The 71,272-nt window shown below is 50.8% G+C and overlaps 1 protein-coding gene across 1 annotated transcript; it reads left to right on the top strand.

Annotated features, from left to right (window-relative positions):
- Window positions 1-38,294: 38,294 nt before the first annotated feature.
- Window positions 38,295-55,463, top strand: LOC139436945 (ral guanine nucleotide dissociation stimulator-like). Its single transcript, XM_071209662.1, is given in 21 exon segments — window positions 38,295-38,447; window positions 43,900-44,010; window positions 44,986-45,087; window positions 45,160-45,353; window positions 46,722-46,915; window positions 47,166-48,022; window positions 48,327-48,542; window positions 48,825-48,925; window positions 49,412-49,496; window positions 50,618-50,651; window positions 50,654-50,676; window positions 51,127-51,213; window positions 51,615-51,647; window positions 51,994-52,012; window positions 52,015-52,114; window positions 52,287-52,385; window positions 52,763-52,904; window positions 53,098-53,313; window positions 54,620-54,734; window positions 55,217-55,317; window positions 55,437-55,463. Coding segments are annotated over 21 exon segments (3,009 nt in total).
- Window positions 55,464-71,272: the final 15,809 nt, after the last annotated feature.

Below are 71,272 nucleotides of genomic sequence, written 5' to 3'. Positions count from 1 at the left end.
GACGGGAAGATAGAAGCACACTAATTTCCCCTTCATAGGGAGCTGGTCTGTGAACTGGCGTGGATGCTTATTGTGCTGAGTATGCAGCAACAAGAAGTAACAAGCATGATGTGCATGCAGCAGCACAGGTACGTATCAAAAACAAATATTGAGAATTCCCAGTTCCTGCTGAAAATTCACCAAATATCAGTAAGGGAGGTGTTTAAAAATTCACAAATGCCTGAGCAAAGAGAATGGGCATGCAGACAGCAATAGCCAAGTTCTGGAATTTGATAAGCAGTTGGGTAAATGGGGCTAACTTAGACCTGAGAAAGCTGAGTCTGGAACTAGAGATGGGGTAAGGTCAGAGGCAACTTGACACGTCTCTATGGTAGCTCCACATATCGGAGTTGGAAGGAAAAATGTGTAATTTGGAGATACTGAGGTTACGGAATGAGCTACTGGGGCCCTTATCTTATTTCTCCCTCTTGCCTGTTAATTAACGGCAAATCTTGATCTTCTCTGATAACTCTGAATCTGGTGCCCACAATTCTATCATATCAAAAAGAATATGGAATCAGAGTAGCTTCAGTTTTCTTAATATCATTCTGGAACTTAGAAAACAGAAGAGCAATGCATAACATTGAAATGGAGATCCAAACTAGGTGGATCAGCATGTTCTTCAATAAAAATAGAAAGTGGATTTAATAAAATATATATTATAAATATTGTGAGAGTAAGGGATGGAAAGTACACCCAGATGTTGGGAGAGGAAAAGTGAAAATCTTAATATGTATCATCAATATTGGGACTTACTGTGCTTAAAATTAAAATGTCACAAAAGTAAAGATATAACTATGTTGCTAGATATCTGGAGGTACAGACCAAAAGAATCAGAGGTAAGTGTTGATGAAGATTTCTTGGAGAAAATAATGGCAAGGCAGGAGTTGTCCATTTTTGCAATGCTGTACATTGTAATGTTTACTTTTGTCACATGAGCAAAGCTACACCTTTGCTGAAACTAAAAGCAATGCTAAAGAATAAGAAACAAGAACCCATGCCAATTAGAGAGGCCAATTTATTTATGTGAGTTAAGACATCCTCGCGTGTTTGTAAGGACACATGCCCTGTCCTAGAGATGCCTGTGCTGGTGAAGGCCTGGGAGAAGGAATCTGGGGAGAAGAGGGAAAATGAAAGTGATTACTAGCAGGTCCTCCTGCAGGCCCGGGATGCGACTGCAAGGTGAGATGAGAAGTCTATTATCTTAAGTTTCTGCACCTGAGCCCAACACGCCCCCAATAAAAGGCAGAATAAAGATGCTCATTGAAATGAAAATAATATTTAAATGCTCTTGCAGAAAATTTCAGAGCCTCTGGAAAATGCAAATACTGGTTTGAAAAATGCTGTCCTAAGAGGAAAGAGCTAGAGAATAATTTAAATTAAGATTGGAGTCCTAGCCCTGCCATCTACTTGTTAGGTGATCTTGGACACCTTTCCAAGTCTCAGGTTCCACATTTGTAAATGAGACAACCTCTCAGGGTTGTTGGAGGAATTAAATGAGTCCTAGCAAAGACCTCCAGTGGGGAATCAGTAACTGCTGATTATCATCATTATCATCATCATCATCATCATCATTATTATTATATTACACTATGTGAGAACCTATATTTGTAATGGGTCTCAAAGCCTCGGTTAAATTTCATGGGAGAAACAAATATATTTCATACTCTCCAGCTTTTCCCATTCCCCAGCTTATGAATGCTTAAAGGTACTAGAATCCAGGCAGCAAATTTACATGAGAAATACAAAACAAAGACTATTGAGGAAGAAGAATTAACATCTCTGGACCCAGGCTAAGAGAATCCTTAGGTGGAGCTTCTGGCCAGTAGAAGAGTCCCAGAGTAAAGGGACGTTTGAGTATTCTTGGGAAAAGGGTGGCAAACGCAAATACCCAAGGCGACTTGTCTTGAAATGAGCAGCTCCCAGGGCTGACCAGCTTTGCTTCCTTGAGAAAGACGCGGTCACGGGAAAGAACCTCTTTGATCTTTCCTGTGAGACGAACCACAGGGCAGGAGTATGTTGCAGTGACATGGGCCTCAGCTGGAGAGAGCGCTGGGAGGGGGTGGGATGCAGCAGATCACACTTTCATTACATGTCCAGTGGAAAAGGAGCTGCCTGGTCCTGTGACTGTTGTCCAGACAGAAACGCTGGGCCTGTCAGAACTTCAGAGGTTGTGGGAGACGAAAGACGTTTGGACGTTCTTGTAAAATCCTCAGATGTTAAAACATTGACCTGAAGAATACCGCAAGCCCTTCATGACCCCCACAAAAGGTGCCATGTCTGCAAGCAGACTAGGTGGACAGAGCTGCCACCCCTGTCTCTAGGTCACAGACAATTCACCATCTTTTCCAGAGCCTTGGCCATACAGAAGAGACCCAGACAAGGTCAGTCTAGACCTGGAGGCCAACTCACAGGCCATCCCACATCATCAGTCCAGAACTTTCCAAAAAAGCGTGGAGGACAAAGAGGCCCCAATGAGTGTATACCTGCAGTGGAGGGAGACCCGCCTCCATTCACAAAGGGCCTCGAGTGACGCGTGTGGGAAAACGCATCACACACACACAGTTTGGATTTATTTTGTGAATTGCATTATAATAATATACTACATTTTGTGATGGTTAGATGAATTATTTTTTTAAAAATGTAAACATTTCAATGCATTACTTTTTGTTATCCTGCCTTGGCATTCATGTAATTTAATCTAGGAGCCTCAACAATGGATGTGGCTCAGGTCTCTCTTGATTTCTCCGTGCTGAGTAGAACTTTGGTACTTAGCTCCCCGTATTTTGGTGAGTGGAGAATATATGGCATGTCATATTGTTAAACACCTCACATCTACTAAGAGAGAATTCATATTTTACACGTAAAGAAATTTCAATAATGTGCTCTTATCTAAAAAGAGAAAAACAGGAAATTAGTTTCCCTCCAACAGTGTGAGCTAATGGATAAGACATAACTCTCATTGTTTTATTTTAGTAAAGGCATCATATCCATAAAAAGAAAGTCATAACTCAATTCTATATTCTTAAAAGAATTAACTTCTATTGCTCACAATTAGTTTAAATGTTTACGTTTGCATAATGCATGATTTCTTTATTAAAAGGACAAGGCTGTAACACACATTACCCCATTTAAAAAAAAAATAGCCTCAGGAAAATCCTTTCTGTAGCCTCAGATGATTTAAAATTGATCTCCTATAGCTTGTCCTACTTTTATATCCTTAGCAACAGACAAAAGAGTTCCTTTCAATTTTAAGTCAAACTGTTTTCAGGACACAGGGGTTGAGTTATGCTGCTATTTTCAGAGTGTCCCCATGGGTTTATTTTATCTTTCCTTGGTAATCCCATTACAGAGAGGATAAAAGTCACTACAACATTTATTTCAGATTTACTTATATGCTGTGAGCCTTTATTTTTTCCGTTGATCAGACACATTTCCCAAGCAATGTGTCTGTCAGGGTGCGCTCTCTTTCACATCTATCTGTGGATAATCGCACCACACAGAACAACCACACTTGTGAGGAAGATGAGACAAATTTGTGGAGGGAAAGCCAGTTCAGCTCAGTTCCCATCAGAAGAAAATGACCTGTGTCCCCGGTACGTTTTCCCTGATTATCTTCTGGGAAGCCCCGGGCCAGGCTGTGGCTGCGGCTTGGAGATGAGAATGTACCTAGTGCAGAGCTCGGCCCTGGAGGGCTTCCGGCCTAGAGGTGGTCCTGGGCAGGAGGGGCGTGGAGTGGGGGAGGGGTGGGGGGGCCCAGGGTCCTCAGCGCTCCATGGAAAATGGGCATCTGGGTATTTGGAGGGTGTGAATTTAGAGTTGGGCCTTGAAGGCTGTTCTTATCACAAAGGGAGTAAAATCTGTCCTTGGTTGATGGCAAATAGCGAAAAATAATACCAAAGCATCCTGCAACGCGGTACTCAGAACCAAGGACCCTCGCTGAGGGCAGGAAGGGGGGTTTTTCCAGCTGATCCCGGGACCAGCTGGGCCCTGGGTGGAAGGAGCGCGAGGGTCCAGGCCTGCTCTAGGGCCTGAAGTTCCTGACCTGGGCTGCCCCTAATCTCGTTTACCCGGGGGTCAGGGGCCACTTCCCCATGGTGGAGTTTACAGAATTAGCGCTTTTCTTCAGGTTCAAGTGCACTTGCACGCCAAAGAAATAATTTCCCTAAGTGACAAACATGTCCTAGATACATCTCAGAAACATGCGGTTGAGTGGAAAATGTTAGAAACTAGTAAGAACATAAACCAGTTATGGAGAGGAAAGCCACAACCTGCGCATGCACACACACGTCGCAGTCTCAAGGATGCATGCACGTTATCGAGCGACACGCAGCAGACGTGCTGGAGTGGTCATCGGGGACCAAGGGCAGTGGGTCTAGGGAAGGAAATAAAACTGACAAAATAAACCAAGCAAGAGAGGACCTTGCATAGACAAATGGCGATCATTTGAAGTGAACAGAACAGTGAGTTAACTTGATTCTGTACCTGTAGCCCCACTTTTTTTGTAAGAGAATAAAAACAAATTAATGAAAACAATAAATAAATTCCACAGGCCCCTGGGTATGGAGACATTCACACCGAGAGGACACATATCTGGATCACCCATTAAATTAATGCATTGGATTAATTAATTCATTGACAGGTTAATAGTAAAGGTTCCGAAGGTCAAAAATGCTGGAAGAAGATCAGAATTCTTTGCTCTTGAGAAATGTAGTTTCTTCTAGTACAAACAGAATTCATGAAGAAGGCCTGGAGTCACAAATTCAGATTCCTGCAGGGGCCAGGCCAGTACCACAGCTGAGTAAAGGCTGCTGGTGTGAGTAGTAGGGAGTGCTGGAGACTGAGGCTCACAGAACAGCATGGGCCCATCTCACAGGGGTGGTATTTGCCCACAGCTGCTTGCAGCCTTGTAGAATCCATGCCTTGTGCTGCCACATCTGCAGAGTTTTAAGAGAAGTCAGTTGTCCCAGGCTTAAAGTGTCATCTCCTGATATTAAATGTTGGCAATTAATTCAGACTTTTTAAAAGATCAGGCAAATCAAAGAAAACCTACCCATAACCTAAACCGAGACCACCGAGACATGCTCGCAATCCCTGCTTTAGGGGGGGCTTTGAATCTTGCCCTGCCGCTCGCCTTGGCGACGGCGCGCAAATGCTTGTCCGCCACACCCGTGGGGCACATCGAGCTCTGTGAACAAAAGCTCCTTACACATTGTCTGGGGTTTTCTAGAAACAGACTCTAAGATGGAGCCTTACTGGGGAGGGGTCTTAAGAACAGCCTCTGTGAGAGAGCCAGGGGAGAAACAAGCAAAGGGAGGGGGCGCCCTGGGTCTGACTCCCAGCGGGGCTCCGGGCGTGCCCGGGGGGCTCTGGGAGGCGGGTGCTCTCGGGTTTCCTGGTGAGGGCAGTGGGCTGTGTCTGTGCAACATAGGATGCCAGCTGCCCCAGCACGTGAGAGGTGACTCCCTTCAGCCGGGGACAGGCCTGGAGGACGCCCAGCCGCAAGCAGTCAGCACCCCATACCAACGGCCCTGGGGAGCAATGGTGTCTCCAGCCGAGGAGGCGTCTGCGGAGGCGGCTTCCCATAATCCAATGTGGTCAGCAAGCCCAGAAATTAGAGAACAAGCCACATTTTTCCAATTATAGTATGTTTCTTAAAATTTAACTAAAATATATAAAATTTAAGAGGGATGGATCAAATAACTTCATCTGTAATTTATTTAGTTTCACATGTATCTTTTGAGTCTCATATAGAAAAATAATACTGGACAAACATATTTTAACTTCGTGGAATTGTTGAATTCACCTTCTTTCCTTGACATGCATCCTTGACATCAGCGTACCTGTCACCACTCTTGGAATCACCTACGTCAGGTTTCAGTGTGCATCGCCCTAACATCCGGGTTATTTGAGAAAAGGCCCTTTGTATAACCCTTTACTGGAAATATTGTTCTCAGCCAGATCCCCCTCTTCATTACATTAGGTTATTTTTCCATTGCCTCTCACTTTAAATGCTGTTAAGAGGTCGATGCCCCAGAAATCATGACAAAATGTAGAATGAGTGTTTCTGCCTCCCCTGGCTACCAATGGTGTCCACTGGCTGGAGGAAGTTTCTAGAACAGCACCAATCGAGGTCATTTTGGACTGATGTGTCTTCCCCAAAACAGAAAAAGAAAGACATTTCTCGGGGACAATGTTGTGGAAACCTGCTTCTCTGTGCCTATAGGTTCATTTAAGTTCAATGGCGCCATCTCACCATGGGCACTAACGCGCAAGTGTGTTACTACGTGGCTGCAGATAATCACAGAGCTAAGCAAACTTTGACGTCCTTTCTCATGCTACTCTGCTGTGAAGACAGCCGGCAGTTCCTCGCCATCACTCCCACAGGCCTGGAGAAAGCTTGCGTGTGAAAGCCCTGCCCGCCGTGTCTTCTTTTGGTTTCAGTAGAAGCCACTCACCCGTCCGTGCGTGTGGCCCCGTTGGAAGGTACTTGGGCATCTGCATAAGCTCTGACCAATCTTTGGGGACAAGCCCCGTGTGGTCAGGAGGGTCCTCGGCTGCCTCCAGGTAACAAGTGATCCTGGGGACGAGGTGGGGCCTCTGGAACTCACCTGCCCTTCACCTCTTCCCCTGACGTGCTTAGACGCCCAGCACCATCCTTAGATCCCCACGGGACACGTCCAACTCTCTGATTTCCACAGATGTGAAGACAGCGCTTTGTTTAAGTTCTGCCCCTGAATTTCATTCTCTTCCTGCCCCTGCTATCCCACTCCCTCCTGAGACCAGGCATCGGACTTACCTGAGATTTCAGTGATGGGCGAGTGGTTTGGCTAATCAGCCCAAAATAGGAAGTGTATAGATCCATGATCTGATGTGGCCGTAAGCGTCTCTGCTTAAATGAGGCAGAGACCACGACGTCCCCCTTCTCCTCTCCCCGCATCCTCAGGTGGCCCTTGGTTTGGAATTCCATCAACTGCAGGATTCCACAGCTTCTAGGTCTGCTCCTCTGGGTGGGGAGCTCTTCCTCTTTGTCCCCAGCAAAGTCCTTCTCAGAACCCAGCCAGCCCGAGGTTTTCCCTCATTACTGCAGCAGGGGAGCTTTCCACGGAGAAACCCACGTCAGACCCAATGGGAAATGGTCCCTGGGAAAAGGATAATGGAGATCTCGCTCATGCTCAAAAGTGACATCATCTTAATACTATTCATTACCTATGAAGGTAAAATGATAACCTGAGTGTCGTCACCTTGAATCGTGTCGGCGGTAGAAAAACTTCCTCCACATTCACTAGTCGGGTCGGAGCCGAGAGCCGCGTTACCCACCCAGGTGGCATGGGCTCAGCGGCCCTAGACCAAAGTGATCTTAAGAAGACAGAGTTTGAATTTTTGTGGGTGACACCCATTAGAATTAGATGGGGATTTTTTAACTTCTGTCTCGTGGACACCAGCAGATTCTCATTTAAAAGGTGGAGCAAAGCCGTTGTGAAATAGGAAATGATTTTGCAGATTCTCATTGACTCCAAGACTTAGGAGTTGGCTGGCGGCTGCTCCCCTGGGACTCACCTTGGAGACGTCGCACGAGCAAGTCCTACAACACAAGATGACTTTATTTCTCTCTGCTCCAGCGAGTACAGTCATAAAACATTTCTGTTCATTTAGGGTTACATATAATACTTCACCCAGCTTCAAAACAGAAAGGTTAATTCATCAAATACAAAGTTAAAAAAAAAAATGCCTCCCTATAAACCGTGTGAAGTTGCTGTGACCAGGGGAGCTTTTCATAATTCCTCAGTGAGGCCAGTCTGAGCTCTATCACTGTGTGCTCTTGGATATCCACAGTAGAACTGCACTTGAAAATAATCACACCTTTATGAGTTGAAGAAAATTCATGTCAGGCGTACAAGAGGGTGTTTCATAGATTTTGTCTTTTTCTAAATGCTAGAAACCAAGCATCCATTTTAAATGAATTTTGGAATGCATGTCCGTCATTTGCTCAAAGAAAAATCAATCAGAAGCCAAGAAGTGTAGATAAAATTCAGACTGATTTTGAGCCAGCTTTCTTATAGATTCTAATATGCTCTATTTGGTGTGTAGCAACTTTGAACCTAATGAACAAGTTGAAATAAATGCTCAAAACAATGCTTAATGAAAGATAGTCGTGTCTGTGCTTTATTTATCTGAGTATGTGCCTGGTATGTAGCACAGAAATCATACTGATCCTTTATCATATAAATGAATAATTGATAGGTAGGTATCAAAATGTATGCATACATCAGATAAAATGATAGCACAAATTAGGGCACAAATGAGAAGGCTGCTTATGGTAGGGGAGCTCTGGGGCCATGGTTTCTGAGCCTGGCTTGACAGGAGCTCTTCATCTGACTCCAGATAATGTCATAACCTTTACCTGGATAAGGTCTCAGCTCAATGCTCTATCAAATGGGGGCTGCTCTGTGTGACCTGGGAGGCACTGGATTTCCATCACTTACCACGCTCCTGAACAGTGCATGGATCCATCCATACATGCAAATATATATTTCCAAAAATGTAGGGAAAAAGACATTTTCATACATTGATTAATACTTAAGATTTTTGAGTTGATGCTGTGATTCAGAGTCCCTTGTGTAGCTTTGTTCCTCTTGTTTTACAAAAATATAGAACAAAAGTGGATTAGACTGCTCAGTTCGATTTTGTTGTTACCAATTCTCATGGATTCAATTAAGGAAGCACTGATGGAAAACAAAGATTATTTATAATGGAACAAAGGAAAACTGTCCTGAAGATCAAGGGCAGTGATGGCAGCAGATTCTCATTTTTCAGGCCACGTTAATGACTAGGGTTGACCCCTAGCTTCATGCAGATAGCACTAATAGTGAGAAAGGCACATTCAATCGTCCATCCACTCTTCCAGATGCCAGGCATTCGGCTGGCCTCCACTTTGTGTGTGCTGAGCACTGGAGACACAAGGGTGAACTGAGGTCCCGAAGGATCTCACACTTCAGCGTTCTATGAAGGAGAAAGTGAAGAAGGATGAGAGAGGTGATGCAGGTGGCAGGAAGAGCACAACAGCAGCAGGTCCCTAACCCAACCTGGCAAAGTGGGGGTGGGAGGGGCAAGAATGGAGAACATTATAAAGAGTTCTCAGAGGACGTGAGAACAAAGCAGAATCCTGAGCCAGGATTAGCCTGATGAAGAAGTTTGGAAATGATTCTGTGACTAGAGAAATGAGCATGTGAAAAGTCTCAGAGGTGGGAATCCTCCCTGTGCTTAGAAGACTAGCAGTTGGTTTAGTGTGATTGCAGTGTTGGATTGAAGGATGGAGATGGTGAGAGGTATAATTGCACACATCAGCAGAGCTGACCTACTTACAGAGTTGTTATGAGAATTAAATTTTAAAATGCAGGTAGAGTGCTTGAGTTAGTACCTGGAAAAATGCTAGTTATTGCTTGTAACAATATCAGTAATGATAATGATAAGAGGTGAGGGAGGGGGGAAGGAGGAAAAGAAGAGGGGAGAAATCAAAGAGGAGGAAGAGAACAGGAGGATGAAGAATATGAAGGGGTTTCTCTAGTTTGGGAAAAAATGTTGCATGATGGGTGTAGAATGTTGTTAATTTTGGAATTTTTAAAATGAAATTAATAAAAAATAAATAGGTTGGTAATTCACATTTAGGACATAAGGAGGAACAAGACCCAGAATTACCCTTGTGTAGTAAACAAATTAAACATTAGACAAAAGATGGAAAATGAAATCTCCAGGCACTGGGAAACAGGCAGCATGGAATTGTGATACTGGAGAGAAGAAAAATAAATGGGATGAGACATATTCCCAGATTTGTGCCCAGAGGCAATTTCTGGACTATAAGGCAGAAAGGCTAAAACCCAAAGAGAGCCTACCATGCTTGCCAAATTGTGCAAAGATTAGAGTTTGAGAAGATTGTGGTGGCTAGAGTTTGTGGGGCAGGGGAAGGAGCTACACAGTGTCTGAGTTCTGAAAATCTGTATAGAGGTTCACTTAAAGTGTTTGAGTGATACATACCTGCCCATGCATAGGTTGAGAAAGGAAAATTCCCAGGGAGCTGTAAGATGAACAATTACCAGTGGTTCCACAGGACTGGGAGTCATTTCTCTTTCCACTAGCCCCACTGAATACAGGGGACTAAGAACTGAGCTAAAGGATGACCTTTAGGCAAAAGGATCTACCTCAAAGATGCTTGTTCTTATGAATTGTTTCTGTGAAATTGTACCTTAGCTTAGTATTTTATATTGCCTAAGAGTTACCTCCTTGTTGCTCAAATGTGGCCTCTCTGTAAGCCAAACTCAGTATATAAACTTACTACCTTTCCCCTGGTGTGGGACATGATTCCCGGGGATGCGCCTCCCTGGCACCAAGGGATTATAACCACATGCCAACTGGCAATGCATTTGGAAATAGACCTCGACCAAAATGGGGAAATATTAAAAACAAATGAGTTTTTATGGCTAAGTGATTTCAAAGTGAGTCAGAAAGTCCTTCCAGAGATTATGCTTATGCACATCTCAGGAGGATCTAACTGATTACCACAGTAAATAGTGCCTCAGGCAAGGGGGGTCCTGAGGGCTCTAGAGACACCTAGACTCTATAAACAGGGCAGACAATTTGGCACCTTGTCAGTGGACCTTACCTTGGAATAGATGATAACCTATCCTCCTGAAGTATTGGAGTTAGACTTATTTATAATTTTCCTACACATGGTTCTTATGCCCTTTTCATTTGAACCTATAATTAGCACTATACCCATTAAATATGTGTCCCAGTGACTTAAATCTTCCAGATGTTCGTATGCTGGTTGGGCCCTAAATCTCAGCAGAGTTGCTGCCAAAACCTATTCCCCAGATCATCAGACTTACCCAGGACAAATAACAAAAGGATGATGATGGACAACCCTCCCAAAAAAGAGAATATCCAAAACTGCAGACTAGACAGTTCTGCCCATCTACCTCATGGGATCTAAGCCCCGTCTCAATTGGAAGCAGAGTAAGCATCACCATCTCCGAATAACAAACATAATGCAATTATGGACTAAAGTAGTATTATAACAGTAGTAATGGAAGAAATTATTCTGAGGGGAGGAAGAAGGAAGAACAGGTGTAACATGGAACATTTTTGGGACATTGGAATTGTTCTGCATGTCATCACAAGGCTGGATACAGGCCATTTATACATTTGTCAAAACCTATAAAAAAGTGCAAACCACAATGTAAACTATAGACCATGGTTAGTAGCACTGCTTCAATATGTGTTCATCGATTGTAACAAATGTACCACCCTAATGGAAGATGTTGTTAATGACGAAAGTGTGTGAAGGGGAGGGGTAAGGTATGTGGGAATTCCCTATAACTGCAATGTAACTTTTTATGTAACCCAAAACGTCTTTAAAAATAAAATTTAAAAAGAATAAAAATGATAGGACAGTGGCTGCCATTTTGAGTCTGCCCCCAGACTGAGGGGAAGCCGGTCTGACTGAAAATCACAGGGACAGTAGGAAACAGTTTCTTTCACCTGTTCAGCCTGCAGCCCCAGACTAGCCTTCAGCCCTGCCTCTGGCAGGGAGGAGCCTGGCAGGCCCTGCACCAGCCTATCCAGGTAACTGCAGATATCTTTGGCTGGCACAGACTGAAAACCAGAAGTCTTCCAGGGCAATTGCAGTCATCTTAGACCTTCACTGCAAAGATTGCTCCCCACACCTGCAGCTCCATTCCTGCCCCAGGCAGGGGAGAAAGGGGTGTGAAGCTTCATCAGTCTGTCTGAGCAACTACAGTCTAGGTTTGCACAACTTGGATTATTCCACACAGCTGTGACTCTGTCCCTACCCCTGGCAAAGGAGAAAGTTGGGAGAAGCTCCATCAGTCCCTAGCACAATGAGGGCAGCTTGAGCCTCCACAGCTTATAGCACCAATTTCAACCTTGGTACAATCAGCAAGGAAGAAAGGGCAGGAAGCCCTAAAGAGAAAAACTGTGCCCAAAATAAATACTCTAGTAATCCAGATGCTAAGACACCAACAATAAATTACAATCCACACCAAGAAACAGGAAGATATGGCCCAGTTAAAGGAACCAGATAAGCCTTCAGATGACATAAAGGAGTTGAGACAACTAATCATAGATGTTCAAAGATATCTCCTTAATAAATTCAATGAGATGGCTAAAGAGATTAAGACTATTAAGACACTGGATGAGCAGAAAGAAGAATTTGAAAGCATACCTAGAAAAACAGCAGATCTTATGGGAGTGAAAGGTGCAATCAATGAAATTAAAAAAACATTGGAATCATGTAATAGCAGATTTGAGGAGGCAGAGGAAAGGATTGATGAGCTTAAAGACATGGCCTCTGAAAGTGAACATACAAAAGAACAGATGAAGAAAAGAATGGAAAAAACTGAACAAGGTCTCAGGGAAATAAATGACAGCAAAATATGTGCAACCGTATGTGTCATGGGTGTCCCAGAAGGAGAAGAGAAGGGAAAAGGGGCAGCAGGAATATTTGAAGAAATAATGGTTGAAAATTTCCCAACCCTGTTGAAGGACATAGATGTCCATTCTAAGAAGCACAACATACTCCAATCCAAAAAATTCTGAATAGACCAATGGTGAGACACATACTCACCAGGATTTCAAATGCCAAAGACAAAGAAAGAATTCTGAGAACAGCAAGAGAAAAGCAATGCATAATATATAAGGTTACCCAGTGAGAGTAAGTGCTGATTTCTCTCCAGAAACCATGGAGGCAAGATGACAGTGGTCTGATATATTTAAGATACTACAAGAGAAAAACTTCTAGCCAATAATCTTATAACCAGCAAGATTGTCTTTCAAAAATGAGGGTGAGATTAGAATATTCACAGATAAACAGAAACTGAGAGAATTTCTAAGCAAGAGACCAGATTTTCAGGAAATCCTAAAGGGTGCGCTAGAGCCTGAAAAGGAAAGACAGGAGAGAGAGGCCCGGAGGAGAGTCTAGAAATGCAGAGTATATCAATAAAAGAGACGGAGTGTCAAAAGAGTGGTGAAAATAAACTATGACAGATAAGGCTCAAATAGTCAGGAATAAAATTAACTAACATTGTAAAGCACTTGTATTCAGAAAACTGCAACTCAATGTTAAAAGAAATCAAAAAGGTCTAAAACTGGAAGAACATTCCATGCTCATGGGTTGGAAGACTAAATATCATTAAGATGTCAATTCTACTCAGATTAATACACAGATTCAATGCAATCCCAATAAAAATTCTACCAGCATTAAAAAAAAAATTTGAAAACATGATCATCAAATTTATTTGGAAGGGTAAAGGGTCCTGAATAGCCAGAAACATCATAAAAAGGAAAACCAAACCCTAATCTCCAGACTTTAAATCATATTACCTAGTGTAGTGGTTTGATACAGCTATGAATTCCAAAAATAGATTTTGGATTATATTTGTAATCTAGTCTATACCTGGGCATGACTGAGTTATGATTAGGGCTTTGATTGAGCCACATCATTAGGGTGTTGAGTCCCTACCTCTTGGTGGGTGGGGACTCACAGATAAAAGGCATGGCAAAGGACAGAGTTGAGGGTTCTTAATGTTGAAGTTTTGAGGTTGGAGTTTGATGTTGAAGTCTTAAGCTGGAGCTCTGGGGAAAGAGACAGAGCAGTTCACCTGATAGTCTATAGCTGACCTTGTGGAGAGAGGCAAAGCCTAGAGAGCCTCATAGTCTAAAACTGACCTTGTGGAAAAAACAGAGGAGCTGAGCCCAGAGGAACCCAGGAAGCCTGAACCTTCCCAGACATCAGCAGCCATCTTGCTCCAAATAGACTTAAGTGAGGGAAGTAAGTTATGCTTTATGGCCTGGTATCTGTAAGCTCCTACCCCACATAAATACCCTTTATAAAAACCAATCAATTTCTGGTATTTTGCATCAGCATTCCTTTGGCTGACTAATACACCTAGTTATAGTGTTAAAAACTACATGGTCCTGGCATAAAGACAGACACATAGACCAATGGAACCAAATTTATGGTTCAGGAACAGACCCTCACATGTATGGTCAAGTGATTTTTGACTAGCCTGTCAAACCCACACAGCTTGGGCAGAACGGTCCATTCACAAAATGGTGCTGAAAGAACTGGATATCCATAACTAAAAGAAGGAAAGAGGACCCCTATCTCACACTTTATCCAAAAATTAACTCGAAGTGGATCAAAAGCCTAAAATAAAAGCAAGAAACATAAAACTTCTAGAAGAAATTGTAGGAAAATATCTTCAAGACCTGGTGGTAGGTGGTGGATTCTTAAAGGAGATAAGAGGAGGACTAAGATGGAATACTGATATTTAATGTATGTAGAAGTTTTAATTAGCTTTTCTGTCAGTGTGGAAATGTATAGAGTGGATGCTAACACAGTGAATAACAGCTAGTTTATAAATGGGGATGTGGCTGAAAATGGTAGTCTAGGAATGAAAATGCCAATTGACAGAATGCTAGAGAATAATCTAGGAACTGAAAAGCACAGTAAACCAAGAGGTGATTGAGAATTGTGGTTGATAGTAGAGATGCAAGAGTGTCCTTTGTGAACTAGAGCAAATGTTCATCACTACTGCAGGGTGTTGGAAAAGTGGAGAAGCATGGAAAAAAATACAGCTTGAGTCACCTATGGACTGTGGTTAGCAGTAATAATATAATATTCTTGCATCTATGCAAAAGATGTACTGTGTTGATAATGAGGCAGTGTGCAAAATGAGAGTCAAATATACACTATGGACATGGAAACAATCATGATATTATCTCATCTGTAGCAAATCTTCCACCACAGTGTGGTGTGTTGATGAAAGGTGTTGTTTGAGAATTCTGCACACATGCATGATTATTTTATGAGTTTACCACTTCTGTCATAAAAAATATATTTTAAAAATTATAATAGGGTGGGTTGGGGGAAAAACACACCAAATGTAAGATAAGGACTACAATTATTAGTACAATTTTGACAATCTTCTTTCATAATTTGTAACAAACGTCTCATGATAATGCAAGGTGTTGGTGGAAGGTTGATGTATGGACCCCCTTGATGGTGTTAAGCATGTTTGCTTTTAAGGTTCACAACTTTTACTATATACTTATTGTTTATGTGTGTTCATATGTAAACGATATAAAGATAATAATAATAGGTTGGTTGGGGGAAAATACTTTGGTTAGTAGTAATATTTTGACAACCCTCTTAGTCATTAGTTCAAAAGGTTTAATAACAAAGCAAGGTATTGGTGGTAGGGTGAGTTATGAGAGTCCTGTATGATATATATGCATGTTTTGTAAGTTCACAACTATTATTATACACTTATTGTTTATGTATGAGTGATATACTTTAATAAACTAATTTAAAAAAAGCGTTATCCAACTGAAAAAATGACAGGAAATGGTAAATGTATGAGTAAATATAAAGGTCATTTTTTTCTCATTTTTAAAAGTTCAGTTACTTTAAAAGGCAACTGACTTCTTAAAGCAAAAATAATATCAATGTATCAGGGGATTTATAATATATGTTGAAGTAAAATATATGAAAAATAGCACAAATAATGAAATGAAAGAAACAAATACATTCTTGTGAATTTTCACATGTACTTGAAGTGATACAATATTATTTGACATTAAATTGGGATAAATTAAAATTATAAGCCCTATAGCAATCTCTAAATCAAAAACAAACAAAACAAAACAAAAAAAGAGAAAGCTAATAAGCTGATAGTGAAGATAAAACTGAATTTTTTAAAATACACTGTTCATCCAAAAGGGAGGGGAAAAGGAAAACATAAAAAGAGCAAATGAGCCAAAGAGAAGACATAGCAAAATTCAAGATTTAAACCAAAGCCAATCAATAAATATATTAAATATAGATGGTGGAAACATTGCAATTTAAAAAACTGATATTGTTAGACTGGATTTTTTTTTAAAGACCAACTATGTACTATTTTCAAGAATCTCACTTTTAATATAATGACATGAGTAGATTAAAAATTTTTAATGGAAAATTATGTACTATGCAAACACTAAAAAAAAAAAAAGAAATTAGGAGTGCTTATATAAATATTAAACAAAGGAGATTCCAGAACAACATTTATTCCTAGGGATAATACCTAACTTCCCACATGTGTATGCATCTAGTAACACAGCATCAAAAACAAAATAAAGCCTTAAAAAACAAACAAAAAACAAAACTGAAAGGGGAAATAGACAAATCTACCGTAATAGAGACAGAGAAAATTTAAACCACACTGTCAGTCACCTTGAAACTAGTTGACCATTATAAACCATTCTATCCAACAACTGAATAATGTGTATCTTCTCAAGGGCAATCTTAACATTCACTTACTTAGATCGTATGTTGAGCCAAAAAACAAGCTTCAGTAAATTTATTTATATTGAAACAGCATGGAGTCTCTTTTCAGATCACGAAGGATTTAAAACAGAAATGAGATAGAGAAAGGCAACATGAGATTTGTCAAGTATTTAAAAATTTTAAAACATATCTCTAAATAATCCCTGGGGGGAAAAGAAACCACATGGGAAATTAGAAAAATATTTTTAATCTGAATAAAAATTGAAACACAATGCATCAAAATTTCTGGGAGGCAGTTAAAAGAATTCTTACAGAGAAATTCATAGCATAAATGCTAATGTTAGGAAAGAAGATGATAGCAAATCAGCATTCTGTGTTTCTGCCTTAAGAAAGTGAAGAGAAGACCAATTTGAAACAAATTAAGCAGAAGATGGAAATGATAAAGGGTAGAAACCAGTGAAATTGAAAATAGAATACTATAGAGAAAAATCCGTGAAACTAAAAGCTTGTTCTTTGTAAATATGAATAAAATTGATTAACCTATAGCCACAGTGATCAAGAAAAAAGAAAGAACAGAAGTTAACAATATCAGGAATGAGAGAGGCCCATCACTACAGATGGTATAGCATTACGAGAATAAAATGGACTAGCATAAACATGGTGCCAATAAGTTTGACAACTTAAAGTGAAAACATTCTTTTAAAAGATGTCAAAACTCAGGACAAAAATACAACATTTGCATACCCCTATAATAATTACAGTAGTTGAATTTGTCTTTAAAGTCTTCTCACACATACAAACGCAAACCCAGAGAGCTTCACAGGTAAATTATATGAAGTCTTCAAAGAAGAAATCATACCAGCCATACCCAAACTTTTTCAGAAAATGGAAGAGAAGGGAACACTTCCAAACTTATTTCTGAGGCCAGCTCAGCTCATATTTAAAATGCACGCAGACAGTAGAAGTAGACCACCAACTGTACCCTTCATGAAGAGGTCTGGACAACACTTTATCAATCTATTAGCAAATATAATACAGCAATATATAAAAGGGATAATTCAGCAGGACCAAGTGGGGTATAGCCTAGGAATGCAAGCTTGGTTTCACACTCAAAAATCAGGCAGTGCAACTTACCATGTTATCAGAAGAACCTGGAAAAACCGTATGAACATCTCTGGAAAACAGGAATAGAATAAAACTTCCTCAACTTGATGAAGACCATCTACAGAATCCTACAACCAACATCATAATTAGTGATGAAAGGGTGAACCCTTTTCCCCAAAGTTAGGGAATAAAAGAAGAATGTCTAGTCCTGCCTATTCAGAATTGCTCTGGTGGTCCTAGTCCATGCAGTAAGGCAGTGAACAAATGAGTCAATCAGTAAAGTCACATAGACGTGAAAGAGGGGAAAAACTATCCATGGGTGATTTAATAGTATGGCTAGAAAATCACAAGGTATCTAAAATACTTATTAATAAAGGAGTTTGGCAAAATCAGGATACTACCTATATCTTTAATACAGTGAACAATTAGAATTTGAAATTAAGAATAGCATAACATTTGCAGTAACATACAAAAGCATGAAATACTTAATGATAAATGTGAAAATACCTTCAAGTCTTGGGCACTAAAAATTACAAAACACTGCTGAAAGAAATTAAAGAAAGAAAGAGATATTCCGTATTCAAAGATCTGATGACTTAATATCGTTATGGTATGAAATCTCACAAAATTGTTCAGTGAAATCCCAATCAACATCTCAGATGACTTTCTTTAAAAATTGTAAAACTGATTTAAAAATTTATATGGAAATGCAATGAACAAAACAATTTTGAAAATTTAGATGGAAATGAAAATTAACACAAGAATTTTGAAAAATGAGAAATGAATTTGGAAGATCCTCCCTGATCAGAAAACTTAGAATAAGCTACAGTAATCAACAAAGTTTAGGATTTGCATAAAAATACAAATATTGTCAATGGCATATCAATAGAGAATATACACATACACTCACACAAATGTCATTTTGGTAAGCCTGCTGATGTAGTTCAATAGCGAAAGAAAGCCTTTTCAAAAGTTTGTGTTATAAAAATTGGATATTCATAACCAACTTTAAAAAAAGGAAAGGAAAACAAACCACTACCTCACATAAGACACAAAGATGAACTCAAAATGAGTTTCAAACCTAATGGTAAAAAAGAAGAAAATGTACAGAAAATCTTTACGACCTTGGGGCAAACAAGAATTTTCAAAAATATGACACAAAAAGCATGAAACATAAAAGAAAAATTGATAAATCTGATTTTTCCAAATGTATCCTACTTTGAAAGAAAGCATTAAGGTAACTAAAGGCAAGTCACAATCTGGGAGAAAATACTCACAATGCACGTATCTGACAAAGGACTTGCATTCAGAATATTCAAAGAAATATTCCAAGTTAGTAATAAGACAACAACCTATTGGAAACATGCAAATTAGTTTAAAAGACTATTCACAAAAGATACGCAATGCCCAACAAGTACAACACTCAGATCATCAGCCATTAGGGAAATGAACATTACAGCTGTGATGAGATATCACTACCTACAGGAGAATGGAAGACTGGTGAGAGATACCATTGGTGAGAATGTGGGGCAATTTGAACTCATGCATTGCTGGTGGGAAGATAGAGTGATACAATCGTGTTGGAAAACTCAGTTTTTTCCTTCTAAAAAGTGAAAGAGAAAGGGGATTGATGGAGAAGGGGCACAATGGAACTTGGGGGGATGGGTAAGTGATGGAAGTTGTTACATTTGGTGCATTTGTCAGAGTTCAATGCACCTGTGCAGGAAAGCATCTGCCTCTGGGGTCCTGCTCTACCCAGAAAGGCCAGCTGGCAGGGTGGGCCCTTGGCTGGCCCCTGGGGACCTGGACCGCAGAGGCCTCTACCACGCCCAGCTGGCCCAGGGGCTCGTGGTGCCGGAACTGGAGTGCAACACAATGGTTTGTGTGGCAGCTGCTTTCCTTCTGAGGGGCCGGGCCTGGTCCGAGCTGGGCAGAGGGGCCATTGAGCAGCCCGCAGTACATCCTCAGGGCACCGGCTCCAGCGTGGTTCCTGTGGACACCTCGGCCTGACCTCGCTGAAGGAATGCAGTGGCCCCGTGTGGTCCCCACACGGCTTCCTCCAGAGCCCCCGTTCTTGCTCCTTCCCTCTGCTGCGGGTGCATCTGAGCCTCCCGTGTTGTCAGCTGCAGCGTGAGTCCTGCTGCTGGGCTGGGGGTGGCCTTGGGGACCCCAGAACTCGATACATCCAATGGGCGCCTTTCACCAGTAGTAGTTTCACCTCGATGAAGTGGATTTTAAAATACAGGAAGCGGATTTGGCTCAATGGCTAGAGCATCCGCCTACCACATAGGAGGTCCAGGGTTCCAACCCCGGGCCTGCTTGACCCGTGTGGAGCTGGCCCATGCGCAGTGCTGATGCGCACAAGGAGTGCCCTGCCACGCAGGGGTGTCCCTGCATAGGGGAGCCCCACACGCAAGCAGTGCGCCCCGTAAGGAGAGCCGCCCAGCGCAAAAGAAAGTGCAGCCTGCCCAGGAATGGTGCCGCACACACGGAGAGCTGACACAACAAGATGACGCAACAAAAAGAAACACAGATTCCCAGTGGTGCTGACAAGAATACAAGCAGACACAGAACACACAGCGAATGGACAGAGAGGACAGACAACTGGCGGTGGGGGCAGGGGGAGGGATAAATTTAAAATAAATAAATAAATAAAGTTGTTACAATTAAAATAAGATAAAGTAAAAATACGGATGGGGCAGTGGAGAAAGCAATCCCTGGCCAGGTGGAGTTCTAACCCCTTCTGCCCTCACTCCCCTCGCCCCTCGCTGGCAGGGTGGGAAGCCCCTGGCTCCCATCCTTCACTGTCACCTGTCCGTCCAGCCCCCACGCACGGGGTGGGCTCCTGCCAGGGGCACGGTGAGCGGAAGCCCTCGGGAAGCTTCCACCTGGCTGGAGGTGGGAAGAAGGCACAAGGCGCGGGAAGCGGGGAGGAGGGCCCAGGGTTTGTGGGGCCGCTGGGGCTGGAGGACCCTCTCAGGAGAGGAGACCCGGGGCTGCGGCCTCGTTCAGGAGGAGGAGCCGGTCTCAAGATGCCAGACAGACCTTCCTTTCCAGACAGAGGGACGGCCGGTGCCCAGAGACAGGTGCGCCTGTGGCTGCCCTGGAAGAGGCCGAGGAGGGGGGCGGGACCTGCTGGGAAGCCTTCGAGAGGCTGAGGTTAGGGATGTGTGAGCGGGGTCGCTTTTGAATGTCACTGTGGCTGTGGGGGGAACCTGCCCCTCGACCCCGCCCCAGCCTCACCTGCGTACCTGTGAGGTGAGCGTGTTAGAGGAACAGGCCCTGAGCCCCCGCCCGCTCCACCCTCCAGGGCCGCTGCGGCCACGCCGGCCCTCGCCCCCATTCCTCTCTGCTGTCAGCTTCCCCGTGCCCTCTGCCTCCCCTCAGATTCTCGTCTAGCGGCGGCAGGTACAGGTGAGCCCAGCCCCTGGCCCAGTGCAGTCCCTCTGCCTCGCCCTGTCATCGCTCATTACAAGCGTAGTTAGGAAATGCCTTGATGTGCCCCACGAAAAAGTAGTCATGCCTTAATAAAGATGCTAAAATGAAATGAAATTAAATGACACTTAAAAAGAGGAGAAATTAAATTAAATGTAAACAATGAATTTTTCAAAAGAGAAGAAACACATAGGGCAATCTCCTGCTATTCCCGTGAAACCAGAAGTTGCAGGGAAGGGGATGCCAAGCTTCTTACGGTCAGGTTATTCGGTGTAGACCCCCAGAAGGAGCAGCTTCCCCACGCCAATTTAAAGGCAGAACGCCCCCAGTGCTGGTGAGCGTCTCTTCTGAAGAAACGGCTGCACACCACGTCACAATGGCCCTGCATCTCCACAGGAAAGCTGCTCCATGGTTGTTTCCCAGCCTCTCCTCTATCTGCATCCACTTCCTGGGTGATCTCAGGTGGTCCAATGACTTTAAATTTAATTTATACACTGACAACCCCGAAATATATAGATTCAAAGTCCTTTATCCAGTTGCATGCTTGACATGCCTTAAATCAAAATATGCATCTCAAAGTTAAATTGTCCAAAACTTACTGCTTGACCTTCTTCTTTAAACCTCTCCTCTTGCTATTTTCCAGATCTGAGTAAATAGCAATATCATTCACCCAACGCACAGGCCATACATTTAGGCCTGTGATTCTCAGATTTCAGCAGGCAGCAGAATCACCTAGAAGACTTACTAAAACGCAGATTGCTGGGCCCTGGCCCCAGCTTTCTGATTCGGCTGCTTGACTGGAGTGGACTCAGAGAATTTGCATTTCTTTGTATTACGGGTTGAATCGTGTCCCCCCAAAAGAGACCTTGAAGTTCTCATCCCCGGTGTCTGTGAAGGGACTTTCTTTGGATGGGGTCATTGCCGGTGTGATGAGTTAAGATGTGGTCATCATAAATTGGGGTGGGCCCTCATTAGAGGAGAAGAGACCCCACACCCAGCGGAGAAGGCCCCGTGACGGTGGACGCCAACCAGAGCCGTGCGTCACCACGCCAGGGAGCGCCAAGGATGGCTGGCTCCCGTGGAGGCTGGGGGTGGGTAGGGAACCCTGCTCCCAGAGCTCCCAAAGTGCCGGCCCCACTGACACCTTCACCTCGTACTTCTGTGCTCCTGCTGTTTGTGGTCCTCTAGGAATCGAAGCCGCCAAGGGAAGCTCCTGGTCCACAGCCACACTTGAAGACTGCCTTAGTGTTAGACTCCCTTTAGATCAACCCATGGACCAAAGGCAAATCTGTTGTCGCTGCATTCAACAACTTCTCAGAGCCAGCCGTCGCTGCCACGACGCCAGCGTGCCAGCATCGCTCCCTGGCAGTTGACGTCTTCTCCTGACTGGCCGGCTGCCTTCTGCCTTGGCCCTCTTTCAGCGTCTTCCCACACGGTAGCCAGACCGAGCCCTCAGAGTGTAAGTCAGATCAGATCATCCCTCCCATCCAAACTCTCCAATAATTTCCCGTCACACTTGGCCTAGAATCCAAAGTCCTCCCCGGAGTCAGGGAAGTGGGGCCCAGCGGCTAACAGCCAGGCAGTGGCAGTGGGGGTGCAGGGGTCGAGGCGGGGTCAGCTGGCTCCAAAGTCTTTGTCCTGAGCCACCAGGATTTTCCTGATCATGAGACAGGAGCAAAGAACAGGCCCCTGGGGCCGGCTCATGGGTGGCACAGCCCAGTGCAGGGCCAGCCTCTGGGTCACATGAGGTACCACTACACATGATGTGTAGAGTCTCGGCTAAGTCTGCGAGCTCAAAGTACACTAGCTAGCCTCGGAGTGCCTCTGCAGAGTGTCCCAAGCAATATTCATTTAAGACCATTCACCAGATTGGCCTGAAATGGAGCAGAAGAATTGAAGACTTTTTTATCATTTTATATAATTTTTCATTTACTATTGATTTGGGCAGCAGCTTATTAAAAACATTAAAACCATGAATGAAGCAAGTTACCCTGAACGTGTTTTAACCAGTTCTTCATCCTCAGAGGACTTTGTAAACATCCCAGATGTACTTATTCAAAACCATTCTCATGAAAAATAAAATAGATTGGAAGAAGGGAGTTTCTCTCTGAATATAGAATCACTTTGAAAAGGACACTAAATGCATTTTTTTCTTCTTCTTTATTTTCTTTTAAATATTACATTCAAAAAATATGAGGTTCCCATATACCCCCCACCCCACCCATGCCACCCCTCCCACATCAACAAACTCTTCCCTCATTGTGGCACATCCACTGCACCCGACAAATACATTCTGGAGAACCACCGCAGCACATGGACAGTGGTCCACATTGTAGTCCAAACTCTCCCCCAGTCCACCCAGTGGGCCACGACAGGACACACAATGTCCAGCATCCGTCCCTGCAGCACCACCCAGGACAACTCCAAATCCTGAAAATGCCCCCACACCATATCTCTTCTTCCCTCTCCCGACCATCAGCAGCCACTGTGGCCACCCTCTCCACATCACTGCTACAATTTCTTCCCTTACTAATCATAATATTTCCCCAGCAGAACACCGGTAAGTCCACTCTAATCCATACTCTATTCCTCCATCTTGTGGACCTGGGATGGCTATGTCCAGTCCCCCTCTACATTAAGAGGGAGCTTAGATTCCACATGGATGATGGATGCAATTCTCCTGCTTGCAGCTGTAGGCACTCTTAGTTCCCTGGTGTAGTGGTTGACCTTCTTCACCTCCCTGTCAGTTGGTCAGGGTAAGTCCAAGAAACCAGAAGGTAGAGCCACAAGTCTGCTGAACTAAATGCATTTTTGAGAATAATTTTGTGCCTTTTGGGCAAGTTCTGAAACATCAGGCATTGTTATTCCTGTTTTGAAAATAGGAAATGCTTTCCCCATGGCTGGCATCCCTTTAATGTTTCTTTATTATAATTAGTCCATGTTTTGATATTCCCACCAAAGGGGCTAGAGGAGATGGGAATATCAGTGGGAGTAATTTTGTACAATGTAACTTGGAAAAAAATGATAGTCCCTTTCTATATTATAAACAAATAGCAGTAAAATTAATCAAAATTAATAGATTAATTAATATATGTATATACTGGCATGAACACGGGCAGTCCACACCCACATCTGCATGGGCGTGTGGGACTGGAAACAAGGGTCATTCAAGCTGAAGCCCTGCAAAGTAATCGTCATGATCACTGGGAAAAATTACGATTGTTCTGTGACTTAAAATTTTTTGCAAACATTTAAAAACTCTTACTCTCAGCCTAGGAAAATGAAAAAAGTGATATTTAGTGCATGATAATTTAACAGATAAGAAACCTGGACAATTGAAACATTGCATTTCTTCATAAAAACTTTTCAAGAGCAGCTTGAACAGTCCTTGCCTTCTCATCTCAAGCTTCCGTGCGAGCATCTTGTGTATGTGTTAGCAATTGTCACCTTCCTTTCTGAGTTTGGATCAGCTTCCAGCATGTTGCCCTCTTTGCTTTCTATGCTGTGAAGTTTTTGCCAGCATTGCTTGCTCCAGGTCGCCATCCTTTTTGTTCGGTCACTTTCCCCCGTGTGTGGATTATTCCTCCTTCTCCACCCACAGCCTTTGGGACAGCGCTGGTGTTGCCATTTCCATGGTCAGCTGCCTCTTCCAGAGCCACTTTGAGGCTTGAATCGGATTGCACTCCCAGAGTCATCACTTTCTTTTTCTTTGCCGCCTTTCATCTTTGGTGGCCACTTCCTTCCTTTGGTTACTCATTTTTGTAAAACATCCCATGAGCTCATCACCGGGAGGCTCCGAGGTGACACCAACGCATGCTTTGCTGTCTGTGTATGACTGAGCCTCCCGGCTGCACAGCCCATCACAGTCAGACTTTGAAAGAAGCGATGTCATTGGCACTGACCTGGCATCTGTTGTTTACGTGGTGATTTGTGGGCCAAGAGCTGGCGGCGAAGCCCGCACCTACTCAGAGCTAACATGCCATGGCAACTGGCACGGTATTGGGGGGCTGGTGTTGCTTAACTGCGCTCTGGTAATTAAAATCCATGCATAGCAGAACCACGCCTGTGCAGAATTCACCTACATAAGTAAATGGAAAAAATACACTTTTGAGAAATCGAGTATATGTCAGTCACTCAGCTCAAAGAAACCAAGAAATGTAGATAAAATTTACTTTGGGAAAATGTGAGATTGACTAACAGTGCTGCCTTTACTCAGGCATATATATATAATGTAAAGTATTTAGTACAGCCTCTGGCATATAGTAAGTAACTGTAATTTTATTACTAACATTAACTTGAATTAAGTCATTTACTCTATAATTCCTTAAGTAATGTTGGTCTTCTTGCTAGAATATAAGCTCCACCAAATTGGGATCAAATCCGCCTTCCTGATTGCCCCATTCCGCACGCCTGGGAAAGAACCTTCTGTATAGAAGCCGCTCAATGAATCTTAGTTCCATCAACTATACAACTGTGTGCCAAAGATAGGGTATAGAAAGGTTCAGTGCATCAGCATATTCAATTAAACTAATTTAAATTGGTCTGATGGACCTTTCCATGGAAAAGTATAGTTTATGAACACTTTGTCCCTAATTTAGCTTTTATTTTATTTGGATTGTCTTCACCAATCCAAATCAGTGCTCGTCAAATGTAAGCTCTCATTTTCCCAGGCAGAAACATATTGGTAGCTTGAGATTTCTCCACATAAAGAAACTGAGGTTAAAGAGAAGCACAGTTTGCCCATTTTTTCCCAGGAGCAGAGTCTAATTGAATCCTGTCTTGAAACCTGTTAATTCGAAAATATGTACCTTTAACAAGAGCCAAGCTTCTATGGTATTTCATCTATGAATAATGAAATGCAACTGTATTTGGAGTCCAGAGCTTCGATTGCCAAAGGGAGAATCTTTCTTTGAAATTTCAATCACTGAAAATGTACACTTGAAAATAATGGAGATTCTTATAGAGATGACTTTTTATATTTTTACACATGTTAATATATTTCTCTCACAATATTAATTTTGTTCAGCTACAGATAAAATTTGCAGAAACAGCTTGATAAATATTCAAATTTTCTAAACATTTTAGTATTCTGCTCTTAAGGAAATTGTTCTCCAGAGAGATCAGTCTGTAAAATTTCAGTTATTCTTCCATTTTGTCACTGAGTCAGTCACTGAACAAATATGAACGAGGAGGCATTGGTAGTCTTAGGAGAACTTGTAAAAGCACCTGTGGATACCAAGCTGGCCAGTGGCTGAACCGATCCTGTTCCTTGTTGGTAGGATATTGCTTATTCACTCAGTTGTCAATTCCTCCGAGGTACATAGGTATTTCATAGACCTTTTGCAGACCCCCATCCTTCCTCTTGTTTCTCAAAATTATAAAGATTGGCATCAGGTAATGTGACATTCTAAATTGCTGCCTTGATGAACTGCAACAAAACACATAGTGCAGTGGCTGACAAGTTGAGCTTGGCATTTGAAAGGTGATGTTTAAGCATCAGGCTTTTAATGTGATGATTTTAATATTTTAAAAAATAGAATCCAGAGCGGAGGTAGCACAAGCAGTTAAGCACCTGCTTCTCACATGGGAGGTCCTAGGATGGGTCCCTGGTGCCTCCTAAAAACAAAGAAAACAGACAACAAGCAAACAAACAAAAAACAATTCAAGGGAGCTGATGTGGCTTGGTGGTTGAACACTGACTTCCCACATACAAGGTCCCAGATTCAATTCCTGGCCCTGGTACCTCAAAAAAAAAAAAAAAAAGTATAATCTAATGAGCAAAGAAGAGAAGAAGGAGATGCATAGGATTAATTGGTGAATCAGCTGATGCTCAAAAAGTCCTGCTTCCTCGAAGGAAAGGATAGGACAGGATGGTTTAAAATGGATTTTGATTAGATTCAAAAAAAAAAAAACAAAGGGCTTATGGTGGGTAACTAACTTGTGTGCCAATATGCAAAGTGGACAAGTTTTCAGTGGGTTTTTCCAGAGGTGAAGTCACCTGGAAACAACTGTCCACGCGCCTTGTCATTTTGCTCTGGATTTCCGCTGCTATTTTCCTAGGATCTGTGAATTTCCAGCTCTTATATGACTTCCTATGCATTTAAGAGAAATGCATATTCATAAACCCAACATGTAGAGATGTTTGTAAAAGGACATTGGGGCTTACTCCGCCATATTGCCAAATCAGAACTTTTGCTTTCCTTAAATTCCTTCAAACTCCCTCGTTTGTATCATCTGCCTGGTCTTCTAGGCCCTTGACTGGGCTACTTTTCCTCCAAATTCTGCTGGTCCCCTCTGGCCTCTCTGGCCTTGCGGCTAATGAATTCTTGCTCTCCAGTTCCAGGACCTCCCTTCCTGACCTTTCCCATCAGGCCTTATTTATTTTTGCTTGTTTTAATTTTCCTTTGCTTGTTTTCCTTTTCTCTAACAATCTTTGCATCCCCAAGATTGTTGCTGAGCAGATATTGAGACAATAAAGTACCTTTCCCTTTGGCAATAATTTGAGTCTCTAAGTTATAGCGACTCTTTTGGTTTCCTGGATGCTAACGCTAATATCATGCAATGGGTTGGCTTATACAAGGATTTATTGGCTTGTGGTTTTGATGCAAAATCAAGACGTCATCAAGGCAGTGCTTTCCCAGCAGACCGTGGCACTCTGGGCCGGCCGCCGGCGATCCTGGGCCCTGGGCTCCTCTGTCACATGGCCATGCACGTGGCTGCCTCTCCTGGCCTCTCCCTTCTCTGGTGGGTTCCACTGACTTCCAGCTCCAGGCCGCTCCCTCCAGCCTTCTCTCTCTGGGGCCTTCCCTACAAGGCGTCAGCAGTAGGACCAGGAACCCCCGGTTCAGTTGGCCACACCCTAACTGAAGTCCCTCGTCCCAAGGTCCTGTTGACAAGAGTCCCCCTCACAGGGACGGGTGAAGCGTAGAGCGTGCTCCTCTGGGGTGCACAGCGCCAAGCCTCCACAGAGGCTCCAGAGTGAATACAAGGATCCGTCTACTTTCTTCCCCAAGGAGCCACTGTTTCATAAGACAAAGTAAATACATAAATCGACGTTATGTTTTTCTTAATTAAACTCCAACAGCCTGGAGATACAGTATGTGCGTGCGCGTGTGTTCTTTGCAGATTTGAAAATTCGGTTGCCCATCTTTCCTCGTCTTTGCTGAGGTGAATTCAGATGCTCTTAAATATTATAGCTAGAAGCAGTGAAAGCCTCCTCTGGGGCTGCTCGGCAGCCACTTCCCACAGGGACCCCTGACCAGAGGCAGGTGGGGGGAGGGGGACCGTGTGGGCCCTGCCTTCAGGCTGCCTGGATTAAGCCCGGCTCCTTAATCTCTCTTAATTTAAGTGAGTTCCTTCACCTCTCTTAGCTGCGATTTCTCAGCTGCGAAATGGAGTTGGTAGTCGCGCTTTCCTAATGCGGCTGTCCGGGGAAGTCACGGGTCTGGATTTCTAATGCACTTCCACGTCAGGGTGTGATAAACGATTGCGATGATCCTGTCTGTAATTCCCCACCCCTAGCCATGTAAGCAGTGGGGCTCCACTGGCCGCCCAGGGAGTCCCCAGGCTAGGACGGAGCTGCTCAAGTTAATCTGTCATCCACAGCAAGCAAAAGGCTCCCCCTCCTCCTCTAGGCCAAGACGCCTTTCACGTGTCCAGGTGGTGCCCACTGAGAGAAGAAAATCAGAATCTCAGTGAGGTAGGAGACCATGCGTTATGTAGACAGCCGAGAGTGATAGGACTTGAGGTCTGCTATGCTGGGGTAGTTTTAATTTTAAAACCCTAAAATGCCCTTCTTTAACATATAAATTCAGAAAAATATCTATGAGTCCTTGTTAGCATTAGCTGTGCAAGCTTTAACTGGTGTCCCTTCTTCTGGAATACCTATGGAATGCACACTTGTTGTCTCCTGTACATGTCATATATAAGTAATGAGTAAGGATTTAATTTTACACGGATGGCACCAGTTTCTACACACTGGTTCTTAAGCTGCATGGCCTCATCGTAAAGCATGGGGGCAGCACCCCTCCCTCCTGGGGACATCACAAAAGCCAAAGGAGAGCATTTCTCTGTCTGTTATATAAAAGCGCCTCATGATGGGACTCCCTTCCCCTCAGACACTGGGTCATGTTGTCAGGAGGCATGGTGCTAAAAGTAACGGGAATTTTCACTTGTTTGGGCTAAACTGACACCACCATGGAGCAACAGCCGTCACTACAATTGCAATCTACTCAGCTAGGTGGCTATAAAAAATTCTTAGAGGTTTTGTTGTTGTTGTTGTTGTTATAAATTTCAGAGAGATTTATCGCATCTAATTTTTTTTAAAGATTTATTTTATTTCTCTGCCCTCCCCCGCCCTGCCCCAGTTGTCTGTTCTCTGTGTCCATTTGCTGTGTGTTCTTTATGTCTGTTTCTGTTGTTGTCAGCGGCATGGGAATCTATGTCTCTTTTTGTTGCTTCATCTTCTTCTGTCAGCTCTCTGTGTGGGCGACACCATTCCTAGGCAGGCTGTGCTTTCTTTCGTGCTGGGCCGCTCTCCTTACGGGGCGCACTCCTTGCGCATGGGGCTCCCCTACGCAGGGACACCCCTGTGTGGCAGGGCACTCCTTGCACGCATCAGCACTGCGCATGGGCCAGCTCCACATGGGTCAAGGAGGCCCGGGGTTTGAACCATGGACCTCCCATGTGGTAGATGGACGCGCTAACCACTGGGCCAAGTCTGCTTCCCTGCCTCTAATTTTTCAAATAAAGCAAGTTTCAGACCCACCCTCAAGCTTAGCAAACGTCTGGGAGCACTCCCTAAACTGCGCAACAGGTCCAGTCCACAGCAAAAGTGTACGATAGCCAGGTGATACCTAGAAGAAACAAGGAAAAGGCATGCAGCAGGCCGAGCCCAGAGAGGCCAGGCTCGAGTTCCCAGCCTCCTCCCACTCCAGCCGCCGAGGCAGGGCGCTCGCTCTCCAGCAGGGGCCTCCAGGGACTTGGTGAAACATTTTGGCCGAGGGAAGCCCGCCTGAGCCTGCGGTCCAGGGCCAGTCCCGCAGGTCCAGTGTGTTCTGCAGCCAGCCACAGTGATGGAAGCTCAGGCCCCTGGTTCATCATCCATCTCAATATTTGCCAGAATAATCCAGTAAGTTCCGAGAAGCTTGTAGAACATGCCCCACTGCCGCAGGCAGACACAGCCACGTTATCCATCACTGACAGAGAGAACATTCCGAGGGCTTCTAGGCTCCCCTGGAGATATGCAAATATTGAGCAGCCAGAGCCGCTGTGTAGTGAACTTTACGCAGAACCAGGGAAGGGCCTCTGTTTAGGGGCACAGGAGAGAGCGGCTGGACACGCGGACCTCGGAACTGAAGACCCAGGCCCCGTAGGCAGGGTGTGCACTGTGCCACCCTGGGGGCAGCATTCCTGTGCACGGTCATCATGGAATTCTGGATTTATCATGACAATTTTCTGGCTGATTGCAGTGAAGAGTCTTAAGGAATGGCTTTTTCTAACACTTAAGGGTGACATTTGGAGCAATGAGGGGATGGAAATGAGGGGTCAAATTGTGTATATTTGGTAAGAAATAACATCAAGAAATCCATATATTTTAAATAAATAAATGAGGTTGTGTTGGACAGAATAAGAGAGATTAGAAGAACACCATATATCTGATAGGAGACTTGTATCTTGCATTTATAAAGAATTCCTATATCTTGAAAATAAAAAGACAAATAGCCTATTTAAAAAATGGGAAAAAGATTTGAACAGACACTTCTCCAAAGAAAATATACAAATGGTTAAAAATCACATGCAAAAATGCTCAAAATCACTAACTCTTTAGAGAAATGCAAATCAAAACTACAATGAGATACCATTTTACTCCCATAAGACTGGCAGCTATCAAAAAATCAGAAGACCACAAGTGCTGGAGGGGATGTGGAGGAATGGGAACACTCGTCCACTGCTGGTGGGAATGCAGAAGGATCCAGCCATTCTGGAGGACAGTTAGGCAGTTTCTCTCAAAAAATTAGCTATAGATTTGCCGTATGACCCAGCAATTCCACTGCTGAAGAACTGAAAACAAGGACACAAACCAATATATGCACACCAATGTTCATAGCAGCACTATTCACTATTGCCAAAAGTTGGTATCAACCCAAATGCCCATCAACAGATGAGTGGATCAATAAAATGTGGTATATACATACAATGGACTACTACTCAGCTATAAGAAGGAATACACTACACACACATGTGATAAAATGGATGAATTTTGAGAACCTTATGTTGAGTGAAGCAAGCCAGACATTGAAGGACAAATACTACATGACCTCTCTGACATGAAATAAGTAAACCAAGCTGCCTCAGAGATCTAGAGACTGGATGATAAACTTAAAGGAAGTTGGGGGGTAGAGGAAGGTTGCAAGCTGACACCTACATGGGTGAAATCTATGATAAGCTGGAGGAGATGGAATCAGAATGACTCTCCAGGATGCTCTGATTTTCTTATGCAGATTTTTCCTCAAAAGTGAGTGAATCGTGGGAAGTGGGTGTGGCTCAGGTGATAGGGCCTCTGCCTACCGACCATATGAAGAGGACTCGGATTTTACCCCTGTAGCCTCCTGGTGAAAAAGGAGAAGAGAAAGCATGCCTGTGTGGTGAGCTGAGAGTCTGCATGGTAAGCCGAGTGCCAATGCATGTATCTGTGTGATGAGCCTTGTGCTCACATGGCGGCCCAAGTGCCTGCGTGGCAAGCACCCACATAGCGAGCCGGTGCCCGCACAGCAAGCCAGTGCCTGCGTGGTGGCCCGAGTACCCGCACAGTCTTCTGAGTGCCCACATAGTATGCCGAGTGCTTGTGCAGTGAACCAGTGCCCATGCAAGTGAGTTATGCAGGATGTTGATGATGCAACAATAAAAAGTGAGTGAATTCCAAAAAAAAAGAACACGTAAGAAATTAAGTGATCCTCCAAGAATGGAATTTGGAGGAGACAATCACTGGGTCATTTTTACTTTATTCAGAGTTGTATAAAATGCATATTGACTTTGTGATAAAAACTTAAAGTGCTCACCAACTTTAAAAGCATTTGTTTGGGGAAGTGGACTTGGCTCAATGGATAGGGCGTCCGTCTACCACATGGGAGGTCCAAGGTTCAAACCCGGGGCCTCCTTGACCCATGTGCAGCTGGCCCACGCGCAGTGCTGATGCGCGCAAGGAGTGCCCTGCCACGTAGGGGTGTCCCCCGCGTAGGGGAGGCCCATGCACAAAGAGTGTGCCCATAAGGAGAGCCACCCAGGGTGAAAGAAAGTGCAGCCTGCCCAAGAATGGTGTTACACACATGGAGAGCTGACACAGCAAGATGATGCAACAAAAAGAGACACAGATTCCAGGTGCCGCTGATAAGGATAGAAGGGGTCACAGAAGAACACACAGTGAATGGACACAGAGAGCAGACAACTGGGGGGAAGAGGAGAGAAATAAATAATAATAAAAAAAGAAACAATACTATTAAAAAAATAAAAGCATTTGTTTGATTGGGTTTTATGATTGAAATGCACCCTAAACACTGCAGCAGTTCAAAGATGTGAAGGCGTGGTTTGGGCCTGTCATCCCATTAGTGAATTCAGAGAATCAGGGCATTTTCTTCAGGTGCTGCTGCTTTTGGACCTTTCAGAACATCTCTGCCCCTTCACCCCATTCCCACATTCAAGTTATGACTGATGCAAGGTTGACTCTGGTTACTTTGCAATTTTATTTAGGGATAAATGGCAGAGTAAATGGAAAGGTGTCTGATTTCAAAGCCACATCTTCCCGGGAACTGGTTTTATTAGCTGCGAAAAGGAAGCTCACAGTAGATCAAATCTGTGCTCAGATTTCCCATTAGTTTCTAACAAGTGAAATTCAGCGTAACGATCTGACACCAGGGTTCTTGCGGGAAAAGTTTATGCTGAATATTGCAGTTGATTCCCGAGGCCCGTATAGAACCCACCTCGAGGGAAAGATAATGGAAACACAATTGTTTTATGTCCAACTTCAGAAATGTAATTAGGGAAGGACTTGGGCAGCTGTGGCTTTTTATCTGGGGTTCTGAGGCACATTCAAACAGTTTGGAATTTCTTGCCAAATTTGCAACTCTTTTTTTTCTGAAGAGCTGTTTGTTCAAACTCTTTGCCTTTTAAATCAGGCTCAAAGTTACCTGGGGAAGAAGGGAGGGTGAGTGGAGCTTTCGCTGTGTTTGGGTACATCTAATTCAAGCACCTGCTCCTTGTGCTTATCAATCAGCAGAAGCCGCAGTGGAACTCTCTGTTCCATTAGGAAGACTGAGGATTTAGGAAAGCACCTGCAAGGAGGAGAACAAAGCTATTGGCTACATTTTTCTTTTTATCCAAGGGAAATGTGGAAAAAAATGTCCTCACTATGTGTCCTGAATATTTTTTTGAAGGTAGCTGTTGAACTTCTTCCCGTTTCACTCCAGCCAGCCCTGGCTCCAAGGTCAGCCTCACCAAACCTGCGCGGCCCTGCACATTGAATTGCCTTCCAGGAGATGGCGGGCTCTGAATTATTATTCAGGTGATAAACCCAGAACAAATTAATTCCCGCAGTCTGGGCTGTCCAGTGGGTTCTAAGGCAGCCCTGGGCCAGGGACAGGAGAGGCGTGGGGCACTGCTCCTTGCACTTGGCACTCGAAACGTGGCTCACGGTCCGTGGGAGTGTTGCCTAATGGCAGTCTTGGACGGCAGAGAGAGTGGAGGCAGGCACGTCTTCGAAGGAAAACATGTCCATTCATCTGTCCCTTCAACAGGAATTGCTTGAGAGCCGGGGCTAGGGCTAAATTCTCTGGTTCATAAACTCTTGGCGAATAAAAGCCGTGGGAGAGATGTTTGCAGTATTACACGTTAAGTGTTCTAGAAGGACTTGAACCAGCTCAAACCCATCGGGGCTCGTGGGAATGTTTCACGGTGGACCTTCAGCATCATCCCAAAGGAGTCCCCAGCCTCGTTTAATGTTGCTCTTTATAGGGAAATGGGTGTTATAGATTTGCCCAAGCCACTACACCTTCCTATGAAATGCCCATGTAGCAGGACTAAGAGGCACAACATGTGATGTGAAATCAACTCACAGCCCTGTGATTCAGCTCTGTCCTGAAGAAACCATGGAGGGAATAGCTCTCCATGAACTGAAGAAAGTAGTAACTGGATTTCATGGCTGGCAACAGCCACAGCTTCTGCCCAGGAAAGAAAAAGAAGCGCAAGCCCTTCTCCCTCCAACCCCCACCCACCCCCAGCCCAGAAGCTCCCTGCGGAGGCTTGGGTGAGTGCCCCCAGGCACGAGCGGGCACTGCCAGCTCTGGAACCCAGGGCCAGCCTGAAAACGGACTCTTCCCACCTCCAGGCAGAGGGCGAGAGTCTGGACCCCGCATTCGAGGAGGAATATATCAGAGGGCAAAACCCGTAGGCGGGGTTCGGTCTCAGGATGTCCTGAATTTTACGTCTCATTTGAATTAAAGCCATCAGTTCCCCAGCCCAGAGCAGGGAGGCCCTCTTAGCCATGGCAGATCACAAATCAGTCTTTGAAGGAACCTCAGTGAATAATTTCTGGAGGAGGAGACCCCAAAGGTGACTCTGGAAAGACACAGCAGAGAGTGGGGACACGGCCAGCTCCCTGGCCAGCTAGAGGAGGTCCCCTTAGGGCCTGCGGGCAGGTTAGCCAGGTGGGAGGACCAGGTTGACTCCTCCCACCCCAGTGGCACAGGTGAGGGATGCCCGGCCGTCCTGAGGCTCCCTGGCCGCCCGGGGAGTTTGGGCTCTTCCCTGGAGCTTGGAGGAGCGACGAAAGGCTGTCGAGGTCGGAGTGGCACCATCAAACCCGTGCCTTAGAATGTCATTAGGGACACTGTGGACACTAGCTTGTGGGCGAATGGCAGAGGCTAAAGGCCTCCCGCACTGCCCAGGGCAGGGGTGACGGGCCTGGAGAAGGTGGTGCCTGCTGGTGGAAAGGGAGAGAGTGGGTCATTTGAGTGGCCTTAGGACAGGAGCCCTTGCATTCGTTTCGGCTTCCAGAATGGCATAAAATAAAAATACCCCATGCAGCTAACATGGAGTTGAAGAATGTCAACCACCACAACATGGAGCCAAGAGTGCCTATGACTGAAAGCAGGAGGATTGCATCCAGCATCCATGTGGAATCTAAGCCCCCTCTTGACATAAATATGGAATGGACACAACCAATCCAAGGTCCACAGGATGGAGGAATACAGTAAAGATTAGAGTGGACTTACTGATATTCTATTCATGAACTATTGTGGGTAGTAATCGAGAAAATGTGGCATTGGTGTGGAAAAAGAGTCCATGGTGGCTGCTGGGTGTGGGGAATGGGAGGAAGAGATGAGATGTGGAGGCGTTTTCGGGACTCGGAGTTGTCCTGGGTGGTGCTGTAGGGACAATTACCGGACATTGTATGTCCTCCCATGGCCCACTGGATGGAACGTAGGAGAGTGTGGGCTATGGTGTGGACCATTGACCATGAGGTACAGTGATGCCCCAGAGATGTACTCACCAAATGCAATGGATGTGTCATGATGATGGGAGAAAGTGTTGCTGTGGGGGGAGTGGTGGGGTGGGGGCAGTGGGGTTGAATGGGGACCTCATATATTTTGAACATAATATTTTTTAAAAATGAATTTAAAAAGTTGTGTGATTTAAGCAAACCAGCACGCTTGGCACCTACTTCCAGCAGGGACACCTCGGCCCTGCCCCCAGAACATCAGGCCTGAAGTTTCTCTAGAACAGGTGTCAGAAGCGGTCAATGCTTCGGGGGCACTGGAGCTTTCCCATTTGGGAGGCATCACCTTCAGGAACCACATGCCCAGAGGCCTGCAGCCCCGCTTGCCATGGGCTCCTGCATCTGAACATTCAGGTCCAACCCTTCATGGTCAAGGTCTCCCTCCCTGACGTTCCGCTTCCCCATCGCCCACAGTGTGGCCGTTTGAAATTATTGGATGAATACCGAAGAAGAGAAAGATGATGTTTTTACAGCCATCTCTTGCTGCGGGTGTGATCCACTTTGAACTTGAGTAGAGAAGGTGAAAGCATGATCGTCAGTAGAGAGGCCTTTGACTAGATGACTTAACAAGAGCACTCGAGGGTCTCGATTGGACTATGTCAGTGAGGCCTGACTCAGGTCGAGTCTCCCCAACCGCCCTCGCTGGCACTGATACAAGCAGAAGCACAGAGAGAGAAACAGACAGAGGCAGGGAAGCACGCCGCCCTGTGTGATCCTCTCACCCCGAGCCTGAGCGAGGAGGCCCAGAAGAGAGCAGCCCTGCGCCAGCTTTGCTGAGAGCTGTGGAAGAGCAGAGGCCTCGGCAGAGACCCACGGACATCTCGCTTCACCTAGTGGCGGCTGACTTTGGTGGGAAAGGACCTGTCACCATGCCTCAAGTTGGACTTTTCACGTTCTTGCAGCTTTGACCCCAAAGAAATCCCCTAACCAAAGCCAACCCACTGCTGGTACTTTGCAATGGCCGCCCTTGGGCCAAGGAAAAACTCGGCCTGTGAGGGGCCTGGCCCAGCACAGCCGTGCTCACCCTGCCCACCCATCAGCCTGCTCCTCCCACCATGCCCACCACCCCCCACCTGCACCATTCCAGGGACTCCCCGTGCTGTCCACGGCCCCAGGTAGCCTGCCTTGACGTGTCCCCTCTGAGTGGGCGACTTTCCATGTGCCCACAGCACCTTCTCCTCGTCTTTGTGTCATCAGTGACCATATTCTTATGCCCCAATCTACGCCTCCCCAGCTGTCAGCTCTAGCAGGGCCTGGACAGTGCCCGACTCCCTGTCCCCAATGCCAAACCCCCAGAAGGCACCCCATAAAGGTTTGTGGAGCGACTGTATGACTGGGAGGCAGCGGGAAGAGAAGAGATTTGGAAGCTTTCCAGCATGACCTCTGAGCTGGAGACCATCAGGCTGGTGACCGCAGGCCTTGGAGCCCCGAGGAGGAGGACAGGACCTCAGGGCCAGAAGCCGTCTGGGCACTGACCTCCCGACCAGCTGCTTGACTCTTACACTGTACGTGCAGGCAGCACGGTCAACAGGGAGGTGACCGCAGCCCCACCGTGTTCAGAGCAGGACGCCGAGGCCGGCCTCCTTACCGTGGAGGTGCTCGGGGACCCAGGCCTGGGTGTGGGGAGAGCGCATGCCCCTTCGCAGCCCCCAGCTCTGCCGTTCTGTGTGCCATGGCCAGGAGCCCTCCTGGGGTGCCCTCCGCCGTGCATTCCAGCTGCATGGGAGCCGCGTTCAGGCTTCAGTAGGCGAGGCCTTGTCCACCCCAGAGCCCCCTGCCCGCACGGCTATTCCCTGTATCCCACCACCTGCTTGGGCTCTTCTGCAAAGCACAGCCTTTGGAGTCAGAGTGTCCAGGGTGGAAAACACACAGCTGGAGCAGGTCACGGCCCTGTGTCGGGATCGCAGACCCTGCGTCTTCTCGAAGGCCAAAGGAAGCCAGTGATGGCCAGGTCAGGCGGGTGTGTTAGGGTTGGAGAGTTGGTGTGAAGCCTCAAAAGAGCTTCGCTCAGGAGGTCCCTTGGCCCAGCGAGCACACCAGGGGCAAGGCCCCACTCAGGAAGAGGGGCGGGCGAGAGCAGGGACCGTGAGCCCACCTCGGAGGCCGGGCTCGCTCCTCGGAGCTGCAGGACTTGAGTGCCGGAGCTGCCTGCTCGCCGTCCATGGGGGCAGGGGCAGGCAGCCCAGGAGGGCTCCTTAGCAGCAGCGAGCGCCCCGACCCTCAGCGCTGGGGGTCCGCCCTGCCTCCACCCTGGGCTCCCCTGCCCCTCTCATATCCCCCTGGGCTCTGCTAGAGACGGGGTGGGTTCAGGTGCCCCGGGTCTTCTCAGGGAGGACAGGAGGAGGCAGAGGGGCAGGAGCACAGGGCTGACCTGCCTTCTCCCCTGCTCAGACCCCCAAGGCTGTGCCCGCCTCCAGGTCTGCTCCAGGTGCGCCGTCCACTGGCACGTGAGAAAGTGAAAAATCAGTAAGAGGGGCTTTTCCGGCCTTCAGAGATTCCCTCCCCACGGCCTGAAGAAGCAGGTCTGCCACCAATTCCTGAGTCCAGAGCCCAGTTTTGAGCAAGGAGCAGGGCCTATCGAAATAATCCATGTCTAGGTGGAGGCAAGAATCAAAGAGCAGTGGTAACACACAGCCTCCCACCACTACAACCCTACGCAAGAAAAAAAGAGACCACCTGAGTACATCGCAATCTCATCAGATGCCCAGACATCAGCAACAAATTATGGACCCTCCTAAGAAAACGGAAGGCACGGCCCAAGAAAAGGAACAGACCAAAGCCCCAGAAGAGACGCAGGATTCAAGAGGCCTCACTGGCGAGATGCACACAAATTTCCAAAATCGCAATAATGAGCTGAGTGACAATGTGGCTAAGGAGATAAATGACAACAAGAAGACATTGAGAGAGTGCAAAGACATGTTAGAACTCTTGACCAGCGAAGTGACAGAGCTCATGGGAATGAAAGACAAAGAGGTGTGATCCATAGCCCATCGGAGGCATGCAACAGCAGCCTCGAAATGACAGACAAAAGAATAAGTGACAACGAAGACAGAACAAGTGAAATGGAAGGGAGCAAAGAACAGAGAGTGAAAAGAATGGGAAAGGACTTAGCAGGGGCTTAGAGAGTTGAATGACAGCATGGGACACAGCCACGTACACGTCATGGTCATTCCAGAAGGAGAAGAGAAGGGAAAGGGGCAGAAAGAGTCTTTGAGGAAAGACAAGTGGAAAAATTTCCCCACTCTCGCAGAAGAAATGAAGTCACGAGGCCAAGAAGTGCACCATACCTGAATCAGAATCAATCCAAAAAGACCTCCTCTAGGACCCATACTCCTCAGAAGGTCAAATGTCAAAGACAAAGAGAAAATTCTCAGAGCCGCAAGGGAGAAGCAGACCATCATCTACAAGGATGCCCAGGAAGACTCCGTGAAGGTTTTTCTTTGGAAACCATGAAGGTGAGAAGACAGAGGCATGGTACAATTAGGATAGTGAAGGAGCAAATCCTCCAGCCTAGAATTCTTTATCCCACAAAATTGTCCTTCCGATATGAGGGTGAGTATAAACCGCTCACAAAGAAACAGAAACTAAGAGACTTTGCCAAGAAGAGAATCGACCTTTGCAGGAAATAGTAAAGGAAGCCTTAGAAGCTGAGATCAAAAGATAGGAGAGAGAGAGAGAGGCCTGGAGAAGAGCAGAGAAGAAAGACTAGCAGAATGACTACCCAAAGAGTAAGAAGACAGGCAAAAATACCATATGACCTAAGAAAATCCAAGAGTAAAACGGTAGATGTAAATAAGGCATTTAAAGCAATATCATTGAAGGTGAGTGGATTAAACTCCCCAATCAAAAGGTACAGGCTGACGGAATGGATTAAAAAAAAACACGAGTCATCCATCTGCTGCTTTGTAGACCCAGGGCTGCAAAACGGCTGAAAGCAAAAGCTTGGAAAAAGATACTCCATGCAAACAATCACCAAAAAGAGCAGGGGGAGCTAGACTGCTCTCAGGCAAAACAGACTTTAATGCAAAAAGTTATGAGAGATTGAGAATGTATGAATAAAAGGGACCATCCACCAGGAAGCAATCAGTCGTAAGTATCTATGTAGCTAACCAGTGTAGCCCGAAATACACAGGACAAACTCTGGCCAAACTCAAGGGAGAAATAGACATCTCTACAAGGATCACTGGAGACTTCAATGCCCCACTCATATCATGAGATAGAACAATTAGACTGAAGAGCAACAAGGAACAGGAGAAGTTGAACGGCATGATCAACAATTGAGACCTAACAGACATTGACAGAAGGCTGCATCCCAACACAGTGGGTTCTGCATTCTTCTCAAGTGCCCATGGATCTTTTTCCAGGAGAGACCACGTTAGGGCACAATGCAGCTCTCGATCAATAGAGAAAGATTGAAATGAATCAAAGCACCTTCTGAGATCAAAATGGAATGAAAGTGGAAACCAGTCACAAACAAGACCAAAGTAAATTTGCCAAGGTGTGGAGGCTGAAGAACACATCCTTACATAATCAGTGGGTCCAAGAAGAAATCACCATGAAGTCAGTTGATTTTTTGAGACAAAGAAATATGGGAACAAAACTTATCAAAACGTAGGTGATACAGCAAAAGCAATCTTGGGAGGGAATATTAGAGCCTTCAATGCCGACATGAAAAACAAAGAAAGAGGTAAATGCAAAGATTGAACTGAAAACGACTAGAGAAACTAGAAGGAGAAGAGCAAGCCAATCCCAAAACAAGCAGGAGGAAAGAAAGAAATAAAGATGAGAGCAGAAATAAATGAAATTGAGAACAACCACCACAAACAATAGAGCAAATCAACAAAACCTAAAGCTGGTTCTTTGAGACAAACCCCTAGCCAGACTAACCAAAAACAAAAGAGAGAAGATACAAATCACTGGAATCAGAAATGAATGAAAGAGGGGACGTTATGATTGACCCCACAGAAATGAAAAGGATCGCAAGAGGATATTATGAGAAGCTGCATGCCAACAAAGTAGACAACCTGGATGAAACAGACAAATTCCTAGCAATGCACCAACAACCTACACTGACGCTATGAGAAACTGAATATCTTAACAGACCATCACAGTGAAAGAGATTGAATCCATCATCCCAAGTCTCCCAGCCAAGAATAGTCCGGGGCCAGATGGCTTCACAGGTGAATTGTACCAAGTATTTAGAAAAGAATGAACACCAATCCTGTTTAGACTCTTCCCAACAATTGAAGAGGAGGGAAAATGACCCAAGACAGTTGATGAAGCCAACGTAAGCCTAATACCAAAGCCAGGTAAAGATACCACAAGGAAAGAAAATTAGAGACATATCCCTTGAATGAACATCAACACAAAAACTCTCGACAAAATACTTGCCAATAGAATCCAAAAGCATTTCAAAAGACTTATACATCACAGCCAAGTGGGATTTATTCCTGTAACAAAAGTCTGGTTCAACATAAGGAAATCAATCCAAGAGGAAAAACACATCATCATCTCAATCGATGTGGAAAAGGCATTTGACAAAATCCAGCATCCTTTTTCAGATACAAACTTCAAACAATAGGAAGAGAAGGAAAATTCCTGAATACAATAATGGGCATAGGTGGAAAACCCACAGCCATGATGTGCTCATGGACTGGAAGAATAAATATCACGAAGATGTCAATCTTTCCCAAACCGATTTATGGATTCAATGCAGTACCAACCAAAATTCCAACAGCTGTTTTACAGAATCAGAAAAGGCCATTACCAAATTTATTTGGAAGGGAAAGTGCATCCACATAGTCAAAAGCATTCTGAAAAAGAAGAGCGACGTGTGAGCAATTTCACTGCCTTGCCTTCAAAGAATTACAAAGCTACAGTGGTCAAAACAGGAAGGTAGTGGCATAAAGATAGGCACATCTATCGGTGGAATAGAATTGAGAATCCAGAAAAACACCCTCACCTCTACTGTCAACTGGTTTTTGACAAACCTACCAAGGCTGTGTTAACGGGTTCTTCAATGAATGGTGCTGGGCGAATGGGATATCTATGACCAAAAGAATGAAAGAGGACCCTATCTCACTCCCTACACAAGAATCAACTGAAAATGGATCAAAGACCTAGATAGAAAAGCAGAAACGAAAGACCTAGAAGAAAACATAGGGAAGCATCTTCAAGACCTTGTAGTAGGTGGTGGTTTCTGTGACCTTACGCCCAAAGCGCAGGCCACAAGAGAAAAAAAAAAAAAGATAAAAAGAACCTCTGCAAAATTAAACACTTTTGCACCTCACAGGACTTTGTCAAAAGGGTGAAAAGGCAGGTGACTCAATAGGGGAAGATATTTGGAAATCACAAGTCTGATAAGGGTCTCATATCCAGGATCTATAATGAGACATTTACATCTCAACAATAAAAGGAGAAACAATCCAATTTAAAAATGAGCAAAGACTTGCGTAGACATTTATCCAAAGAAGAAATACAAATGGCAAAAAAACACATGGAAAAAATGCTCAAGATCTCTTCTAATTAGGGCAATGCAAATCAAAACCCACAAGGACTTATCATTTCACACCTATCAGAATGGCTACTATTCCAAAATACAGAGAACTCCAAGTGCTGGAGAGGCCGTGGAGAGATAGGAACACTTCTTCCCAGTTGGTTGGTGGCAATGCAAATGGCCCAGCCACTATGGAGGACTGTTTGGCAGTCCCTCAAGAAGTTGAAAATAGACTCACCATGTGACCCTGCAGTACCACCACTGGGTCTATAGCCAGAAGAACCGAGAGCAGTGACACGAACAGACATCTGCACGTCGACTTTCGCAGTGGCATTCTTCACGATTGCCAGAAGTTGGAAACAACCCAGGTGTCTATCAATGGATGAGTGGACAAACAAGCTGGTGAATTCACCCAAGGAAAAGTTAGGCAGCAGAAAGAAGAAATGAATTGTAAAGAAGACAACATGAATAACCCTGGAGGAGATTCTTTTAAGTGAAGCCGGCCAGACACACAAGGGCCAATGCCACAGGATTGTGTTATGATGAACCAAATAGACTGTGTAACATACTGTACGATAAAAAACAATTTCTACGTAGCCAGTCCATTTAATTGAGAGTTGTACAGTTTTATTCAATTGTGCTTGCTTTTTCTTTTTAAATGATTGCTTCTATCTCCAATTCTTAAGTGGACAAGATAGAGTTAGAAATAATCAAGGCAACGGGAAGCCTCTGGGCAGGATTGGTGGCACAGCTGCCATGTCTGACTTTGGTCTCATTTGCACCTCGTCACGGGCCAGATGGAGACAGCAACCCAGGAGACAGCAACCCAGGAGCGCAAGTGGGTCTCCTCAGACCACACAGCCCTCCCCCAGTCCTGTGTGAAGTTGGACTCAGGGTTCCGTCCGTCCCCGTCCTGCTTCTCCCATGTCTGAGTGTGTGCATTCACTCCGTGTGAACCCAGACTCCAGGGCTCACAGTGTCCACACCCTCCCATGGATGTGACGCTGTCCTGGGAAGCCGATGCAAGAATGGATCCCGCTGTGTGGCGAGGAGACTGGGGATGGGCCCCAGTGACTAGCCTGGGCTCCCCAAAATGGAAAGGACAGAGCAGCAGACTCTGAACCAGAGCTGGGGCCCGAGCTGCCCGCAGCCTTCCCAGGGAGCTGTGGGGGGGACGTGTTGGTAGAACGGCGTCCAGGGAACAAGGCAATCCAGGAGAGAGGATGGACAGACAGCCGTACAGAGGGATTTTGGCAGGGTTCTTACAGTTGAAGGGCCCAGGGGAAATGACCTAAGGAGGTGACCTCACTTCCTCAGTGGCAGAACTTGGAACCCTGGTAACCAGGAACCCAGATTCCACAGGCAACCCCTTCCCAGCTCACTTAGCAGGAGATGCTCGAGAGAGCAACGTGTTCTCCTGCTGCGTTGCGTGACCCAGCCTCAACCAAACTGGGAATGAATCCCTTGCCATCGCTTCCGACATTGGCTCAGGCCTCAGCCATGGAGCTGCTGGCCATCGGCACCCAGGAGGCACCCAGAGGTGACACGGGGTGGTCCAGGGGAGCCGGTTGAGCACAGGCCACCGCTGTGCTCCTCCTGGGCAGCCCCACGTCCATCCTCTTCCCAGGGTGTGGGGGCATGGACGGGGGACCACCATGGGCAGGAGCGGCCATCAGGGTTGGGGAGGGCCTTCCCTGTCCTCTGCCAGGTCACGGGCGGGGGTGGGAAGAGGCAGCTTGGGGACATCCATGTGGACCATGTCTATCCTGAGCCTCGAGCTCCCCTGTTCTCTCCACCGGGCTCGGGGGAAGGCAGAGCCCACCTGGGCCTGCCCTGGGTCTCGGCCCGTGGAGAGCCAGCTTCCCCTGCGGGGGAGGACAGGCTCCTCGCTGATGCCCTCGGCCCGGCCCCCGGGCACTGTGTTCGCAGAGCTCCACGCAGGTGGTCGGCGAGGAGCTGGAGGAGGGGCTCGTCTACACCGTCTCTCTGAGGAAGGTGATGGTCCATCGGGGCCCTGGCCAGGGCTGGCGCTGGTTCCAGGTGAGAGCAGGCACTGAGGGGGGGGGGGACCTGAGGTAGCTGGGGAGCACCCCGGGGCTGTGTTCCACCCTCACCGCCGCCCGCGCGCTCTTTAGGGCTTTCCCGCCCGAGTGGCCCCATATCCTGCTTCCCGAGGAACCTGGGGCCCCACCAGTCGCCCAGCACACGGCCATGCCACAGATGGGGGAAGGTCACTGCACTCGTGGAGAGGGGCGGGAGAGGGTCTTTAGCGCAGGATTCCCGTCAGGGCCGGCTGGAGGGTGGGCACGCCGCAGATACGTGCGCATGGTCCTGCTGTGTTTGCGAGTCCCCTCCTTGGCCCCACGTCCCCAGCAGCATCTCCGTGACTGTCCTTGCCCATCTGGTCTGAGCTGTCCAGCTTTCCTGCTGAGGAGGGTTCTCGCTGTCTCCCATAAGTGCCCCCTTGACCTTCCCGGGTAGGAGCTGGGGCCTGCCTCGGCCGCCCAGGATTCCAGGAGGGCGGCGGCTCAGAGCAGCCTTTCGGCTTTTGGGGCTGCTGGAGCTGAAGGTCCTGTCCCGGGGCCCTGCAGGCTCTGCTGCCCTGGACACCGCCCCCAGGCCCCCAGGCAGTGGTCCTCCCGGCCCCGGCAGAGGCTCCAGGGAAGGGCCGGCCGGGCAGAGGACACGCAGACCTCCCTTTCTCCAGCGAGGGCCAGTCGACTCCGCATCAGGCCAGCGGCGGGGGACCACCGGCTGTCTTTGCGGGGAGCGTCCCTGCAGCCCCTGGCCCTGGCCCTGGCATTTCCCTTCCTTGTCCTGAGGTGGGGTCGGGGTGGCCAACGGCATCCCCTTGTTCCTCTGGCCCCGGGACAGTGCAGTCCAGAAGGACGTCCCCTCACCAGGAGGCTCTGCAGTTCCCCAGGGGCTGCTCAGCCCCTCGGCCCTGCAGGGGTCTTTCTCCCCCAAGGACCCTCCAGGCACCCACCTTGTCAGGTCAGGGGCCTCGCCTTTCAGGTGTTGGCTCCCCTGCGGTTCCGTGTGAAGGCTGAGGACCTTTCTCCATTGGGTGCCCGCACGGCCCCTCGGCCGGACGTCGCTCAGGGCTCAGGGCAGCAGGTGGGCCCTGGCCCCGCCCAGCTGGGTCCAGGCGCTGCGTCTGACCACACTGCCCCCTCTGTCCCACCCCAGAGGAAGAACGAGGGGGCCCTCGCGAGGGGGGAGAGCTGCGTCATACGCACGGTCAAGGTAGGCCGCTGGGAGGCCCTGGCGGAGCACCTGGTGCCCGCCTTGCAGGAGGGTGACCTTGGCTACATCCGCACCTTCCTGGGGACCTACCACGTGTTCGCCTCCACCGAGCAGGTCCTGGACCGGCTGTTCCACCGGTGAGCGCCGCCCCCACCTGCCCCCTGGGCTGCTGTGCCCCCCACGCGCTGGACATCTCAGAAACGCCACTGCCCCCGCTGGCCTCAGTTTCCTCCTTGGGAAGGGGGCGCCCTGAGGACCAGCCCCAAGGGTTGATTGTAGGAGACACTGGGAGGGTCCGTGGGAAGGGCTGTCCCGAGCCTGGCTCCCAGACGGGGCGGCTGGAGGTGCAGGGCTGCTCCTGGGCAGGACTTCCCTCTGCCCAGGGAAGAGGCTCTCGGCCTCGCCCCCTTCGGACCCAGTTTTCCCATTTCTCAGGGAGGTCTGCGAGCCCTTTTGGGCCTCCAACCTTGGTGTGGTCAGAGCAGGGATCCCTGTGGGCTGCCAGGGGTCTCCAGGCCCATCCCAGGTCTGAGGAGGTGCCGCTGAGGGCTCCCCCTTCCCCTGGTAGACGGCACGGGTCTACTCGGTGCACACGCTCCCTTCGGCACCTGGCTTCATGCAGCGGACACGGCAGGCCAAAGATCCTGCCTTCTGGGTTCCTTTGGAAGGGGGGCGGCCGGCAATAGGCCGAGCCACCTTCAGCAAGAGGGACACTCAGCAAGCAGCTGTGACAGCCTCATGGTCTCCCCTAGGTATGGAGGTTACCTCAGTGGGAGGGGCGAGCCTCCTGGACGCCTTGACGTGAAAATGTAGGTGCACCTTGGGTGAGGGCGAGATGCTCTCATGCCCAGACCCCATCGTGGGGAGTTGGGTGGTGGGTGGCTGGGAAGGACTGGGTGGGGTCTGGGGCCATGAGTCCTCTGTCCCCAGGAAGGCTGAGTCCAGAGGGCTTCCCCCTCCCCTTGCCAAGGAGTAAGGAAGCTGAGGTGGGGTCCTGGAGCACTGTCTGCACAGGAGGCCCAGGGGCTCATTCCTGAGAGAAGCCCACCCATCCTCCGCCCCCTCCCAGCCCCCAGGCCCCCAAACGCCACCTCACACAGACCCCCGACGGAAGGTGGTAAGCAGCCTGCTGCCAATCTGCCGGGGGCCTCAGTCCTGTCTGCCTCCTGCAGGGGTGGCGGGGACGGCTGTGTCCCCATCGGGGTTGGAGGGGGGCAGTGTCCATGGGAAGGGGAGACACACACGACACCAGGCGGAAGATGAGGCAGCTCCTTGGACAGATGCTCCTGGGCAGGGGCCGCGAGGGCCTGGGGTGGGAGGACAGGCCCTGCCCCCTCCGCACTCACCCGGTGCTGAAGCTCCTACTGTGTGTCAGCACTGCGCTGTGGCCAGGCCAGTCAGAGGCCCTTGCTGTCCTCGTGGACTTTCTGTGCAGTGGGAGGGTGCCTGGGGGCAGCGTGGAGGGCAAGGCTGGCATCTGACCGTGTGGCTCCACCTGCCCTCAGCACCCTCTGTGCCCTGCTGGGCACCTGGATGGACCAGTACTGGGAGGACTTCCTGCAGCCTCCGGACTCTCCCTGCCTCCAGCTGCTGGCGGCCCATGCCCAGGAGCACCTGCTGGGCTCTGGCCCACAGTGCCGTGTTGCGCTTCTGCTTGCCCGGATGAGACACCCGGAGCCCACGGAGGCAGAGCCGGAGGGTGAGGAGGCCTCGGGGTGGGGCACATGAGCTTGTGGGCCAGGGGCTGGGATTGCACCGCAAAGGCAGGAGCCAGCAGAGGCTGCCCTCGGGCTGCGAGCAAGGCAACGCCCCAGACATGTCCCCTGGGAGCCTGCAGGTGGGGAGCACTTTTCTGGGCAGGATCTTCCCCTAGAGGTAGCGGGATCTTCTCTGTTTTGGAATGACTCTCGCAGCCATTCATGCTGCCTCTTGTCCAGCTCCTTTGTCAGCTCCAGAGCCACCAATGCCTCCAGTGCGCCTGCCAGAGCCACTTCCAGCTCCTGCGGCCGACACAGGTCCAGAGCCAGAGTCGGCTTCATCACCACCTGGACTGCCAGCTAGCGAGGTGGCGCCAGCGCCTGCCATGCAAATAGAGCCTGACGCATTCCACGCCATGGCGCCAGCTCCTGAGCTGCAGGTGGCTCCAGCACCACCACAGCTGCCCCCCACAGAGATGGGGCCCGTGCCCTCCCTGGAGCTAGACCATCCGACCTGGTCAGCCGGAGCACCTGCTCAGGAGCTGCGGGCAGCTGCAGCACCATCAGGAGCAGGAGCTGCAGAGCCGGGGGCAAGTCTAGCTCCACCTGCCTCGCCGCCGCTCCACGGATTGGCACTGCCCGCTCTCAAGGGAGAGCCTGCTCCTCCAGCAGCAGAAGCACCGGCTTGCAAGGTGGAAGATGCCTCGGGGCCACCTCCACTGCCACCTGTGGGGCTAGCGCCAGTGCCCCCTATGGAGGCAGAGCCGACCCCGTCCGCAGGGACAGCCACATCCGCACCAGCAGTTGGAGAGGGGGAGGCTGTCCCACCGCCACCTCCAGTGCCGCCTGCACAGGTCGCGCCAGTGCCCACTCTGGAGCTCCAGCCGGTTCATGCACCTTCAGGAGCAACGGCTCTCGAGGGGGAGGCAAGGCTGACAGCAGCCCCTGAGCCACGACCAGAGCTCAGCTCAGCCGCAGAGCAGGCTGCCCCCCCACAGCCTTCCTGCCCCTGGCCCGGGACCTGCGGGGACCGTCTGCCTGAGCAGAAGCCTGAGCTCCTGGCTTTCCCTCCCGAGCTGGTGGCAGAGCAGCTGTCGCTCATGGATGCGGTGAGCAGCTGGGCTCGGCAGGGGGGAGCTGGGGGGACCTTCCTCCTAGGACCTGCGCCCCAGCCTTTCCCACCCTGATCGCGAATCCTGGGATCTGGGTCCAAGCCCTGGTCCCCTGCCAGCCTTGTTACCTGGGCGAGTTTCTTGAGCCCAAGCCTGCACTTGTGCCTCTGGAGAGGAGACCTAGGACACTAGCCGTCCCTGCCACAGACACTGCTGTGACGATGACCCCGGCCAGGGTCCTGAGGGCCCGCGGGATCTGAGCTGGGGGCGGGCGTGGCCGGCTGACTTGCCCTCTTACCAGGAGCTGTTCAAGAAGGTGGTGCCGCACCACTGCCTGGGCTCCATCTGGTCCCAGCGCCACCAGAAGGGCAAGGAGCACGTGGCACCCACTGTGCGTGCCGTCATCAGCCAGGTCAACCATGTGGCCGACTGCGTCGTGGCCACCTGCCTCGGGGACCGCAGCATGAAGGCCGCAGACAGGGCCAGGATGGTGGAGCACTGGATTGAGGTGGCCAGGGTGCGTGCCAGGGCCCTCTCTGGACTCCTGGACACCCCTGCGTGCTGGTGGGCTCTCGGCCTCAGGGCTGTGGCCTGCCTGGAGCACAGCCCTCCTTCCTCCTCACGTCCCCCCAGGCTCTTCCCTCAGGTGGAGCATGGGGGTCCCGCTCTGGGGCCCCGGCTTGCCCTCAGGGGCTCCGTGGGGGTCTCTCATCCAGAGGGGAAGGTCAGCCGAGGGGCTGGAGCGGGAGCAGGTCACGCTCAGACCACCCCTCACGGCCCATTCTTTCTCCCTCCCCAGGAGTACCGAACCCTCCACAACTTCTCATGCCACGCCATCCTCTCTGCTCTCAAGAGTCACGCGATTGGCCGTCAGAGGAAGACACGGGCGGAAGTTTCCAGGTGGGCGGGCTTCTCTCCAGGGGATGCCGGGGGGAGGGGCCAGTGGCCCCGCGGGAGGCTGGGCATCGCCCTGCAGGGGGCCTGGAGGCAGCGGGACCCGGGCAGGGGCCGGGTGGGCTGGGGCTCCAGGTCTCGCCAGGACCTGAGGTCAGCTGTTGTGCGTCAACACCGGTGCCATCCACGGTCAGGCAGAGTCGAGCCAGATGAGCATGTCCAGGGCATGCTGGTCAGCAGCCCGCTCTGTCCAGGGGACAGCTCCCCGTGTCAACACCAGCTGCTTGTGAACTAGGAGTGGGGGTCCCTGCTGTGCCCGCCTGAAAGCTCAGCTCCCAAGCCCACGCTGTCCTGCAGTGCTCGGAGCTGCCCAGTTTCAGCACCACCCACCCAGGCAGTGTGGGTCCCAGGACCCGGCTACAATGCAGTGGGTTGTCCCCTGGATGCTCCCACCCACTCCCACCTTTCTCCTTCCTTCTTGCCCTCCCCCAGGGCCAGCTTCCGCCTCTTTCAGACACTGTCTGGGATTGTCTCCACTGAGATCAACGCCTCCCTGGGCAGCGAGCTGATCTCCCAGGTGAAGAGCAGGCGGGGGGCCAGGGCTCAGGAGGGGGGCTTGTGAGTGTTTCCCTGGGTGTTTCTTTGCAAACATCCAGTCAGGCCTCTTCTGGAGGAAGATGAAGAGGGCTCTGCCTGGTTCGTGGGCAGGTGGGGGGCAGCTGCCGGGCCGTAGGCTGGCGTTGGTGCTCGGATGCGGTGGGGAGGGGGGCTGGGATGTTCCAGGAGGAGATGATGAACCGGCAGGATGAGAAGTCTCCATCCACGTGGGGGTCTCAGACCTGCGCCTCGTTATGAATGGCTTGTGTCAGAGAGCTAGGAGAAGTCTTTGGGAGACGGGAAACCACGGCGGGTCCTTTCTGACTAAAACTAGATGCTTCCACCTAGAAGATGCAGCACAACTTCGATATCCAGTACTGCAAGGTCCAGCTGTGCAGCTGGAGGATGGGGCACCCCTGCAGGCAGAACATTCCGAGTGGACCCCCGGGAGGGGACGCCTGTGAGCGGGCCTCGGGCAGTCTTTGGGTTTTCCGTCCTGTGGGCTGGGGCAGGCAGGATCTGCTCAACTAGGCCTCCTGGGACAGCCCATCCTCCAGCTCCACGGCTGGGACGACACAAGGCCCCTCGTGCATCCACGCACAGAGGCCGGGAGAAGCAGACAGCTGTTGGCAGTGGCGGGCTGTGGGCGACGTCAGCGCAGACAAGGCCTCCGGCCGGAGGGAGCCGCCCATCCTCCGCGCCCTGAGCGCATCCTTCCTTGGGCCTCCGTTGGAATGGAAGCACGAGCATCCAGCGGCGCCGCCCTCACGCCAGCTGGCGGGGTTGATGGGAGAAAAGGAACATGGCCGAGTGTTCCCGGGACTCAGAGTGGGAGAGCGGGATGGCCAGAGCGTCCGTGCTACTGGCATGCACCCCCGAGGGCTCTGGACTCCCGAGAAGGGGTCAGGTCTTTGTGATCACATCCCAGATGTCCAAACAGGCTCAGGGAGGCCAGGTCGCTTGCACCAGGCCCCCAGGGCACCTCCGGCACGTGGTGGCAGCAGATTTACACCTGCCCACTTGGTCCAGGGGTCCAAGGCCCCAGGGACAACAGGGAGGGACAGAGGGCCTCACTGATCCCGAGCTGCTCAATCCTGACAGGAGGGGAACCCCGAGTTTGCCACCCTGGAGCCCAGAAGCAGCAGCAGCAGCAGGAGGGGGTGGGGATGGCTTCTGCCAGGGGGCCAGGGCGGGGGGCCTCCAAGTCAGGGTGGGGCCCTCCTCCCAGCCATCCCTCCTGGGCCTCTGAGCCCGGGCAGCCTCCCTTCCATGTCTGTTCCCCTGGAAGCTTGAGGGCTGGGAGCCGAGGGAATCCTCGGGGACTAGTGGCAGCAAGTCAGAGCAAGAGCCTGGAAGAGCCGAGGCTGGGGGACTGGGTGGGGCGGGGTGTGGGCTTGTGATGGAAGAAACGCCGGTGCTGGGAGGTGACTGCAGGGGAGTTTGGGGTCCTGGGAGGCCAGGCGGGGAACTTTGGGGTGACAACTGGGTGCCCGAGCGTAGGCCAGGGTGATGCTGGGTGGTCCTAGGAGTCTGAGCCTGCGGGGTGGTCAGGGCAGAGTGTCGGGGATCCCCGAGCACCTGCGCTCATCCCCACCCACTCCACGCCACAGGGTGCCATCCAGGCCACTGTCCCATGGCTGGGGACATTCCTCACTCGGTTTTTGATTGTGGACTCTGCCATGCAGGAGTTTCTGGATGTGAGTGAGCCTGGGGGCCGGGCCGCGAGGGAAAGGGTCCTTGAGGCTTGGGAGGGGAGGCCGGTCAGAGCCCCGAGTGCTGAGCAATGGGCACACTGCATCGCCCGAGAGCCTCCCGGCTGCCCTGGAGCTGGGTGCTGTGGACTTGTGGCCGCAGAGTGCGTGCAGGCTGGTCCCGGGGCGTCTCTCCACTGTGGTCAGGGGCTGGGCTGGGCGTGCCCTTGGGCTCCCCTCGCGGGTCCCACTCCTGCGCCCACAAGCCTGCCTGGGTCCATGCCCGGTCTGGGCTGCCCTGTGCCCGTGGAACCCGCAGTCATGCCGCACGACAAGGGCTCAGGGGTGATGGGCACGGCAATGGCTGGGGGTCCCCTGGTGACGGATGTGACCTCTCTGCCTTCCAGGGGACCATGGTGAATTTTGAGAAGAGGAGGAAGGTGAGCAGCTGCGGCCAGCAGTGCGGGGGTGGGGCTGGGGGTGGGGGCTGGACAGTGAGAGCCTCCTGGCAGGGCCCCCCCGGGCTGCAGGCAGCTTCGTGGAAGACTGCTGGGGAGTTGGAGGAGAGAAGACAGGGCCGCCCCATCCCTCGGGAAGGTGGGGGTTCACCTGGTGGAAGGCCGACTTCCTGGAGGAGGAGCTGTGTGAGCTCAGCCCTCAGGGCAGGTAGAGCCCGGAAGGCAGGGGAGGGCTGGGGAACCAGGGGCCAAACCAGCCCCCGGGCCCCGGCCCACCGGGCAAGCCCACCCGGGCCTCAGCAGTGCCTCCTCCTCCGTCTGACCCCAGGAATTCCAGCTGGTGGCCGAGCGCAGAAGCTGCAGGCGCGCTGCTGCTACGACCGCCTTGTGCCCGACGGGCGCTTCAGGGCCTGGTTTGAGGCCATGGAGCAGCTCGGCCAGAAGGACAGGTGAAGACATCAGGTCCCGGTGGGGGCGGGAGCGCCCCGGTGGCTCCTCGGCCCATGTATGCCCTGCTGCCCAAGGAGGCCGGGACACGTGGACGCCAACTTCTGTGCGGACCCCGGGAGGGAGTCCGAGCTGGGGCTCCCGGGAGCCTGACAGCTGCCCCCTGTCCTGTAGCCTCCTCCTGTCTCATGAGAGGGAGCTGCCACCTGAGTCGGCCAGTGAGATCTTCCAGGCCCAACAGCCCCCGGAAGGCAGCGAGCCTTGGAGCGGAGAGTGAGTTCCCCTTGCGGGGCAGGAGAGGGTGGGCTGGCCGGGGTTCAGGGGAGCTCCAGGCTGAGCGTGGGCTGGGGGGCCTGCCTGCCACTGAGCGCTGGGGTCCCAGCTCCAAGCCTGACCAGCCCTGGGGCTGGGAGAGTCGCCCCCTCCCTGGGCCCGTTTCCTCCTCTGGGCAATGGGTGGTGCTGCCTGAGCTCGGAGGCAGTCGGGGCCCACTGGCTCCTCTTGATGGACCTAGGACTTAGCCATGCGCAGATTTAGCAGGGCAGAGGGGGGCAGGCATGCCAGGGGAGGCCCCCAAGGTAAGCCGAGCCTCCATCCAGCCACCAGGGCCCCGACGCTGAGTCCAGCGGCAGCACCACTGCCCACTCCAGTGTCCAGCTCCAGGGTGGCCCTGACCTGAATGGCGGGAATGCCGTGGATTCTGCTCACACGCCCGTGGCTGGCTCCTCCGGCTCTGCGGTGGAAATCCAGCTGGACCACACCCCAGAGGCCCAGGATGGTCAGGAAGCGAAGGTGACTGCCCACCCCTGCTCCCTGGGGCCCTCGCCCTCCCGCCGCCCCTCCTGTGCCTGCTGGCCCTCCCCATGTCCACGAGGGGTGGAGCCCCGATGACTCGTCCAGACCTTCTAGAGCCTCCCGGAGCTTCTCGAGCAGCCCGGGCTGCCCTGAGGCTCCCGGCCTTCTGCTGACCTCCCGTGCCCCACAGCCAGGGCAGTTGACCTGCGCATCATCTCGGATCAGCTCCACCGTCACGTCAGCGTCGGGAGGAACGTCCTCTTCCTCCACCATCCAAGCGAGGGCCACCTGGACCAGCCGAAAGCGCCGTGACTCATGGCCGCGCTACAAACGGCACGTGGGCGACCGCTGCTTTGTCCATGTCGTCCTGGCCGAGGACAGCGGCCACAAGGTCCAGAGCATCCTGGTGAGCCGGGCGTGCGGCCGCCCCCTGGGCCGTGGTGGCTTGGCAGTAGGCACCTGATAAGTGCCGTGGTCCCTGCCTGGTGCCCTGGAGCAGACTTGCCACTGGCTGGGGAAGGACAGACAGCCACGTCCAGGGGCAGGAAGAGTGTGTGTGCGATGGCAGTCAGGGCTCAGGACAGTGGACACAGGCAGGCCCGAGGAGGCATGTGCTTGGCGGGCTGAGGAGCAGCCATGAGGCCAGGGCTGAAGGAGCAGGGGTCGGGGGAAGGGCTGGGGTCAGAGAGGCGTTGGGAGCCGGGTCCCATCAGGCCCTGGAGCTGCTGGACGGAGCGTGACTTTCTCAGGAGCCCCTGAAGGTCAGAGCAGAGCAGGGATAGCAGGAGAGCTTTGGCCTCAGAGTGGACAGTGAGGCGGTGGGTGGAGACACCGGCCGGCGCGGGGCTGCTGCCGTGACCCAGAGGAGAGGACGGGGTCTGCCCCAGGTCGGTGGCCATGAAGGCATGAGCAGGGCCCAGATCCGGGATGGATGTGCAGATGGAGCCACCCCTGCCCCACGGCCCAGAGGCTGCAGTGCTGCGGTGGTGCACAGCCGAATGGGCTGCACTTCTCTTGTGGCCAGGAGCTGGCATGCTGGTTCTAAGGTGTCACTGAGTGGCCCTTGGCCTGAGCCCTGCCTGCACCCAGGCCCTCGTGCTCAAGGCAGCTGCCGTCTAGACCTTGCTGAGCACAGCAGCCTCCTAGAGCCCAGGGCATCCTGCGGGGCTGTAGGTTGTCTTCCAGCCTCCTCTCAGACTTGTGGGCTTGGACTGGATGTGTGTGTTCCACCTGGGGGTTCACTGCTACACAGAAGCCTCCTGCAGGGGCAGGGGCAGGGCAGGGGCTCTCCCCAAGGGCGAGCCCTCTCCTGTGATGGGGAGGGAGGAGGGACAGAGAGAGGCCCCGAGGTCACTCCACAGTCCCCACCCTCTGCTGCGAGGCCACCCTTTGTCCCAGGGCTCTGGGAGCCCCTAGCAGCCCTGCAGGCCGAGGAGCCAGGGGCCGGGGTTCAGCCTGAAGGGCAGGGGATTTGGACCCTCCCTTGGAAATATCCTCAAGACAGATGTGCAAGTTCCTGTAGGAGATGGGGTGAGGAATGACTGGGAAAGAGCCCTCACTGCCTGGAGTGTCCCCGGGGGAGCAAGAGAGGACAGGGGGCCCCTGTAGACCCAGCCCCGAGCAGAGGGGCCTCCTCGGGGTCTCTGGCAGCTGCGCCATGGGGAGCCGGCTCCAGGACCCATGCCCTGAGGCCCGTCGTTGAGCCACCGCAGGTGACCGACCAAGACAGGGCCCCAGCCATGATCCGCAAGGCCCTGGAAGAGCACGCGCTGGCTGGGGAGCAGCCCGAGGACTACCAGCTGGTGCAGATCCTCTCAGGAGATGGCAGTGAGTCAGGGGCAAGTGGAGAGGGTGGGGGCGCAGGGGTGGGCGGGGGCAGCACAGCCCCTGGCCGAAGGTGTGAAGCCCCGCTCAGGAGGCCCGGTGCAGGGCTGCCCTCGGCGGGCTCGGCAGGCTGGTCCCGGGGAGCGCTGGGCTCAGGGGCGTGCGCTGGGCTGGAGAAGGCCAGTCTCAGCAAGGAAGGCGGCAGGGGTGCTTGGGGGATGAGACAACCTTGTGGCAGCTCCACTCCGAGGCTGGCAGTGGGAGTCAGAGTTGCTTTTGGAACAAGGGTCCCCCGCTTTCATCTGTGCCTCTGCAGAGCCTTCCCTAGTCATTCAGGGTGTTGCTCAGGTGACTCCTCTGTGATCCTGGAGTTGAACTGGGGAAGTCGGGTGCCCGGGCGAGGCCAGCTCTCATGGGGACACAGAGGGTGGGGTTCGTCCATGCCCCGGAGCACGGCTGACCACCCCTCTGCCCCACCCCCCCAGTGCTGCAGATCCCGGACAGCGCCAATGTGTATTACGCTATGGTGCCCTTGCCGGATTATCGGTTTCTTCTCCTGAGGAAGACCACGCCCCTGGATGCTGAGGTCAAGGGGAGAGCTCTCTCAGCCCTTCGGGGGAGTCGGCAGAAGGGGCCCAGTTTCCGAAAGGGGAAACTAACTGGCCCCAGTGGCCCCCCCAGCCTCAGGGCCCCCTTCCCTTCCAGGTCCGCCTGGCCAAGTCGTTCTGCTGACCCCAGCCACCGTGGGCCAGGCCAGGCAGGCGCTTCCCTCCCCAGCAGCCAGTCTGGGCCACCCCCAGACTCCACTCACGCCCCTGGGCCTGTCCTGCCACCCAAAACATGGCTAGTCGGAGGGAGGGTCTGCGCGAGATTGTCAAAGAATTAACAGCAGCAAAGACTATCTAGGGGGGAGGGGCAAGATCTACCTTTGTCCTTAGCAGATGTTCGATGTGAAGGTTTGATTATTAAATTCTTGTTTCCACTACAGCCTGAGAGTTGAGTTTGGTTCTTGCATTTCCTATGTTAATCAAAATGAGATACAGGCTCTCGCAGTGCTCAATCAAAGGAGAAATCCTGCAGAGTCATCCGTTTATTTTAGAAGGGAGAAGCGATAAGAGCCAGCTGCCCCTCCCCGGGTTCCTGAAGCCAACACGGGAACCCACAGCAGAGAGCATTTCGGTGCATTTCGGTGTTCCACCCGGCGGGAGCCGAGAGCACCCAGGAGGACCATCGGGCTTAGACCATTCCCAAAGACCGTTTCCTGAGCCCGGGCAGGGCAGCGGCCGCCTTTCTACCACTTTGGAGGAAGAAGGAACCTTTCCCGCTTCTTGCCTGAGGCTTTGCTTGCACACCAAATAGGAACTTGTCGTTTTCAAGGGCAAAGGATAGGGTGACAGCAGCAGGAGGTAGGGCAAGAATGAGAACAGAGCTGAGAATGTGGACTGGAAAGGGACAGAGGAGCCAACGAGGAGGATTCTTGGCCCCAGCCCAAGGGCAGGCAGACCCGGCCTCCTCAGTACCCCTCAGGCCTCACGGTCCACGCTTGACCTTGGAGTTCCTGCTTTGCAATTCTCATCCCTGGCACCAGAATTCCTTTTCCTGAGGCGGGGACGGGGGTTTGAGCTGCAGCGTCCTGGGCTCCAGCTGGGCCTCCTTGGTGTCCTCACCACTGCTCCCCGTGAACGAGTGCTTCCCACTGCCATGCTATAAATGCCATTCCCTGTGCATGTCCTTCCCCCGGAAAATCCCTGCAGGCCCTGCCTCTGCGCGGGCTCCCCGTGGGCTCTCCTTGCTGGCGGGGGCCTGCGGCAGCAGGCGGAACCTCTCGATGCTGAGACAAGAGCGCTCCTTCCTGGCGGCCAGAGACCCCACGCGCCCTTTCCTGCGGGTCGAGGGGAAGGTGGGCCGAGCAGTCTGATGTCCACACTCTCCGCCGTGTGGCCGCTGCCTGGCCTCAGGAGGAGCTTGGCTCTGAGCGCTTCAAGCTGGCGGGACCCTGGGAGGGCTGCGTCCATCGGTCCACAACTCGGGCTTTGCTGATGTCACAGGGGTGTGGACAGGTCTTGTCGGGAGAGGGTGCAAGTCACGGCCTGATGGGCCCAACGAGCACAGTCTTGCCCCGATTTTCCCTCATGGCACGTTCAATCGCTGAGTGGCTTCCTGTCCAGGGGGTGGCAGGCCCTGTCCTGAGCTCCCCGTGGGCTCTAGCCTGGCTTCCCCATGACCGGGAGCTAAAGGTGGAAGCCCTGGCTCAGCACTGAGCCCTGGAGCCTGCACCAGCCTCCCGCCTGCCCCAGGTGAGGGCCGAGAGGCCCCTTCCGTCTGGGTGATCAGGGAAGTCCAACACTCTCCTCGTACACTCTCATGAGGAAATAATGGTCTCGAATGCATTTTCTCTGTCAATAAGAGTCTCTAGCTCCAGGGGTCACCGGGAACTGTTGGTGCTGGATGCTCACCTCTAAAATGGAAAGAGTCACTGATTGCCTGAGGGTTGCTGTGATATCAGTCATTGTCCCCCAACGCTTGTTCCACCCTGGTAGTGGGGCTCAGTTCCCTGGGCTCCCTCACATCCTCTCCTCCCCCAGCTGGGGACAGGCTGGACATCAAGTTCAGGGATCCCATCTGCAAACACAGGGGCCGGGAGGCTGAAGAGGAAGAGGAGGGGCCGCCTGGCCTTGTCGTCGGCCACACTCCCCTGCCTGCCTCCAGGTGCCCTGCTCCTGGCTGTCCTCTGTGGGCGGCACCTGGGCACCTTGACCGTGGGGAGGTGGCCAGATATCAGGTAGCCCCCCACCCCCCACCCTCTTCACCCCCAGCTTCTCCAGGCTCTCCAAGCCCACCAAGCCCATCAGCAGCATGGCCCCCCCACCCGGCAGTGTTCCAGGTGCCCCCCAGGTCCACGGGACCAGGGAAGAACGGAGAGGGCTGGTGGCACACGGCGTTGGCTGGTGTCTGCGAGCAGAGCCGTGGATGCATCGCCCACGTGTGCCCTGCAGCGACCAGCGGGCATCACTGCCCTGCGCGCAGAGTTCCCCTGGTCGACCGAGCCGGCCAGGGCCTGCGGGCACATGCGCTCCCCGATCCTGCGGCGGGAGCAGAGCTCTAGGGCCCGCCGCTCACACCTGTGGCTCCCTGGGTGGAGCGTGGTCTTGCCAGAGACTCTCCCCGCCCACTCCTACCCAAGCACCAGAACAGAAGTGGAACTGGGCAGCAAGGAGGGAACATTGAGCAGCGTGGTGCTGCCCTGCTGATGGGAGCCGCGTTGGCCGGGGAGGCTGCCAGGCAGCAGCTGGTGCGATGAGCCCTGACCCCGGGGCACCTGGAGGAGGACCTGCCTGCCTGGAGCCCAGCAGCAGGCCGGCAGTCGGGAGCCGCCTGGAGAGCTGCGGGCAGGAGAGGAGGGGCCAAGCCCAAGGCTGAGGGCAGTTTCCCAGATGAGTGCCCTGTCCTGTCCTCTCCCGGGGAGTGGGAGGTAGGCATGCCAGCCATGCACCCACACCCCATCCACGGGAGGCGAGCTGGCGTGTGCTCTCTGAGTGCGCGCTCACACACTTTATGTCCAGCTCTTCCGCATAAAATTGGGAAACTGACACCAAGAGAGAGGAGCAATTGGCCCGGGGCACAGGGACGGGCAGAGTCCCGAGTGTAAGGAGGGGTTGAGGCCTCCAAGCCAGGGCTCCCCCCCCCCCCAGGGTTTCCTACCCAGGCAGAAACCTCCAGGGCTTGTCTCAGGGCCAGGAGCCAAGGGCAGCCTCGGACCACTTCCCCGGTGGAGCGCAGTCTGGGAAGATTCCTGGGCCAGGGCTTCTCCTAGAAGTAGGAGCTTCTGTTCCTCCCCTTCCTGCTCCAGGTCCCAAGGGACCTTCAGGATCTTCTCTATTTGAAAAGAGGATGAACTCTAGGACTGCAATTTCCTTGGGATCACGGCTTTGGGCCAATCGGTGCTCTCTCCCACTCGACAGAAGGCAAGTGCTTCAGACTGCTCACAACCACGCCAGCATTTCCAATGAGGAGCACAGAATGAATGAGTGGACAGTCAAATGACGGTGCCACAAGATCCCTTGACCCCAAGGCAACAGGACACTCTCCCCTGGCTCCAAGTCGCCCACTGAGACCTCAAGACTCTTTTGGCCAAATGGACTGAAGAAGGACAATTCCAGCTGAGCACTGGTCTTTGCCAAAGCAAGCCCAAAGAGATGTTATTCAAACAAAGGTCAGTCTTTGACCATCAATGGTCATGGACCAGGCCACTCAGGGTGTCCCTGCCCCATGGATAAGGAGATGCAAACCAAGAGCAGCCCCTTTCCTAGCTGCAGCATCTTCAACTTGAGCTCTTCCTGTCTCAGCCAGAGTGATAGTGACAACTGGCTCTGCCTGCTGGACAGCGGCCTGGTTCATGGATGCACCGAACCAGGGCATCCTTCCTTCAAGGAATGTCCCCTCCACCCAGGGCTTGGAGGACGGCATCAAGCATCACGTCACAGTCAGGGCCAGACCCAGTTGCTCCCAACGTTGAGATCCCAGCTCTCGGAGAGGGCTCTGCCAGGGCTTTTCTGGCTCCTGCGCTGACAGCAGGGGGCAGGGCTTGTCCTGAGCTCTTCATTCGACCTGGGCACAAGCTTCTGCTGGTGGCGGCAGCCCCAGCCTTCAGTCCACGGAGTCAAGCATCTCATTCTTGTCCAATGGCTTGAGTACCTCTCCTTCCTCTTCATCATCCCCTCCTCATCCACAGGCTAAAGTCTTTAGACACCAAGGATCTTGGACATAGAGACAGAAGCCAAAATCCAGGAAAAGCCAGAGATGGGGGGCGGGGGGAGAGAGAAGGAAGGAAGGAAGGAAGGGAGGGAGGAAGGGAGGGAGGGAGGGAGGGAGCTGGGATCAGAGGGTCTGCAAGTATAGACTCATCAGACAACTTTATTGTTCACAAGGGGCTCTATATACACCCCAGTCCATGAGAGAACAAGCAGCAACATGCAGTTAACCATCAACATTACTCAAAGTCTAAGGAATTCAAAAAATCTAATCTCAAGGTACAAAATCTAAGTGTTCTATGCTCATCTTTTCTTTCAGCCTTTAACAGCTTCATCCTGTTTGCCAGGAACTCTTTTTCATATATATATATATATATATATATATATATATATATATATATAATTATTTTTCTTTCTTTTTTAATGTTACATTCAAAAAATATGAGGTCCCCACATACCCCCCCCCACCCCCCATCACCCCATTCCTCCCACAACAACAACCTCCTCCAACATTATGGGATACTCACTGCACTTGGTGAACACATCGCTGAGCACTGCAGCACCACATGGTCAATGGTCCATATTATAGTTTATACTATTCCCCTAGTCCACCCAGTGGCAATGGGAGGATATACAGTGTACAGTAACTGTCCCTGCAGCACCACCCAGGACAGCTCCAACTCCTGAAAATGCCCCCACATCACATCTCTTCTTCCCACTTCCCATCCCCAGCAGCCACCATGGCCACTTTCTCCATCTCAATGCCACTTTTACACAACAATTCCAGAATAGAGCATCAGAATAGAGCATCAGCATACTCCACTCTTCCATTCTGTGGACCCTGGGAAGGCTATGTCCACTCCACCTCTGTATCAAGAGGGGGCTTAGATTCCACTAGGATGATGGGTGCAGTTCTCCTGTTTGCAGTTGTAGGCACTCTTGGCTCCCTGGTGTCGTTGCTGGAAACTCTTATTTACCACATTCCCTAGGTTGCAAGTGTAGCCATGGAAACAGCACCTCTCTCCTTGTGAGACCACTGTGCCTCAGTTTCCAACACGGGTCCCCAGTGGAGAAGATGTGCCTGAAAGGGAGGCCCCAGATCATGGTCAAGGGCAGGTGCAGAAGGACCCTGCAGCCCAGCGGCGTAACTCGGCCGGTTCCTGAAGCCAGGGTGTCCTCAGCAACGAGAGCCCACCGCTCCCCCTTTTGCCTCTGCCGCACTGACCGGCATTCCTGTCCCAGGCCGCAGAGAAAATCCTGACAAAACATGGTTGAGTTTGGGTCCATTTGTCCCTTTAACCTGCAAGTTCCCCCATGGCCCTTTTGTCAACCTCCTAAACCCAACATTCAGCTCGGGAAAAGGCAGGCAGCAGGTACTCGACTAAAGCTTGTTGAACAAAACCCACATCTGAGCCCCTGACCCTCCGTTCTCATGAAATCAGTACTGACCTGTTCTCAGTGGTCCTGAGAACGTAAGCGGGCGAGTCCCCAAGCCTAATGCAGGCTCTTAGGAATCGTCCCCCCGGAATGTAGGGATGGCCTCCTCGTCCCCCCAAACCTAACTCCCACTAGACCCTTGAGGAAGAATTTCAGACCCAGGCAAAGACCAAAGACCCCTCCACTTGGAATCCCCCCACCTTGCCCCTTCCCCAACAATCAAGAAATCCATAGTGTCTAAAAACATTCTTCCATATTAATAAAAAGTGGGCTGATCCCATGCAGTTGTCTTGATCAAAATGCCAGCTGACCATTGGCCAATACCCACCATTGTGAGTAGCCTAGAGCCTCTGAAACAACCATGAATATTCTTTGGATACAAATCTTGGACCTGGTTTTGGTTGGTTAATCCCTCGTTTCCAATGCCTCCTGCATCCACAGGGTGATGGAGCTGTAGCCATTTAGAAATCCGCTAAGCAAAACACACATCTAAACAGCCTATTAAGAAGAATGGCGTGTATGGCCCCGAGAAAATCAGTCTTAATTTCTAAATAGTATTTATTGCTCACTGTTTGATAGCTATTCTAGACTTTAGAAAGTACAGGATGTAAATGTGAACGTTGGTTACAGCCAAGGCTTGGTGACTTAAGCATTGTAAAGCCCTGGAGACGGTGAGACGTCTGCTGGCGATGGGGCCAGCACGGGGCGCTGCCTGCCGTGGCCGCCGCTGGCCTTCTGAGCACGCTGCTCCAGGACCGGAGGAAGCTGCGTCTGCTCAATGCCCCGTCTTCACCATGCCCCAAGGAAGGACTGACAAGTCTGTTTCAGTTGCAACATCTTGCTTTCTTCCAAAAGAGCTCATGAGGGGTTTTTGATGTTGGAGTTTTGATACTGGAGTTTGATGCTGAAGCCTTAAGCTGGAGCCCCAGGAAGAGAGGAACGCTGAACCCAGAGAGAAGCAAGACCCTGGAAGGGAGGAACCCAGGAAGCTTGAGCCCTGGCAGACATCGGCAAACATCTTGCTCCAACACATGGGAATAGACTTTGGTGAGGGAAGGAACTTATGCTCTATGGCCTGGTATCTGTAAGCTCCTACCCCAAATAAATACCCTTTATAGAAAAAACAAACAAACAAAAAAAAACCAAAAGGCGCTCACGAAGTCTGTGCTGGTGTCACCGTCCATTGACATGTGAGGAAACTGAGTCTCCGAGGGGTGTTGAAATGCACGAGGTTGTGCAGCTGGGGATAAGTGATACCAGGACTCGTCACCAGATCCTCTGACTGTAAATTCCTCCCGCTCTTCCCAGGGCAGCCGTCAGCTAACGTCAGGGCATCTTCAGCGTGGCAGCAGCCCGGGCTTCCGCCGTACAAACACTGACGGGCACAAGCGCAAGGTGCAGCCGCAGGACTGGAGGCTCGAAACTCCAGGAACAATCCACGCCCCAGCGTCTTACCTGGAAATCTTTTATTCCCTCCATTAGCCAAATCTAACAGAGTCCTTTCAGAAAGCTCTGATTCAAGGTGCAGGTTTGAGTGATCTAAAGAGGGAAATTGCGGGTCGGTGGCTCCACTCTGCAGATTCTGAAATGAGACACAAAAAGTGCCATGATCCAATTACCGTAGAGGAGAATTGCTATGTTCTGTGTTGGTGGGTATTTGTAGCTAAGTTTTAAGAGTCGAGAATGAAGTTATTTTTCAAGATGACAGTTTTTTTTTTTTAATTTTCTAATGTTTAAAGAAGCGTTAGAATACATGATACATAAAAAATACAGCAGATTCCCATATGCATCACCCCCCCACACACTTTTCCCCATTAACAACATCTTTCATTAGTAGGTTACATTTGTTAACAATTGATGAACACATATTGAAGCATTGCTACAAAGTGTGGGTTATAGCTTACATTGTAGTTTATACTCTGCCCTGCACAGGTTTCTAGGTTTTAGGACAAAATGTATAATGGCCCATATCTGTCACTGCAGCATCATGCAGGGCAACTCCAATGTCCCGAAAATGCCCCATGTTCCACCTCTTCTTCCCTCTCCCTCCCCTCAGAACCTCTGGTGGCCACTGCCTTTATATCAACAATCAGAGTTCTTCCATTGCTAGAATAATCATAAGTCTATAGCAGAATAATAATAAGTCTACTTTATTTAGTCTATTGTTCATTCCTCATTTTTGATTTGGGGATGGTGATGTCCACTCTGCTTCTAATTGAGAAGAGGCTTAGATCCCCATGGGGCAGATGGATGGAACTAAGATGACAGTTTCCAACAGGCAACAGCACAATCCAGAGCCACTGAAATTTTGAAAAGCTGGGAAATACTTCCTTGTAAATCATGTCACATTTACAGGGAAATTAGAATTTAGATTTTGCAAAATAAAAAAACTTCGTGTTTAGTATTGAGAGGCAATCTGTGTGATTCTTAAGGCAGAATCAAATTTTATTTGTTAAAAAACTAAAATACAACTTCAAAAAAACATAAATCCAAAAAATGCTAAAGTGAGAAGAGCGCCGGTTTCAGAACAAGGGACCCCTGTGTTCCGTCCCGGCTCTGGCTTGCTGGAAAGTTGCCTTTGCAAAGCCATCAGGCTCGAGGGACCTCTCAGCGGGTCCTGGAAGAGAAGCGCCTCGAGGGAAATATCCATACTTTCAAAGAAGAGGCAGAAAGAGGGGTAGAGCCAGGCTGGTGGAACAGGGCCACGCGTGTCCCACCTCGGTATTTAGAAGGTCCACCGCCCACTGGCCAGCTCTGGCCCCAAACGCCCATCACTGCCGCCAGAGGACCTGCGCTCTCTGAGCAGCAGGTGTAAAGGATCCGGCAGCAGTGAATGGGTCGGGGACCCAAGCCACCTCAGGGGATGGGCTGGACTGGCCCCAGGAGAGAGTGGAGGGTCTGGGCAGCGGCCGGTGGCTCCATGGCCTGCCACCCTCAGCCACCATGTGACGGGAGCCCTGAGCCCACAGACAGCTGTGTGCTCCCTGGACGCAGACCTGCGGCGTTGACTCAGGGCTACGCGGCCATGGATGCAGAGTGTGCTCAGTGAAGAAGAGGGTGGAGGAGGAACGCGCGACCTGAAGGGCGCTTAAAGGGCGTGCCACCACGGAGAACGCGGGTCAGCTTTCGCCCAGCATTTCATGATGACGCTTTCAGATAAGCGGAGGAGGCGAGCACCTGTGCGCCCAGCGCCAGGCTGCACAGAGGTTAAATCGTGCTAGGTTGCCTTGGAGCTTTGCTTTTGTTTTATTGGTTAGATAGGTTCTAACTGTGTGTGAAGAAAAATGTATAATTCGCACATCACATGCATCATGTCATGGAACAAATAAAGCACGTTCATGCAAATAAAATATAGTAAATGATGGACATCACATATATACTAAATTAGCACATCACATGCATCACATCATGGAACAAATAAAGCAAGTTCATTAAATAAAATATACTAAATGATGGAGATATGACGATCTATGAATGATACTGTTTGTGGAATAAAGAAAATCTCAGATGAGTGAGAAACCTTCAACAAAATGGTTTCTCAAAATCTTTAGCTCTTGTCTTTTTTATTTTTAGAGAAGCTATGGGTTTATTTAAAAAAGCATGCAGGAAGTCACGCACCTCCCCGCAGGAGCAGCACCTTGCATCAGCTGGTGTATTTACCACAGTCGAGGAAAGCTCGTTTTCATCGTGGTTTATACTGAGGTTCCTTGTTGGTGCGGCACAGTCCTGTGGCTGGTTTTTTAAAAGCTTTATTCTAGTAACACATATACAACCTAAAATTCCCCCCTTTAACAACATGCAAATCCGTAACTCAGTGCTATTAATTACATTCAGTGTTGTGCTACCATCACCACCATCCATTACAGAACTTTTCCATCACCCTAAAAGGAAACTGTACAATTTAAGCATTAACACCTTTTCCCTGCCCCACCCTTGCCCCTGGTAACCTGTAATCTAGTTTCTGACTCAAGGAATTTGCTTATTTGAATTATTCCATTTCAGTGAGATCATACAGCCTTTATTCTTTTTGTCTGGTTTATTTCACTTAACATGATGCCTTCCCGGTTCAGCCACGTTGCTGCATGTATCAGAACTTCATTTTTAATCAGAAGTCTGAGCAAAACTAAGTACAGTGGCCAGAGTCCCCACGGTCTACCTCAGAGCGCGTTAGAGGAATGTGCCTGCAGGTCTAGGGCCCCTTTCTTGGCAGTGCCTGTTCTTGAACAGGTGAATCTCAGCAGGGCCAACTCTGGGAATTCTGTCCCCAGCTCAGTGGGGAACCCTGGTGAAGGTTTCGAGGAGTTTCCCAGGAGAAGCCAGCTGGCTGGAGCAGAACGGGAAATTCTTTTTGATGCTGAAATCTTCAGTCCTCCCTTTAAGGCCTTCACCTCATTGCACGAGGCTTTCAAATTGTTGATTGTAGATGTCATCAGCTGTAGATGCAATCAACTGACTGATTTAAATCCACAGTGCACCCTTCCAGGCACGTTCAGGCCAGTGCTTGCTTGGCCAAACAACTGGACACCACAACCGGCCAAGTTGACACAGGGACTTAACCATCTCCATTGTCTTGATCCACTGTAGCAATTCTATGACCCACAGTTTGAAGTCAACTACACCAACTTCTATGCCTCCTGGAAGCAGGGTCTGGGTCTGCTTTCTCATGGCCAAAGTCCCAATATCTACTTCCTCAAAATTAGTAGGACCTCAAAAGAGTGGTTGTTGCCTACGGAAACAGGGGAATGGCTCAGCGGCTCCTATATGCCTGCCACCGTGCCAGGCCCTGGGGATTATGATGGCTGGCCTAGGTAGGCATGCCCTAAAATAACAAAAGAAAAAGCAAAACTATATTAAATGTGGTCCTATAGTCAATTAGCAAACCTTAAGCAATCACAGGTTCTGCCAGGGGTCGTGTGAAATACAGATGCAAAAAGTAGCACTTGATGAATGGTACAAGCACCTGTCAAGAGTGGACCTTCAGTAACATGTTGATAATGAGCTGTTTCTGTCCAGTGGCTTTAGGTAACCTAAGACTACCATGACCCGTTGCCATCCGTGGGCGGCCTGATTCCATAACTTGGCTGAGCAAGCGCCATCTTTCGAGTCGTGCTCCCCTGAAGGGCTTGGGTCTTGAACACTGTTCTGAAAATGACTGAGTTTCTTGGCTGAGAAAATGAAACTTCTTCAGGCATTCTCGAGTTGGGTCACTTAGTACAAAGGCATCCAGTGCTGCTGCTTTTGCGTCTGCCTCTCACTCACCATTTGGAAATGGCCAGAGCAAAGGGGAGTCCACTTCATGCACTTGACTAGGCCTTAGTGGCCTTGGAGCTCTTCCCCGGTGACCTTGCACAGTTATAGCTAAGAGCCATCAAGCCCTGGAAGCGTGCGGGCCTGCGTAACGTAGACAGGCCGTTTGTGAGAGCCGGTCTGCATGAGAATAGAGAGATGACGTGATCCTTCTGAGAGCAAGTGGGGCCTGAGCGGGGCAGCAGAGCCCCTCCTGCCTCCTGAGCCTCTCCACACTCAGAGGGGTCGGCAGGTCCTCTCCTGGTCTGAGCTTTCCCCTGGAGGCCCAAGGCGGAAACCGAGAAAACAACTGCCGGGTAACCCCGGCCAGGATGTGCCTCTATGCCACAGAAGCGGGGGTGGGAAACAATCTGAGTGGCCTGGGGTAGGTGGGAGGACAGCGCAGGCTGGAGGCTGGGAGGACAGCACAGGCTGGAGGCCGGGAGCATTGCGGGCTGGAGGTGGGACCACTGGAGGGGGAGCACTGCAGGCTGGAGGGGGGAGCACTGCCGGCTGGAGGCTGGGAGACCCGCATGCTGGTGGAGGAAACTTGTCCACCCTGAAATCTGCTGCTCACTCCACGTGAGACCTTAGACACTTCAGGCTCTAAATGCCGGGAGACAACAGAACACGTCTCGAGTCCCTCCCTCGTACCACCGGCGTTCATTACTGAGCCCGGATCAGGCCAGAGCATGCCATCCCCTGGTGAGAGCAAGCGCCGCTCCCTCAGCGTGGCCTGCACGGCGGGGGTCGCTCTCCTGCCCTTCTGCAGACCCGCCTGCCGCCCTCCAAAGCCAAGGCGCGCTTGCCTTGGGGCCTCTCTAGCTTCAGCCCCTCCTCCTGGAAAACCGTCCTTCCACTCCTCAACTCCTCCTTCCTTCTGCCTCGCATCTGAGAGCCCGCCCTCCGTTCCCACAGCCGCCCGCGCCCTCTCGTGCCCGGCTTTGCTGCTCCTGCCCTCGTCACCGTCAGCCTGTTTCTCCACACTGGGACGCCAGCACCTCCTGCCCGCCGTGTCCACACTGAGCCCAGCGCCTGGCACGGCGCCTGGCGCCTGGTGGGTGCTCGAAGCCCTTGTGGGTGAGTCACATCCCAGCGCCCGTGGAGGCAGCGCTGGAACTGAGACACAGCGGCGGGGGGTGAGCAGGGTCCAGGTACGGAACCCAAGTTCTGAACGAGCCATCCCAGCCGCAGCCGCCGCCGTGGCGCCCCTGCCCGGCTGCAGCGGACGCCCAGCTCCTCCGCCTGCGTCCGTCCCCCTTCACCGTCCTCCCCTAGCAACCAAGGCGAGCTTCTCGAAATCTGCTGCCCGCACCCCTCGTTCTCCTTCACCCTGGGCAGCTTCAGGACCCAGATTTGAACTCAGGACACGCACAGCCCTCTGGCCTAGCGCAGGGGCCCTGCACACCCTGCCTGTGGCCGTGGCAGTCCAGACGGCCCCGGGTGTTACTCCCGTGATTGTGTTACAGGACATGGCAAAGGGCTTTGCAGGTGGAATTAAGGTGACCCGTTAGTTGACCTTGAAATCGGGGGATTGTCCAGGTGGGGCTAACCAGCTCAGCGAGCTGCCTCTTCCCTACCTGGGGAAGGAAGGGTCCCAGAGAGAGAGGTGAGCTCCATGGCAAACCCAGGAGCAGGTGCTTTCTGCTGGCCCTGATGATGGCGGGACTCCTGCCAGGGGACCCGGGTGCCTGGTGATGCCGAGGGTGACCCCTGGCCCGTAGCCCCAGAGCCACAGTCCAAGGAACTGGTTTCTCAAGGAGCCTGGAAGCAAATTCCTCAGTGGAGCCTCCAGGTAAGAGCCTCCCATCGGCCTTGTGAGCCCCTTGGCCGTGAACCCGTGGCGTCCCCAGGGTGTTGGCCTAGAGAGCCATGGACCATGGGCAGGGGCTCTTGGCGCTTGTCGGCGGGGGACCCGGCTTCTGGGGGCCTGGAGCCGGTGCAAGAGGGGCTCACCTGTGTAGGGAAGTACACCAGGTGTGACACCCCCGGGGCCTGGGAGGGGCGGGGCAGAGGAGGGGCCGCAGCAGAGCCTCGGCCACAGCTCGGTGTCCCCCCACTGCAGCCCCGGCACGCCCTCCCTGCAGCCCACCCGTGCCCACCAGCCCTCCGCGCCCTGTCCCGCCCTCCAGCCGAGCCCCCTGCCCGCTCAGGCCCCAGCTCCAGCCCTGCTGCCGCCCCTGCACCCTGTCGCGGCCACCATGTCTCGGTTCCCAGGAGCATGCAGTTGACCCCAGGTGCCCACAGACACTGCCGGGCAGGGTCCACCTGCGACGGGGAGGGGGCAGGGCGGCAGTCAAGGCCCTGCTGAGAGTGCTGTAGCTTCCAGACATCTCTTCTGGGCTGGCGCCCAGTGGGGGCTTACGGAAACTGCTGCCGGGCTGAGGAGAAACCTAGAAAACAGGGACCTTGAAGCTCAGCATAGAAACTGGAGCAGAGTCTGGGAAGTCTTAGCTTTAATGTTTGCAGAGCGAGCCCTGGGCTTTCCTGGGTCACCTCTGGCATAGCCGGGGACCATGGCCTCCTCCACAGAGAGTTTACTCTTGCCCGAGCTGGAGCACTGACTTCCTGGCACCTCATCCTGGTCCTGTGTTACGGGCGTTTGTAAGGAACCACGTGGCATTTGTAAGGGACCACATGGCATTTGTAAGGGATCAAGTGGTGTTTGTAAGGGACCACATGGCATTTGTAAGGGACCACGTGGCATTTGTAAGGGACCGTGTGGCATTTGTAAGGGACCACGTGCATTTGTTTCCTGAGGGCCCTAAACGACCTTTCAATTCAAATCTAAAAAATACTCATGGGAAAGGCAGAAACACTTCCTCTCTCTTTGTGGTCAAATGGCACCAGCTTTCTCAGGCTTTCCCAGCCCCGACTTACCTGGAAGTGTAAATGGGCCAATGACAAGTGTTACCCTGGAGGGGCCTCTTGTCCTGCGGGCTCCCCAAGGGCCATTAGCAGAGCCCACGGCCACGGGTGGCTCTGCAGACGCTGAGGGTCGGCGGGCCGTGACATAGGTGCTGCACTTCAGGGCCGTGCATTCAAATCCAGCCCTGCAGCTGGGAGACCAGGGTGGGGTTCTGGGAAGGGGCCGCGCCTTGGCCCCTCACCTCTAAACTAGAGACACCGACTTCCCTCCCTCCTGGGGCCGAGGCCATTGACGGAGAGGCGGGTGGAAGGACGAGAGAGCGCCCTGCTGGCCGCGCAGAGGACCAGCCGGGCTGATGGAACTGCGCAGCACGCCGTGACCCTTCCTCCCGAAACCCGAGACCCCGGGGCCTTCCTCGCATGGAGGTGGCTTTGCACGGGAGGGGGCGTCTTTGCCCACAGTCCTTGTGTCCCTGTCGTTCTGGGTCCAGTGAGCCATTTCGCCCCCAACCTGGAGCAGAGTCCTGGGCTTTGGCACGGCCACCCCAACCCCTGCGCAGCCTTCCCAAGGGGACGGTCCCTGGTGTTCCGCAGCCTGTTGACCCGTCTGCTGCCCGCTGCCTTCATTCCTAAGCCTCCCAGCAGTGCCCCGAGCTGGGAGGCCTGCGCACGGCCCTGCATCCCCGCAGCCCGAGGCCCCCAGCTGAGAGCAGGTACACAAGGGCCCGCGCCGGAAGCTCCAGTGGAGACGCTTTCCTCGCCTCTCCCGGCTCCTGTGGGCGTCGACCCTGGGCTCCTGGGCTCGTGGCTGCACCACCGAGACCACAGTGTGTCCGCGCGCTCCCCCTCTTCTGAGGAAGTTAGAACCCACCCTCGCCCAGGAGGGCCTCGTCTCAACCTGACTCATTGCCCCTGCAAAGACCCTGCTTCCAAAGAAGGGCGCATGCCGAGGTTGCAGGTGGACTTGCATTTGGGCTTTTCGACCCAGCAGTGCTGGGATCCAAGCCTGAGGTTTTCTTTTTTTTAAAGATTTATTTTATTTACTTATTTCTTCCCTCCCCCTCATTTTTTTTTGCCTTTTGCTGTGTCTGTCTGTTGTGTGATCATCATGTTTTTAGGAGGCACTGGGAACCGAACCCAGGACCTCCGATGTGGGAAGAGGCGCCTAATTGCTCGAGCTGTTGCAGCAAAGCCAGGAGGTCTGAACTGCAGAACAATCCCAAATGGCATTCGGAGAAGTGGAGGAACAGATTTATTACGTGCGGGCCTGGAGGAGAGTCAATCTCCAAATTCTGAGCCCCGTTTTTCAGTTTTCATAGGTTTATATAGGATTTTATGTGGGATCAGCATGACATTTGCTCATTGCCTAATGTGTTGCAAGGTGAAATTTTGCAAGTGGGATTACAGAAGCAGAATGCAGCGGCAAGGCCATGCTTTCGCAGGCTGATTTACAGAAGCGGGGGGTAGAAGTGGTTAGATTACAGAAGCGGGGGCAGGAGTTGTTTGCTTGATATTCTCCTGTGAAGGCCATGTTCTCATGGGCTGATTTACAGAAGCAGGGGCAGGAATGGTTCGCTAGATATTTTTTCTGCAAGGTTATGCTTTTTATTTCTCCATGGAGCCACCTCCACTCACTGCTCTGTTGTGTCTCTCATTATGTTTTGTCCTCGTGCCTCTTGTTGAGTCAGCTCACTGCATCCACCTGTCTCATCAGCTTGCCATCTTGCTCATCTTCTTAGGAGACACCAGGAAGCGAACCTAGGACCTCCCATGTGGTAGGCAGGAGCTCGATCGCTTGAGCCACATCTGCTTCCCTCGGCCTAACATCTTCACCAGGCCTCCATCCAGGGAGGGCAGCAACATTTCTAATACTGAGCAACCAGCTTCTGTCCTAATTATCTGGAAGCTCCCTTACGGGCAATGGTGACAGAGGAGAAAAATCCATCGACAAGATAAACTAGTTGATAAACTTCAACTGCACCCTTTGGAGGCTTTTCCCCCCTGCTGTAAAATTGGAAGCGATTGCAATGTCAGCTGTAATTACCTGAACCCATTACCCAGCTGGGGGCAGGTGGCACTTAAAGAAATTGTGCAGATGCTAAAACTGGTCTCTTAGAGCCATCTTTGTATGACTGAGCAGGGTAAACACATCTTAAAATAGATCCGAGCCAAAACCCTGCGCAGGCGGGTGGAGGGGAG

This window comes from Dasypus novemcinctus, chromosome 19, assembly GCF_030445035.2.
Source record: "Dasypus novemcinctus isolate mDasNov1 chromosome 19, mDasNov1.1.hap2, whole genome shotgun sequence".
Lineage (NCBI taxonomy): Eukaryota > Metazoa > Chordata > Mammalia > Cingulata > Dasypodidae > Dasypus > Dasypus novemcinctus.
Note: the sequence above shows the minus strand (reverse complement) of the source record. Positions and strands in the feature narration are given on the sequence as shown.